The 58,499-nt window shown below is 38.2% G+C and overlaps 1 long non-coding RNA gene across 2 annotated transcripts; it reads right to left on the minus strand.

The window, feature by feature from the left end:
* Nucleotides 1–7,860: 7,860 nt before the first annotated feature.
* On the minus strand, nt 7,861–55,495 carry LOC135578245 (uncharacterized). 2 transcript variants are annotated; one of them, XR_010469662.1, is made up of 4 exons: nt 55,347–55,495; nt 25,330–25,433; nt 16,560–16,719; nt 7,861–12,506 (listed from the first exon to the last, which is right to left on the minus strand). It is a non-coding gene; the product is annotated as an uncharacterized LOC135578245 (long non-coding RNA). The 2 variants fall into 2 exon arrangements; XR_010469663.1 differs by lacking the exon at nt 7,861–12,506 and adding an exon at nt 12,548–13,683.
* Between the last annotated feature and the right edge of the window lie 3,004 nt (nt 55,496–58,499).

A 58,499-nucleotide genomic window follows, 5' to 3' on the forward strand; every position in this document is an offset into this window, starting at 1 on the left:
TTTGGGGTGGTTTTTTGGGTTTGGTGGGGGTGGTTTTTTGTGTGTTTTGGTGTTTTGTGGGGGTTGTGGGGTGGTTTTGGTGGTGTTGGGGGTTTTGTGGGTGGGGGGGTGTGGTGGTGGTTGGGGTGGTTGGTGGGTTTTGTTTGGTGTGTTTTTGGTTTGTGTTTGGGGAGTGGGGTGTTTGGTGTATAGTTTTGGTTTTGTGGTGTGTTTTGGTGGTGTTGGTTTTGTTGTTTGGGTTGGGTGTGTGTTTGGTTTGGTGGTGGGGTGGGTGTGGTGTGTGGGGGTTGTTGTTGTGGGTTGGGGGGTTGGTTGGGGTGGTTGGGTTTGATTTGTGGTTGGTGTTGGGTTTGTGGTTTGTTGGTTTGATGGTTTTTGTGGGGGGATGTGGTGGGTTTGTGGAGTGGGTTGGATGAGGGTATTGTGGTGATTTGGTTTGGAGTTTGTTTTTTGTAGGGGTTTGGTGTGAGGTTTTTGTGGGTTAGTGTTGGGTTTGTGGTTGTGTTTATTTTGATTTTTTGGTTGGTGGGTTTGGGTTGGGGGTTTTGGGGATTGATTGGGTGTGGGAGTTGATGGTAGTTGGGGTTGTGAGGGGAGGTTGTTGGTTGTATGGTGGTTTATTGGTGTTGGGTGTTGGGTTGGTGGTATTGGTAGGTGGGGTTTGTTGTGGGTGGGTTTGGGATTTGAGGTTTGTGTTGTTAGTGGGTTTTGATGGGTTGTTGTTTGTGAGGTTGAATGGTGATAGTATGTTGGAGGAGTAGGGTGGGTGGAGATTTTTGGGTTTGTGAGTATAGGAGTAGGGGTAATTGGTTTTATTGTAGTGTTGATTGGGTTAGGGGGGTAGTTGAGGTTGTGATAAGTTTGTTGGGTTTGGTGATTGAGTATGGAGTTGATATGTGGGTGTGGTTTGTGATGAGTTGGGGATGTAAAGATTATTGAGGGGGGAAATTAGATTATAGAATGTAGTGGGGTAGTCATGGGTACATCTGGCTGATGCTTGGTCAAGACGGTAATGAGCTAACACTAGCATCTAGGACATTTTGAATAATAGTCCATATCAGGGACTCCTTTTCTAGGGGCTCTTTGTCACCAGATAGTGCTTCAAGATTTCCAGATATTAGATATCTGTACCTTAGAACAAGTCTGGCTTCCTAGACTTCATCTGTCAAGAATAGTTCCCCTGATACAGTCAGAGTCATGGCTATTTCATTCCAGCCTGGGTTCCTGCACCTGTCCTTACCTGTATCCAATGCTGAGGAACACAGAAGATCTAATTAATGTAAGCCTTTTTTTCAGACATTGGGGAGAAGAGCAAAAGTGGTTGCAATTATATATCCTCTTGAATTAGGACTTTTAGCACAGAAAATTTGAAAAACATTTTTTTTTCTTTTCACTCAAATACTTCCCACAAATACTGAGTCTACAATTAAGACAAGGATAAGTTAACTGTATATTTATATAAATATTCAATAGCCAGATCCTCTTCTCTTTGTGTCTTGCCACAGGCTTTGCAAGGCGGTATGAATAACTGGTGAAGGCATGTGACTTTCTCATAACATTTTCCTCTGTGATGCAGTTGAATCCTTTCCAGTTGTTCTAATAGTAACTCATGAGCTTCTGTGGTACCCATGGATGATCCAGAGAAGTTCACACACTGTCATATTTAGGCATGTTGTTGTGATAAAAAGAGAGCAATTGAGTATATGTAACTGTGTAGGTCCAGCAAAGCTTATCTGATGCCTCTGACAGACACTGTCATCCTCAGCTGATGGGTTATCTGTACCCTGACCTTCTCTATCACCCACTAGCCACATTGTGTAGGATTCCTACCATGGTTGAGATTTCCTGTAACAGAAAAGGGGATTACGAAATGTGTGAGAGTGCATTTGTAATGATCAGGCTGCAAGTGGAGGGATGCCTTAGAAAATCATCAGGAAATACCTTTCTCAAGCCAATGAATAGTTTGGCATGTTCAGGTCCAAGTATTGACTTGTTTCTTTTTCTCTTACTCTTTTCATTTCCTATAACTTAATATCGTATTGAAGAATTTGAGTAACGCTGCATATTTTAACACACTGCAGGGTTAGTAGGAACACAGCAACCTGAGGGTTTTTTCTAACTTTTACTAAAAGGCATAATAGATCAGTTGTGAACAACTAATTCAGGGGTGTAAATACTCCTACATTTATACAGTCTATACTCCTACAGTTTATACTCCTACATTTATACAGTCCTAAAGTTACATTTGGCCCTCTGAAGGCAACTGTGAGGCTGATGTGCCCCCAGGGAAAATGAGTTTGACACCCCTGAACTAAATGGTCATTATTGAAATAATACGAGGCTTTTTTCAGGTCCTGATGAATGACTAGATTCCCTGAAATGGGATCTAGTAACCCACCTAATGCCTTTGAGGAGAGTACAAGCACCTGGATATGATGAATTACTCAAAATTAAAACTTGCCAGAGTTAAAAGTAAAATAATAATTAATCCAATCAACAGGTATGGCTGCAGCAAAACACCTTTTAGGATTTGCAATATGCCAGGATCAGAGCAAATGTAGGAAATAAGTACCATAAGAAATCTGGGAAGCAAACAGGCAGCCTGCCCTGTCTGAGTAACTCATAACACAGTGGTGATTTGAGCTGACAAAATGTTATTGGAGGGATCACTCTCTTCAACACTGTTTGCTTTGGGAAGTCAGGGAGAGATTTATTATGGCTGAAAGCCTTTACAGCTGTCAGATATAAGTGCTAGTTAAAAGGGAGAACATAGTAGCTTGAATTAACAATGGGAGCTTGGGTCTGAACATGTGAAAGCAAAAGGTTTTATCTGGCTGAGGATATCATCAAAATCTTGCTTGGAAATGCATTACTTTTAGATCACCTTACATACTGGGAAGGTGTGTTTATTTTTCAAGTATTGTGCCTTTATTAGAATGTGTATTAGTGATAAAGAAGTAATGTTACCGTCAGACTAAAAGCTCTTAATGAGATCCCCAAGCTCTGTCTTTCTTACAGTATAGCTGTTAGACATGGTTTTCTTCACCACTGAGTTTAATAAGACTGAAGGATATAGGTAAACACACACCGCTAAACACTCTTCACAGATATTACCTGAAGCATCATTAAAATGTAGTTACTTCTGTTCAACACTGATAATGAATTTTTTGGGTCAGGCCAGAGAAGCAAATATTTCAGGGTCAACATAGCATATACAAAAGCTCAGAGCTTGCCTTTATTTAAACCCAGCAGCAGAATGTATAGCTTTTTATTTGCTTTGGAAAAAGCGCAAGTCCACACATAAGTAAACAATGAAATCCAAAACTGTATTTTAAAGGGACGTAGATGACTGATAGAGAGGAATCTGAGTTTATATTTTAATGGTATTTGGACTCTAAATATACTTAAAGACCTGGTGTCAGAATATACTCATTTCTCAGGAATATGATCTCCTGTGCTACTTGTTCTTCCTTACACAGATTAATTAATCCAACAGTTTTGCCAGTCAGACTACCTGAGTGTAATGACTACCTCTGTCTTCAGAGAAACATGGGTATGAACACATTATATGTGCTTATATATATGCATTTCACAACAATGAGGGTGGGATAAAGAAGGATTCCAGAGGAGGACCCAGAGAATCTAATTTTGGGATAAAGTTATGATTATAGCATCATATAATTATATAGAGTGAAAAGGGCTGCTGGAGTTTTAGACCAATCCTCCTGTCAAAAAAGGCCCAAATTAGATGGTGTTAGTTTGTTACATCCCCCCCCCCCGCCCCCCAAAAAAATAGTGCATCCAGAAGGTACAAATATTGGAGAAAGACATATTTTGACTTTTAACAAAGTCTTTTCATTATCTGAGACACTGTGTCAATTTCTGCTACAGCTTAAATAAGTATTTGTCCATTGGCTTGGCTTATTTCTGTTTCTGTGTGTGCTGCAGAACCAAGTGAGAACCATCAGTTGAAGAGCCTGAAATCTAATCCATAGAAACACAGATTGGCTGAGGTTGGCATGGGCCTCTGGAGATCACCTTGTCCAGCCTCCGTGCTTGAGCAGGATTATGTCCAGGCAGTTTTTGAAAATCTCCACAGATGAAGGTTAAACAAATTAGCCAAATAATTAAGCAAATCAGCCAAAAAGCAGGAGAAGAGAGGGAAAGCAACTCCTCCAAAAAGTGATGTGACCTATAGTCATCAAACGGCTCAGATGTGATTAGAAAGCAGTCCAAAGTTTAATTAGGAATCCAGGTATTTCTAGAAAAACTAGATTACTATCCTATTTTTAAAAAAAAAAAAAAAGGAAGAGAAAGAAAAAGAAAAAATACCACCCCAACTTTGTCATGCAGCTTATCCAGCATTAGAAGTTCCCTGTAATAAAACCCATTTTTTCCATCGTGCTTATTAACACTTCCAGGAAATAAGAGGGCCCTGAAGTCTGCAGCAAAGCGATGCTTTAAAGCTCATGAAACGTTTGTATGTTCTTTATTATTAGAAGTGACACCATTGTACCATCCAAATGGAGGACTGCCAGAACATGCTGCCAGTCACATTCAGAACAGCATTGAAAACTCTAACAAAATGCTCTTCTCTCGCAAGTGCTCTCCCAGTTCAGCTCACAAAAATAATTTAGCGAGAACAAGGGTTGTCTCAATTATTAGTGAGCTGTTGAGCAGAAAGACATAGCTTATAGTCACAGCTGGCATCACAAGCTTTTGAGGTCATGCAGCAAGCTGCTCTCCTCACATAGAATTGCCTAATGTGTTGTTTGTTTTATGGCAAAAGTCCATTTTTAATAATATAGACATTATTACAGATTTTATATGAGAGAAGGTGTGTGGTCTAATGAGTTGGAAGCTTTGGCACAGATTGACTGTGTGACCAGGCAATGTGTCTGTGCCCAAAGATTGCCAGCTCTTGGGTGAGGAGGGAAAAGCATCTCATTTTGCATATATATAGTGTTTATCACAATGGTAGCTCTGTCCCCTGACAGTTAGTAATAAAAAGCCCAGTCTGCTTTTTACTCCAGGAGTTTAATCAAGGGAGTTGCCAGGCAGTCACATATTTGTTTTCTGTTAACATGTGATATATATGATTATTGTATCTGCTTGCATAATGGCTGCTTATGTTTCCCCAGATTCCTCCCTTAAAAACCAAGAGCCTGGCCATTAAAGTGTTGCTCATGACCAGTTAAAAGGTGCAGTTAAAAAGCAAGACCATTGCATGTGTGAGGTTATTACGCAAGCAAACACAGTGGTATTTTAAGTAGTTATTTGGCTCGAAACATGGTTTTGGCTTGAATTAATTTGAATTGTGGTAGATGGCCGTAGATTCGTTTCCAGTTGGTGGCCTGTAGTTGCAACAGTACTAGAAACAATAACAAAGCCAGACTGTGAAGGGTTGGGTGATTTTCCCGCCCACTAAGGACTAATAGGTTAATCCTGCAAAATCCTGATGTACTTTATTATTTCTCATTTTAATAGAGAAGGGGCTAGGAAATCCAGTGGAGAATCAGAGCCCCAGTAGACCGTTGATGCCATAAATAAGTGAGAAGAGACAGTCCCCAAGTAGGAAAGCTTACCGTCTGCATGCCGGATAGGACACAATGGTGGATATTAAATGGACAAGTGGGGGCTAGCCTGGGAGTGTGAGGAATGAGGCAATAATAAAACCAAGTTAATTTAGTGGGATAGAAGAGGCCTGGACTTGTTGCTTGTCTCACCTGAGCACTCCCCATGGGCCTGAGAACAGCTCATGAGCTCTGTCGCAAAGTAAGAAGTTGCAGTTTCAACATGGGTAGAGCTGCAGGTTCTCCAGTCTGGTGCACAGAGACAGGCAGAGATGCTCCCCATACACTCAAGATTCACAGGGCAATAATTTCAAACTTGGGTACACAGAATAAAGCACTTTTCTTAAGTATCTGCTGTCCAACAGTACTGAGCAACTGTTTCAAATAATCCTAATGCATTACTAGTTTCAAGTTGGATGTCACCCAATTTACATTATTTTAGTCCTAGAACTAACTAAAGAGAGAGAACAACTCTGTTTACCCTGTGAAACAGATATTTAAGTTGAGCAGTACTTAAGGCTTTACAACAGTGATAAAAATTTTGGTATTCTGAAGTCAGGTAGCTTCATTTCTATGGTAAATATGTTCCACTTTATTATGCATGTAAATATTTGGTATTTGTGTCCAGGGCACAGTCATAAAATCCTTTGAAAAAGATTTATTTAAAGTCAGGAAAACAAATAGCTACTTCAGATTGATAAGATCCTTAGAAGGGTAGGCATGGGGACAATTTTGGCCTTATGTGCATGTAAGGGTGGAAAACAGCACAATGAAAATTTTGAGAGAGGTGTGCCAAAGGCCAGAAGTGTTCGACATGTAGATTTATTTTGTTGTGGTGACAAGAATTGTCAACTTCTGTTTCAACCAAAACCTGAGGCAATGATATGGGTGCTGTGGTAGAACTCAGTCACAAGCACTTCAGTCCAAATTACCTGTTTTCTTCACAGGGGGGAATTGTTTCCATTTACCTCCACATCACTGGACAGGGAGGTGCTAGTGACTTTTTAGTCTATTATCCCACCAAAAAAAAAGGGAGGGCACTGGACCCAAATGTGTACCAGATACAAGTGGTTTTGAGAACCATTCCTGTTCAAGTTCATCTTGCCTTTAATAGCAATCCTGATGTTGCACAATCCTCATTCGATTTATTGTTAATCCCATTCATTTTCATTCTGTTCTTTCTGCAATTTCTGATAAGATGGCAATAGAACTATTTTGTTTAATGAAAATAATCACATGCACGCACCCCCCCACACACACAATAAATTATAATTTACCTATATTAAATAGTGGTGCCGTAAATACTGTGGGAAGTGGCTTTAGAAAGCATGACCTTAAAACAACTGTTAAACAATTTGTTGCTGACAACATTTCTTTATAAGGAACAAGTCTGGATTTATTGTAGTTAAATGGTCCATTGGGGAACATTCACTATTTTCAATGTCACATACAGGAAACCCACCACATATCTTATTAAGACAAAATGTGTCCTTTCAGATTTTAGATTTTGAGTGAAAAATTGCCCATGTGTCTTATGAAAATAACTTTTTATTTATAGCATTGCAGATTTATTTTAAAATTTATGTATTAATAGATACATGCAATAGTTAGGGAGCTGACCAGTATTGCCAAAACTCTGTTTTCTACCATAAGTCCAAAGTAGGGAACAACAGAAAGATGAGCTATGCTAGTAACAGACCTCAAAATTGCAACCCAGAGTCTAACCCTCGAAGATGAATATAGAGAGATGCAATCTTTTCTCCTTCTGCTGAGGGCTGGCCAGGTGGAAGCCAGCTCTGGTCTGGAAAATCTATGCAACTGTATGAGCTTGCACTGTTCTCCATCAACACGGGCCTCTCCGTACAGTCTGTATGCAAAACCATGATGGTGTATCCATGCTAACCTCCCAATTAAAGTCGGCTCACGTGCAGCCAAATTGTGCCTTGCCTTTACGGACACTTAGCACAAGAGTGTAGCAGCTCTGCAGAAGTTGGTTGCTCTTTGCATGAATATTATGTAGGAAAACAGTCTGAAGGAGAACAAGGGGCAATGACTTTAAACTGAAAGACTTAGGTTTAGATTGGAAATAAGAAATATTTTACGAGGGTGATGAGTCACTAGAACTGGTTGCCTAGTGAGGTTGTGGATGCGCCATCACTGGAAGTGTTCAAGGTCAGGTTGGACTGGGCTTTGAGCAACCTGATCCAGTGCAAGATGTCTGTGCCCATGGCAGGAGGGTTGGACTAGATGATCTTTAAAGGTCCCTTCCAACCCAAACTGTTCCAGGATTCTATGGTTATTCAGAGTTTGGAATAGCAGTTTGGGTCTTGAATACCCGAATCTTGCTTTCTCTGGCACCACCTGTGGTTGTGCTTGTGCCATTGAACCAGCTGCAGCAAGATGAGGTAGAATGCAGCTGCTTATAGTCTATTCCAGTTACATTTATACAGTCCTAATATTGCATTTAGTCCCTTGAAGGCAATCACGATGTTCATGTGGCTCCCAGTGAGAATTAGACACCCCTGGTCTATTCAGTCCACCCATCACCATACTTCATGGCACAGCCCTGGGATACAACAGCTAAAACTCTCCCAGCTAATGTTCAGACATAAATTGTGAGACGGCACAAGCCAAGCATTGTTCTCAATAGGCTATTTGGATGCAGCAACCTTGTGGAGGTTTTTTTTCTTTTCTTTTAATTTTTCTGGGAGGGAAAGTAAGGCATGTGGGCATGAGTCAGGTTGCACCACTTGGCCTTGGGGCTCACCTGTGTGGTTCAGCACTAGCGAGGTGCTGCATGAGTGTTTCCATGTCCCAGGTCTCCAGCTGTAAAATGGGTATGGCAACAATTCCTTACTAGGGATGACAGCTCTAAAGATAAGCACATTAAAAAATAAAAAACACAGCTTTCATGGAAAAAGTATATTTTAGTGCATACTTGTGACTTGAAAACATAAACTACTGCAATTTCAAAAAAAAAAAAAAAACACACAAAGTGGATAAACATTTTTATTCCCTTTACCTTATATTACTTTGCAAAGATGTTTATATTCAACAATATATACAATTTATATCTCTATATAAAAACAATAGAATTATCAGATTTCCCGTTTTAGTCTATTTTCATTTGTTAGTTACACTGGTGTACCTGCAAACTTACAAAACTAGTGTTAAAATTTATATCTTTCTAGTCCTCTGACATACTTGAGAAAGCTAATTTTTCTGTAATTATTCTGAATTCAAGGGAACTGTTCTCCTTTGCATTCAAAACTCAATTCACAGTCATTTCTGCCATTGAAGATTTGACATATTTTCAAGTTCAACACAAATTACCTATAAATATATGGAAATTATTATTTTTTTAAACCATTCTTTTAAATGTTCAGACAAAAATAAAGGAAGTGAGAGAATAACCAGGAAAGAAGGGAAAAAAGAATGGAAGATAAAAAAGACAATGAAAGGGAAAAAGAAAGAAAAAGAAAGACAAGCATTTGTCACACAAATAGGGAGAGAAAATAAATGTTGAATGAGACATTCTTGGAGTATCTTATGTCAAAGCTTCAAATGCTAGAGGACAGTATATCTCACAGCCCCAAGCAGAATACTTGTTTGTTTGATTCTATGTGAAAATTGGGGGGAATTAGTAGCTTTTGTTTATGTGTTTTTGCTCTATGTTACAAAACAAATCTCTTTATTGGGTATAAAAGGTGGAAAAGTAGAGAAGAAGGACAGAAAGCCAAGCCCGCATGATAATGAGCAGTGGAACTGGCAGGAGCGATTACTTTACATTCTCCTTGCCTGAAATTATCTATTTCCATTCTATAGCATCTTTGTTTGTCATTCTCCTGCTTATGTGGTTGCACATAGACTTCTTTGTTTCTACATCCAAAACCGTTATCGTGTTACCTTTAAAGTTTGGCATCCAGAGACACAGGGGTCACCAGTGCCACTTTGTGCAGGGTTTGTATGACTTCATTAGCTAAATAGAACTGTGGGAACAGATTCTGGGTGACCCTCAAGCCACAGAGAACTGTGGTTTGCTCTTTTTTTTTTTTTCTTGATATGTTGTTCCAAAGACAACCAAAATGTTCTTTCAGAGGTGTTTTCAGGGACAGTCTTATAGAGACATCGATCTGTCTTGCACACAAGGCCAAGTTCTACCTCACCATGAGTAAGTCTGAGAGTGTTACCGGGGTCTTGCACTTTGCTTGTCTGCTGCAAGAGTGACAAATTCCCTCAAATGCACAAATTCCACAGTGTCTTGATTATTGTTGCCAGAAATCCTGGTTTTTGTTCAAAGAGTTAACCTACAAAACCAACCCACTTTTCCTCAAGTATCTGGAACCAGCTTTTGTATGTGATACCTCCTTCACGTTGGGCTCTACACGAGCCTCATATGTGACTGCTCATTTTTGAAATCAAACCTCCTTTAATGAAGGGAGGTTTGGCAGCAGGAAACAAAGATGAGATGGCATAATATTTTTTTCTGACCATGGGGTTCAGGGAATCTGTCCTGATATTGCTGCATCTCCTGTTCTGAGAGGTAGAGGCTGGCCAGGTAGTACCACTTCTAGGACTTACTGGACTTTCCCATGGTTTCTCAGGTGTGTTGGTGTTTTGCTGCCAAATAATTTTCCTCATAACTGTTCAGCTCCTATTACACAGAAGGAGGTGCACAACTGAGAAGTAATTGCAATTCGTTGATTACTGACATACTGAACTGTCAGCACAAGTCATGGGTGCCTGTATTTAATAAGATACTGGGGTTTTACCAGAAACTTCAGCATGGTGGGGATTCAATCGCTTGGACTCATCACATGGAAAAAGAGAGCCACTTTGAACTTCATTTCACATCCTTTCTAGACCGCTGTTCACATAATACTTTGATGTAGGTACTTCTATGAGTAAACCTATTCACTGCCTTAGAAATGGCCAGCTAGGTACTGATGGGTCTTCTGGTCTTTAGTTTTCTGCACAATACACCTGCCTCATGGACAGCTAACTATGACACATTGCGCTGACTGAAATTATTAGCCCACATACTGCAACTGCTGGGCAACATTCTTATTCTCCCACATGCTTCTCTACCTTTATTTTATTTAAATGCTTTAAAGCCCGTCCTTACTGGCATCATTCATGACCTACATAAAATCAAATGTGTAGGAGATCAAGTGGAAGAATCAGTGTTTATATTTAGATGTTATTGTTTAAAGCAAAGCCAGATCAGTAGATCGGTAGATCAGTAAACAGTATTTTAGCTAGAAGGTTGGTCAGATGATAAGCACGTAGTTTATTATTAGATAGTACTTTATTATACTTTCAAAGACAAATTAAATTAACTGGGTGAAATGATTGTTTCCAGCACTAATTAAAGTGATGCAATATCTTCGAAGTTGAACAATTATGGATTTCGAAGGGAAATAGATTAGAATTTCAACATAGAACTGGATCCAGACTTTTATGGGAAGGTTCATTTTTGTACTGTTCACATGGAGCTTCACAGCTTACTTCAAAAGGCTGCTAATCCAAAAGCAATGTCTGTTTCTATGATCTTTATTTGAAAACGGTATTTAGCATGGATTAAATAAAAGTCCAGATCTTTTAACCTAGCATAAACCATGATAAATCCACTGAAGTCAACAGTCAGATTACAGTGCCAAGGACAAGATCTTTCAGAGGGTTAAAAAGGCAGAAATGAGAAAGAAGGGTAAACAAGATTTCCAAAGATTCTCGATTAGATGTTCAGTGGATTCTTATCTTCCCTAGTGCCTTCACATGAATAAAGATCCAGAGCAGGATCTCAGCCTCCCACTCTGACTTTCTGATGAAAGCAGAAGCTGACGTGAATCTTTGGGACGGAGCCAATCTTTGAGGTCTGGATTTTGTTTCAGATCCAAAATTGTTAAAAGTTTATCTTCTGGATTCACCTTCTATACAGTTTTACCACAGCAAAACAAATGAAGAGTTTTTTAGGTTGACTCTGGGCCAATCCTAAACCCAAATCAAAAGCTGTGTTTTGTCTTTATGTGTTTCTGTACGTTACCTCCTGGCCTACCTCTGTATGGTAGGAAACCCCAACGTATCACAGGATTTGGGATATTCTGCCACTGCAAACACATCTACTGCATCACTTGGGCTATTCACTGACTCCAGCTGCCTTTGAAACATTTATTGAAAAAATATGAAATCTGTACACTGGTTTCTTGTTTATGGTTTGTCAAGCTATGAATTAAAGTCCCGAAGTAATGCATGAGTCACTGATGTGTTAATTTGGTTAAAGCTAGAGGTGAGCAGCTCATCTTTGTGACTGACAGATGCAGTATTACTGTCCGTGTCTGCCTTGCTTGGCTTTTCTCTCTTTCAGTTGTAATTGCATCTAAAATCCATATACGAACAGTGTCAGAGTCATTCATCAGTCTCTCCTGGAGAAACGGTGGCAACAGCCTTTTGCTTTCAATTTTCATTTAAAAAAATAAATTAGGATTTTCTTCTTGTGTTGATCTGTTGCTGGTGGCAGGCAGCAAGTAAATTTAGCAATATTTACTATTTCTCTGGGGGTCAGTTATTTCTTATTCAGCTCAATATGTTGAGGTACACTATTGTGAGATCTGGGAAAATTTTCCATGGTCTCTGGTTGATAATTTGCTGATCTTTTGAAGGATCCCATCTTGAATCCAAATTTTGCAGCTTTTCCCTCTCAAGTGAGCATGAGTTTAATACACAATTCTACACAGTTCAACCATCTTTTGTCCATGCATGCATGCAATTGGAGGTCTCTTCCATGCAAATCAACTCCCCAGTCTCAAATCATTACCACTGAATTCATTGGAAAGATAGGGCTGATTGCAGCAGAAGAGAGTGTCCCATTCAAGGCCCAACACGTGGTTCATGCTTCTAACTTTCCATTGATGACGATCTATTTGTCTTCTGCAGCTAAAATAATTCAGAATGTATTTCAGATTATTTCCTAGTGTGTAAATGTCACATATATGTTCACTATAGATATGCTGGAGATAAAGCAAGTTGTACACTACAGAGCATAAAACCACAGATTTGCAAGACGAAACAAGAAAACAACTTTTATTGCTTCTTTTTAATCAAGGGAGTTGAGCATCTACATTTTACTTCATATAATTTTTAAATGTGTTTTTGCAGAAACTCAGATGTATCTTTGTGTAACTCGTGAAAGCATTTACAAATATGTAGGTATTATTCTGAATTTTACAACTCAAAATAAAAAAATACAACTTTTCCACTTTTTCAGTACTGATCTTAAAAGTTGTTCAGGGAAACATTAGATAGCTATCAAGAGCTTCCTTAAGCATAGAAATGTCATCCTCATCCATTTGACCTGCTAAAGAATTAATCTCACATCATTGTGAGTTTGAGAGAGTTTTTAAGAAGGTAAGTGCATTTTTTTTTTCGTTTTTCCCCTTTTTAATAGCAAATACTATCAAGAATGTTTGAAAACTTTCAGAATTCCCATCCAAGTTAATCCTTTTAAACCTAGCTATGCTTATTAGCTTTCTTTGAACAGATAAGGCTTAAACAGATGTGTCATTTGAAGAACTGAAGTCAATTTAATAGCAAAGAAGGATACAAAATAGTGGCTACAGAAGGTGAAATGTGGCATTTGATGAAATAGTGGTGATACATTTTTAAATCTCTTCTAAAACTATATTGTTGAAATGACAGAAATTACTAGTGAGCTGTTATGGTTTTAGGAATTATAGGCATCAACCTATTTAGTGGTGCTAAGAAGCAGCTTGAATCCCTGGCTGTCTCTCTCAAGTCATTTCTGATGGCATGGCAGCTTCTGCAGTTAGCTGTATCTGCAGACAAGAAGTGCCTTGAATTTATCAGCCAGTGGGTTGAAATGTAAAGATAGGAAACCTCTTTATCCATCTTTAGGAGTAGAAGGAAATTCTTAAATCATCTGAATTAAAATGGCAATTTTAATTGGGTTCTCGCCTGTATTTCATTGTATATCCCCCTGAACAGTGGCAGCTGAGAAACACAACATCACCTCGTTCGAATTGTCCTATTGTGCCAGAGGATGAGTTGCTGTGGCTAGGCAGGGTGGTTTGACGGGGATGCATATAGCAAGTGTCTGCAGAGTTGAAAGACATTTCATTAGACATATCTGTACCATACATGAACAGGAGAACTTTACAGCAAGGGCATTTTGTGCTGCATCGTCAAGGAACAGTCAAAGGAAATTTTTCCACTTTACCATACAAACCTTATCTTGGAAGGTTATTTACAGTTAATATTCCAAATAGGAACTTCTGAGTTTCAGAGACAACTCTGAAAGCAGGCTCAGGGAATTTAAAGCAGAGGCAGTTTTGGAAACAGGAGGTGTAGAAAGAGCTGGGGGCAAAGTTACTGGCTGAACAGCTTTTGTTTTCTTGCCTATGTCTTAGCAGACACTTGGAGCCTGACTCGTTAGTTCAGCAGCCCACTGACCCTGGAAGAGACCTCAATGGGTGCAAGGATGTATCTCCACTTTGGGGTCCCTCATTAGTGCTACAGTAAGATAAAGAAGCCTTACTCTAAACATAAAATAAGTCATCTGGGGGCAGCTTCCCTGCAATTATAAATCATCATGACTGCATTAAAATCTCTGTCTCCTCTGCGTACTGTAATCAAACAAACAAGCTTTGTGTGTATTTTTCCAGCATTGATGTATCTGAGCAAAATTCATCAAAACCTAAGTTTCAAATGGTCCCTCTTTGCAAATCATCCCAGAGGTAACCAGGGGGTTGAGGAAGGGTTAACACCTGTGCTCAGGCTGGACATTGTCCGTGAGGATCCATCCAACAGATGAGGTAATGGGGTTTTGCTGAGGCAGAGGAAAGTGACGGCTTAACAAGAGATGAACAGGAGACGGAGCCAAATTTAAATTAATTAACTTCAGCTAGACTGAAATTCTATTGTGAAAGTCAAAGGCTAGGGCTAGTGAGCAAACTTGGAAACACCAGGCTGGAAAAGGAATAAAATAATTAATGTGGATCTCACAGCAACGCTGATAACAAAGCCTTTGACAGTTCACAACTAATGGCACACTGTGATGTGCCAGAGCTTCTTCTGGACCCATTTATAAGTGACCAGCCTTGTTAAGCTCTGAGTGGTAATACACACCTGCCTTTTCAAATTCAGCTTGAGAACTGGGCTGATCCTCATTTTGTACAAATCCGCAGCTCTTGGAACAAATTTATTATAAGGTCATTGCAGCTGCTTCTAAGCTTTTCTATTATTTTTTTTCTGTATTTCAGGGGTGAAAATCTAAATGCATACAAAATACTTTGGACATAAGCATGATCCTGTAATTCATTTATTTTGAAACTTTTTTTTTTTTTCAGCCAATCTCTTGATTTTGACTGCATGAAATTCACAACACTCATGTGAAAATAGCTAACTTGGAACAAGCAAGCTCTCCATGACTGAATCTCTTAATATTAATGCTTTTGTTAATTTTCAGGAAGAAAATCTGGGGTCAGATCATCAGTTATTTTCAATGGTAGAGGCACCACCAAAAAGAATTTTAATAGAAGTCAGTCATACTACTCCAATATGTGCCACTTGACAATCTTCCTCTGTAGCAGGATATATTATTTTTCACTCTTAAAAAAGAACAAAAAAATGTCCAGGCTGAATACATTTCCTCTAATTTCAGTAATCAAAAAGTCTCGTTGTATGTTTTGGACAACTGGGTAATCAATGGAGAGAGCACCATCCCTTCAGGGACCTCTAAGGTACCTGAAGATGCTTTTTTCTCATCAGTTTTTGCAGAGGCAACCTGAAGGACTGACTTTGAAAGATTTGGGCTTAATGGAAAGAGTGGAAAAAATCGTAAGAGAAGTATGTACAAGAAAGAAAACTACAGATTTGGGAGGGTCTCTGGTCTTTGATCCTAATTCAACAAAATGATCTAAATTCAATACATGAGATAAGGTGTTGAGTATGCATATTCGCACTTTTCTGAGGAGAAATGAGCCAAAGGTATGGATGCCTAACTTTAGATGAAACAGACTTCCAGTCATTGTTTTTGCTAGTCAGGATGCTATTTTACCATGAACATTGTTTTTGAAGTCTGTTAAAAAATACAAGCAGACAAGGTCACTTGTACCAACAGCCCTGATGGGGTGACAGGGGTTACAGATCACCCGGGGTATAACACAGACTCAGTAAAGCGGACTAGCGCTCCTTGTGTGCGCCTGCTTTCTCCTTTAATAGACTAAACACATATGTCTCTTTAGCCACTTAGAAAAAAGATGTTATGAAACGGCTGTAGTCACAAATGGGGTTTTAAATGGTTTTAATGTAATATGACAATCTGTTCACAAATCCCGATGTGTTTACAAAACATATCCTTACTGCCTATATGTTTATTTTAACACTTTATTCAGGCTTAAATGCCATTTTCACATGCTAGGTTTGTTTGGATTTTGCATAAGGTTGTACCACTTATTCAGGAATGTCTGACAATAATGCAGTATTGGGAAAGAGTTCAACTTTTGTTTAGGTTGAATCACATTCAACTTCTGTTATTCACCACTTAGGGCCTGAGTCACCAAATAATGAAACACATGGGTTAGGACTGTTTAGTTTCTGCTCTCAGCCAGAACAGGTGACCTTCTCTTTAGCATGACCACAGGCAACAGAAGTTAGTCTCATCTGGACAGAGCAGGACAGAGGTTAAGTGATTTCCAGCATAAGCAAGTCTTTTGCTGTAGTGCAGTTTCATTCAGTTAGAAACAGATATTCACAACATTCCAGTTCAATGTAAAGGCTAGAAATGTAGTTGAATTCCTCTCCAGCTCAGTACTTTTTGCTTACAGGGTCTACAGATCACTATTTTCCCCTATTTTCAGTGGGTGAGGGAATCCTTTTCCACCTAGGTGAACAATTACTTGGCATCGGTTGTGTCCCTTCTTTCCCAGAATTATTTCAGTGCATGCCATACCTGTATTCCACACCACTTACCTTACAAATCTTCCAGCCATTATGAATACCATAGGACACTGGATGACATCTCTTCAGCCACAAACATGATCATTCTTCCATGCTATACTTGGAATTATCACATAGTAGCAAATCAGATCCAGAGTTTCTTCCTTCTCAAGGTGTACAAGGACCAGCAAATCTAAAAGACAGAAAAACTGTGAAATGAAGATCAAGTCAACATTTTGTTTCTTTGATAAAATGAACTTCTATAGAAATATTGAGCTACCTTGTGCTGAAGAATGACCAACCACTGCATGTCTGATTGTCATGGACTTTTTTAACGATCAACATGGTCATGTGTCTTCAAGAATCTCTCCTAAGGAGAGAGTAAATGTTTGGTCTCATTCAGCCTTTGCATTAGTTTAACTCCTACAAATTTATAAGAAGTTATAGACAAGTTGAATACAGAATTTACAAACATGGTCTAATTTCCATACTGAAATATTTGCTCGTTAGTGAAGGAGAAGAGGACAAAGTATTGAATTTCTGATGTTGCCTTTCTTTTTATTGTCCTTTCTCCATATTATGGATTTCTCATCTGTCCACTGTGCTAAGCAGAATGGACATTTATTTATTTATTTATTTTTAAATTTCACAGGGAAGTCTAACAACATGTCATGACTTCATCAACAGAAAAATGATAATTAGTTAGAAGGAAAGTATTTCCAGCCCTTCCCACTTTCTAGGCCGTGGGTAAATTATATCATAATTGATATGGTGTGTATCAAATGTAACATTTAATTTATCTGTTGCTGTGGGTCATTTAGATCATATTTATCCATAACTCATCTTTATTGCTCATGGGGAGTTTAGCTTTGATGCTATCCACTGGTGGGGATTTAGCCTTTCTTTTGTCTTGTTTTTATACCAAGTTTTATTATAAACTCCAAACTTACAGCCTATATAAAGAACACAATAATTAGACAAGATGGCTTTTTTTTTTTTTTTGGCATTTAAGCTAAGTAAGCTCCAGAGGAATTTCCCTGTAGTTTTAGTTTTCTTCAAATTTCACCGAACCCAAGTCAACCTGCCCATCATTCATGTTAACATGGATTCAGTACAACAAGGCAGCAGTAGACCACACCACATATGCCACAGTGTATTATTCTTTCGAATCAAAGGGTTTGCTTTGGTTTCCAAAGTGTGGGAAACCTGACACAAGATGCCCATTGCAGATAGGGAAGGATCCTCCGCTCTTCAGCATAGTGTAATAATAACAACAACAATAACTTTGATTTTGTTTCAAGACTTCTCACTTGGGATCCTACAGAGGTTCTAATATCCCGCAATGCCAGCATATTATTTTTGGATTGAATGACTGGATGAGCTTGATTTACATCTTATCTCACTCCATAGCCCATAATGTGTTTTTAAATCATGTCTGAACAATTACCACAAAAGCAAAATTGGAGGCAGGCGATGGGAAGTATCTTGAATAAGTTGAGCATCAAAGAGAGAAACCTCAGAGGATGAAGAGGGGTTTATTTGCAGCTGGCTGAGTCATGTTTCATGTGGGGAATGGTCCCTCGATAATAATAAGCAAACTGCGAAAATACTATTCCACACTTTATTAATTTGTTCAGTAAGATAGTATGTCCTGTACAGACATGTTCGCTGGTAATTTCTTTTTTTTGAGAACTTTTCCCCTGATAGCCTCTCATATAGAATTAGAAAACAGCTTTTTTCCTACTCTTCTCCTGCCTCATGTTGCACAGCCAAACCTCTGAAGAGGCTTCCATTGTTGTGCTGTGATGTAGCCTGCGTGGTGTTTACACAGTGAATCTTCAGCAAAGTGTCTTCAAAGAAAAGTGGTAATCACATCAAGTGGACTGCTGCCATTTAAAAAAAAAATATTGATGGTGCTTGTAGAGATTGTTGGATACTACTTTTTCTGGATGAAAGATGGAGATTTGAGGAAACAGTTTTTCAGCAAAGATTCTAAAAATTTTAGCTTTTACTTGTGTTTCTTATGGAATACTTTTGGGTTTATGTGGATCTATTATTGTTTTTATTTAATTTTTAATAGATTATCTTCCCTCAAGTGTGGTGGAGTGTTGTTTTTGGTTTTTTGTGTTTGTTTTTTTTTTTGGGGGGGGGAACTTAGTTTTTATGAACAGTGTTTCATCCCTTGAGATAGCTCTCACTATATTCTCAAGCCACCCCTTCTTCTGCCTTCTGGTTTCCATTGGGCCAAAGTATCTCTTGCCACAGTGGAGCCCCACAACATATGTCTTGTGTTGAAGTCTAGAAATTACTATATTGTTACGTGGTACTTGTGCTGAACACTGACAGATTTTAAACTTCTACTGTTGACTTCTAAAAAGACAACAGTAAGTGTCTTAAGTACACTGCCTGTGAGACTGTGCTTTATCTTAACACAGGTCATGGCTCTCCTTAGATAACTGAATATAATTTAAAGTGGGGAAATGCAAGATCTGATGGAGGACAGAAGAAAAACAGAAAGGGAAAGAAAGGAAAATTGAACTTGTGATCAAAATGAGAGGTACCCCCAAGCTGTCAGCTTCACTCTTAAAATAACCAGTAGTACCTGTATTCAGGACATTATGATTGGGATGGAAGAGGTGAAAGTTCCCGTATTGAATCAGACAGAAAAGTGATTTGATACTTGGTCTTCCCTGTCCAGAGCAGTTTTCTTACTCTGTAGGTCCTGCTGCGTTTAGGAGCTGAGGTGTAGGAGTACTGGAGGAGGATCCCTACTTAGATGAAGAATCCCATCCTTGCTAAAGAAAACCTTCCCTCTATGGTCCACATTTATAAGCTGTGCTGCTTTCAAATTTAAATATTTTCTGTTTAAAAAAAAATATGAAGCATTTAAAAAGCTTATCTGTCTTATTTAGCCTCAAAAGGAAAAAACAACAACAACAAACCAATCAACCAGACAAACAAAAAAATCCCTTCCCATTTGTGCAATAGGACACTCAGGTTCTTTTAAGGAGACCTCAGGTTTTTCTTCACTGGCTGCTGGGACTTCTCACACTAGAACTTCTTACCCCACAGGACACGTAGCATCTCCTGAGATGAAGTTATGCTACCTCTCAGTAGTGGACCTGAGGACCCATATCTACTAAAATTTGTCTTTAGTTGTAGTAACGTTAGCACTTCTCCTCTGAGGGTCAGCACTAGAGGGCAATACAGCCACACACTTAGCCACACACCGGTGATTTTCAGTGGACGATGTTTGCTCCAATGACATGAAAAAGGGAGGGTGGAGATGAGTTGTCAGAATCATGAGTCAGAGAGTAAACTGGTCCCACCTTAACCACACTGAAAATGCCAGTCCTCTGCCATGCAATTTACCTTATCAAACCACTATCAGAAATTAACACTGGGCAAAGTTGCAAGATAAATATCATTAATTCCATTATTAGAGATAGATGATATAATACAGAGAAATTTCACAATGGTGTTGGAAATTAGTATCTTGTATTGCCTGTATACTATATGCAACCCACAAACCCAGTTTATTCTGATTAATTTTAAAAAATGGTTTCAAGACTTACTGAAAGGGGTTCAAGTCCAGCTGGATAAACAGCTGCAAAAAAAAAAAAAAATCCCTCAGACAGATAAGTAAAACCAATACTATTAATGCCAATCTCTGTTAAGGTTGCCATTCTGAACTTGGCCTTGCCCTCTACTTTACTGAAATCCAATACGTAAAAATGGAGAGATGGCTGATACAAGACAGGCTAAAAAGTTCGATCTGTTGGGACCAGGATTCATTTCAACCCATCAGTGTTCATTATTCCACTAAGTGGTGACATAATTACAGAGCTGAGATCCTCAGGGACCCAGCTCGAGCTGGCTCCTGTTTGCTGGCCTTCCTGCAAAAGAATGCCAACTCTGCTTTAAGCCGAGCAACGGGTTTGCAGAGACATTGGTTAACTCCATGACATACCGAACACGAACTTCATCCCTAGAAATCTCTGACCGTCACCTCTATTAGACTGATTTTAAAATTCAGGGGAGACTGAAAGGAAAGAGAGTTAAACTAAGTGCCTCCCAGACTGTGTCATGCATAGCACTGCTTTTTCTCCAGCATAGTAATGCCCATTTCTTCTATCATTATCACTCTACTTTGCATGAAAAATAAACCTACCACCTAGCAGGCTAGTGAATTGCCATTATTTAATTATATTTCAGTACTGTTATTTTCTTGGTTTGGCAGGCACAAATTTCTGTATTTATATAGGCACCAAGAACAGAAATTTGACACCATGAAGGGGTCTGGATGAGTATTTTTGCATAGGCTCATGGTCATGGGCTCACCATGACTCAAATCTATATAAGTATTCACTAGTAAAGTAATGGGGATTGAGACCTGCAGAATAGTGGACTTTTTATGTACTTTCTATGTTTGCACAGCAAAACAGTGTCAGATTTACTGCTCATCGCACTGCATCTTTGTAACCAAGATGGGATTTTTACATGAACGTGTTTACATTTGAACTTGACATCAAGTGCATCAGCATGTCCTACATACACAGGGAAAATATGAAGTAACCTTCTCTGCGATTTAAGTAACTTGACCACTCAAGTTATATATTTTATAGTGCAGTGCTTATACAGCTCCCTGCTGGCTCTACGTTGCCTGCAGTGCTGCTTCAGCACAAATCTATATAATCTTTTCAAGTTAATAGAAACTCATCAAGGTCAAAAAGGTCATGAATAGCAAGATGCAGCTCTAGAATAGACATCCTGAAACCCTACGCTTAAAGTAGAGAAAATCTCAAGTTTATATAGAAGAAGCTTTAGAGACATATCAAGGCAGATCATTGCCTAGGATGGTATGCAGTGGTGAGTCTTAAACATCTCTGGATCAGTCTAGAACTTTTGGAGCAACAAACTGGCAATAGTCAAATTTACATCATGAATTAGGCAGTTACTTTTAGGCAAGGCTGACTGGGTATTGACATATGCTGTCACAGAAAGTGGTGGATTTATTTTTTTTAAATACGCATTCTGAGAGATCTGTTTCATAAGGTGGGAGTTCTTATTTGGTCAAACAAGCTGCGACACTTCTTGCAGAGGTATCTGAATGAAATGTAAGGGCCAGCTTTGTATAGAAGGTCAGACTAGCTGATCCAATAGTCCATTCAGAGCTTAAAGTCTGTGGGAGCCTATAGTCTGAGCTACAGGCTTAAGCCTCTTACTGAGAGTAGAAGCAGTTTCATATTGTCCATAGATCACGTACAGAGGAGAAAGCAGACCAGATGGTAAGCAGTGGGTTGCGTACACCAGGGAAGATGTAATTTGAAAAGGAGTCCATCCTTATACTGAGTCATAACAGAAGTTTTATCATTACCTCTCCATATGTGAGTATAATACCTTATTTAAAGTTGGAAATACCAGCTAGCCCTGAAGTCAAGATTACAAAGCAGAAAGACTTTAGAGTGGTTAACAAGATATCACACTAAACATCACCCTATGCCAAAAGATGAGAGAAAATCAACGGAAATGCAGACACTTAAGAGTTGCTTTTTTTATCTTTTTTTTTTTAATTTGCCCATTTTCAATGAATATATAAGCATGGGGAGGTTATGCTATCCTGTGTTTGCTCATCCCTGGTCTTTTTTGGCCTTTTTCAGCTCACCTACTGCTTGGGTATATTAGAAGGAAACAGCACCTTTAAAAAAAAAAAAAAAAAAAATCACCTCTGATTTGCATCGAATCAAGGGAGTTTATAGCTATCTGTAGTTTTACAAGTGGGGACTTCAATTTAGTGATGAAGTTTCAATGGCTTATTTCCTGGTACTTAGAGGAGATTTGTGCTGCACCAGTAGCTTGTTAAGCTGTTACACTGTTTCGTTAGGTACTAATTTCTTTTAATGTGAGTTTACTTTGTCTTTATTTGTTTGCTGTTATTTCTTGAGTGGATTTAGTTATCTCCTTCTTAAAAGCAGATTTCAGACTGATAGTATTTACCTAAGCGAGCCATGAACATTATCTTAACCTTTAATGCATTTGTCACTTCACAACTATTTGGGAGAATGTACTTTCTACTGACTCTAAACAAATATTTCTGAGTTAATCAGTGAATGTGAAAAATTTCTTAAGAATGACATGTGAACATAAAAGTTAATGTCATCATATTAATTACTTTCTAACTAAAACATCAAAAATGTACATGAAAAGAGGAAAGTGAAAATAGTAGACACAATTGTGTGATGGGTTTTTTTCTCCTAATGCTTGCTCCAAAGCTCAATAAAGCCAAGGAAAGAGCCCTTTTCTTTCTGATAATTGAGTCCCATAAAAAACAAGACTCTTGTATATTTACTACTCTGTTTGTAAAACACACAGAACAACTACTGTGCATGCAGCAAAAGCAAGCAACAGCAGGTCCTAGACGCCTTTGAGAAGCTCAAGAGTTGCACATAAGCCAAATGCATTGACTTGAATGTACAACTTGAGGAACAGCTCAGAAAACAAGTAATTAACAATTTCCCTTACCATGAACATTTACAGGGTATTCTCATTAGATCACTTTTTCTGGTCTCAGTTTTCACTGAGAAACAAAAATTCAGGCTTGAGCAAAGATGAAAGGCACCTAGTGAGGACTTCAGGAAACTCTTCCATGGCAGGTTTTGGTGTAAGAGTTTGGAGGGAGCTGCTGGCCACATTGAGGAGGGACCTTAGTCTAACAGGCACATCCCTCACCTAGGGTATTTATATGATCATTATGACAAAGTAACTTCACAAACCTCTTTCTGGTTGCAGTTACAGTAAATTGTGCTACTTACATAGAAGTATCTATGATACGAACAGTATGTTAATCTTCAACCCTATGTGATTTTTTTTCTGTTACAAAGAGGAGTCCAAACAGTCAGGACACATTCATGTCAGGAAAGGTGTCATAAATCCAAGGGCGATTGGTTGCAAGGGTTTTCCATGTCAATAAATCAGATTCAATAGAGAACTTACATGCTTTAAAGTTCCAAGTATTAGAAAAAATATATATGATTCACTATACGAAGTGACTTTTTAAAGTAAAATGTAAAAATCTGAGAACAGAGATCAAAGCCTAAAACTCCCTTCTTCTGGTTAAATATCCCATCATCCCTGCTCTATGTATTAGCATCTTTTGGGGGTTTAACACAGGATGACTGTATAGACAGAAATAGAAATTGCGTGGGTCAGCTATTTCGTGCTAAATAGAAAACATTAACCAGCTTCCATCTGAAATCTGAATTTCCATAAAGACTTAAAAAATCCACTGTCTTCTCTTCCTTTTTTTTTTTTTTTTTAATTTTAATGTATACACTTTTCCCCCCCCCCCCCACTTCCCCATCTTCACATTTTTTGTGAGTTTCAGTCTTGAAGAGTCAAAGAGCCTGAAGATGGTTGAATTAGGAAAATTTTGTACAACATTTGACTGGCAAAGCACCCAAACACCTAGAATTAGATCACACTACTTCAGTTTCAAAGTATATCTAATAATTCAAATAGATAGACAGATAGATAGATAGATAGATAGATAGATAAATAAATAAATAAATAAATAAATAAATAAATTCCCTGGCTGAAAAAACTCTGGAAATTTGTATTTTTCATTATTATTTGAATTTCAGCTGCACAGAGAAGTATTGACCATTCCCAGCTGAAATCATGGGCATTCTCTAACCCTTCTTTCTCATCACTTTACTGCCTTTGCTAACCACTGTGTAGGCTAAAAAGTTAATCCTCTTCTTTCACTTGGAGAACTTAGGATCAAAACAGACAAAAAAACATTGCTAAGCAGCACATTTAATAGGAGAAAATAGGAGTACAAATATTCAGTAATTTGCTTGAAGTCACACTGAAAGTCCACGAGCAAGACGAAGACTCAAACCTGGACCTCATATCCCAGACTACAACTCAAATTTTTAGGTTATATATTTATTTATTTGTGTTATTCATACAGTTTAAATTTAACAGAAACTACTTTTGAAAGTGCAAAAATACTCTCAGATTTTTTTCCCCTGTCTCTACTGTACATTTTTCAAATCAGAAGATCAAGGCTTTCATGAACTCGATATTATTGTTATTTATTACTGTAAACTGGTTTATGTGACACAGTCTGAGATTGCATTATCATAATGAACCTGAGTAGAGCACCCACAGTCCCTCCTACACAAGGGAATTAAAAATTTCTAAGAATCTGATTTCTAAGTATGATCTTTGGTGCATACCAAAGAAATATGAATCACTTGTAATGAGTTACATGAAAATGTTACAAGGCATAAAACAAGAGCTGTTCACGTGAAACATTTTGCATGAACAAAGGTGGCCAGCTGACTAGATCGGGAAAGTGGCTGCTGGACCTGCAAATTTCCACTGAGATTTTTTTATTTTTACATGTGAAAAAAAAAAAAAGGTGTCCTTTGCTCAAGACACTGATGCAGTGGGAAACGTGAATTGCAAGTAGCCATGTTTAAACCAAAGCCCCTTAAAAGAAAAAGGAAAGACCATCCCTGTCAAGACCAATTTAACACACCACGAGCTTTTTAGTGGATGCGAGAAGCAGGTTGATTCTGAAAACAAAACTGGCTAATAACAGGTTTTCTATTATTCTTACCACATTAATGCCAGAGATTCAGTGTCTAAATGACGAACAGTGTATTTGTCTTCAACCCTCTCCTTATTACATGATTCACTATCGTGTCTGTTCTATAATTTTGATATATCTGCCCTAGCTTTATGGTAGGTTTATAGTGTGGTCTGTACTCTGTGAGTGGCTGATGTTCATACTTACGTGAGCCAGTTTAGAGATGTCTTGGAAATCTCCACCAAAACCACCACCTCCTTGGAGCAGACATGCCCAGATCATTTCTTTGTGGATTTATTCACACCGTCAGCCTGTAAGACAGAGAATTAATATCTTCTGTGAACCTCAATTTGGAGATGATAAACTGCTGCCTGGTGAAATGGTGGGGCTTGCCCACAGTCAAACAGAAAGTCTGGGGAAGAGCACAGAGCTGCCCCCAAATCATCTCAATCTTGCTAGAAAAAGGGTTTTGCTGTCATAGCATCAGTATCCCCAGAAGGACAGATGTTGCATGCAAGTCTAGGAATATTTTAGCTATTCATTTTCTGATTGGTAGTCTTTAAACAACTGAATTTGAAAAGAAATAGGTTAATCTGATATCGGTTTGGTTCACCTAAGACAGAGTCTGACTTTGCTGTTTGACAGACTACACAAATGGCAAATAAAGGCAACAGGAGTAGTTTTGGTTTTCTTGAAAGACAGGGAAAACACCAACATTTTTGTACCCTGTGTAAATAGTACCTGATCTGGTGGTCTGCTGGCAAATTAAACAGGAGCAAAGAGGAAGGAGGATGGGAAAGATCTGACTGAATTGGCCTGCATTTGTCATTAAAAGAAAGAGGGTTATCCCCAGAAAACATTTAGATTCTATTGCCAGCAAGACATTCCCTAGGATAAATGATGCTGCTCCAACAAAGTTGACATAAATATAAGAAAATGGCAAAAATAAAAAAATAACTTTTCAAAGTATCAATTTTTTTCCCTACTACAATGTTTATTTCTCCTTTAATATGCTGAAAATAAAAGATTTCCATCCCAGAGGAAAGTTCTGGACATGCTATGTTATGCGGTAACATTATGCTCTAAAGTTTCAGTCATCTAAATATTGTTTTTGGGATTACTCATGGAAACTTCACAGTGGAAGGGGAAAGGGGAGGAGAAGTTGCATGGAGAAGGGAGGGGGGAAACATCCTTTACTAAAGCTCCATTAGCTCCAGAAAGGAACTCTGTGAAGTGCATGAAAAATATTTTAGATTATTCAAAGCCATCTACAATTTGGGTGTCTGTTTTCAATGTCAAGTTTTCTCCCAACCTCTATCGTATTTTCTCTCTCTCTTTTTTTGCTTTTTTTTTTTTTTTAAATTTCTGCATAGGATAATGACTGTTTCAGAAGTAAGTGGGGGAAAGATGGATTGTCTGTATATGCAGTGTAAGTGTTGAGTAAGGCAATTAAGCGGAACAGAAAATAACGAGGATTAAAACCCTTTTTTAGACCCTGCCAGGGCTGAAATCGTTGTCACACGAAAGATGTGTTTAAGCTAAGGCGAAGTTTGGCTGAGGAAAGTGTGAAGATGACTCTCTAATGACTGTAAAACCTTCAAAATGGCAAGCGGAGGGGAAATCTTGCCGAGAAGGAAGGATGTTTCCCCCCCGCCCCCCCTTTTTAATGTCAGATGCCAAGTGCACACCTGTGATAAATATAACCTACAGCTGTCATTTGGGGCTGGGAGCCTGGGGAGGAGTGAGCTGGTGGGGACAGCAGCTCTCCTTGCCCCCCACGCAAGAGGCTGGTTTTGGCTGGGGTTTCAGCTTGCAGTTCCAGAGAAAGCAGGTGGCAGCACCAGGGTGAATCACTGAGGCGGCAGCGTTTGAGTCAAGGTTGAGGAAGGGGTTATTACACAACTTTCACGTTTAGGGTGGGGACCCATGGGTGTTCAGGAAAGAGCAAACCTACACAAACTCATCGGCTGCTGGGGAAAGGGTAGGAGTTTTAACCCTTTGCTCTTTCTATTTGCCATCCCAAAGCCTACGGGAAAGCAAGACATAAGGGACGCTATGGATAAAAAGATCATATGTTAAATTACACAGTGTTTTGTGTGATGTTGATTGTCCATCACCATCAGACTGGACCTCTTTGCTTCAGAGAACCAGTTTCGGTAGGCTTCAAGACAAGTAGAGTGAAAAAATAAGAAAATAAAAAAAATATCAGAAAAAACAACACCTCACACACATGCAGAGAGGGAGGAAGCAGATTTATAAAACCACCTCCCATTTGAAGTGGGGTGCAAGCTGCTGTCAGAGCAATTTCCCCTTCAGCTGCTCCAAAACAGTACAATTTTGCAACCTCAGGTGCAAGATCCCTGCATGCTGTAGCCCTTCTCCTTCTTCTTCCTTTTCTTCTTCTTCTTCTTCTTCTTCTTCCTCCTCCTCTCCTTTATGCCTCCACAAAACCCATGGCAATAGCTCACCCCCAGCCCTCCCTGCTAGGTCAGGATGACAGATCTAAATAACAGGAGTAATGACAGCTGATGGTATAATTAGAGCAGTGAATTAAGTGTGGGAGTCCTGCAATTTGAGAGGTAGCTTGTGACCTCTGGGCTGTATCCATCATTGATGTGTGCCCTGGGATACCCCTCTGCAATCAGTGGGATGGCACGGGCAGTGAGTGAGCGCAGGTTACATCCCTTTATGCCAAAAAACATGCTATGTAGGAAAAAAAGACACCATGTTCAACTTGCCCCACAGTTCAGAAAAAAAAAAGGTAATTTGATGTTGGGCTAAGATATTCTTTCTCTAGTCGCAGATAATCTACTTTCTTTTTAATGATAGTAGTGTGTAATATTTCTAAATTGCTTGTACTCGAAGTTGTGTGATCAGACACTAATAGACCTCACTGCGACCTTGTTATCCCCAAGTGGCAGCCTGAACTTATAGACTAGTTTCTGGTTCTTGAGATCAGTACGGTTGCATCCATTGCCTTTGCTGCTGCTAGGATCAAACCACTGTTTTTAACTTGCATTCTACAGTGAAATTTCAGACCCAGAACTTTCTGGCATTTGCTTCTGAGGAGAAAGTGGGGAAATTAATCTGTTCTGTTTGTTCTGGCTTAAATATGGAAACATCTGTTAAACTGCCTCCGATTGCCTCCTGGCTGCATTAAAGTGATGACAAATTTTGCCACTGATTGCTGAGTATGTTTCAGACTTTTTGCACACAAGTTCTGTGCAATGCTCAGGACCACTATAGCTAGGGGTTTGGCTCCCTGTGAAACGATTGGGATTAAATGTGCTGATCAGCCTTGAGCTTCATATTGATGTCCAACAACCATACATCAGTACAAAACTTTGATAACTTTCTAGGAAGGTTCTAAATATCTACACATTTAGACTATATTATGTATATACATAAATCTACATAATCTTTATATATAATCTGTAAGTTTTTATATGTATTTATACATATATATATGTGCATATCTAAGCTTGTACCTTGCCTCTGGGTTGGCTCTCTGATCAGAAATTGATTTGAGAAGTAGAAAAAGATTTGAGTAAAAACCCCTTTACCGCACACAGCATACCAGTGCTAAGCAAATAGATCAAAACCGAGATGAGGAAAGAAGTGCTCAGACAAGCAACCCTGGTAAAGGTTGATCAGCCCTTTGCTGGGGAGATGGGGCAAGTTCAGCAAGCAATGGTCACCTATCTCCTAGGAGTGAGGAGATAACCCATAGGACAGCTGAGTCCTACAAGGCCAGAAAGTGTTTAAAGGAGGTGAAAGATTCTGGGGGAGCAAAAATAATTTCTTGCTGGTGTTTCTGGGTTGGAGAAAAAAGCTCTTGAATGTGTGAAAAGAGAGAAAATAGATGAGGAAGAGAAGTAGAGGAACTACTGGTCTGTGAGGTTTGTGTTCATACTCAGACATTTGTTTCAATACCTAGTGCCCTCAGGAAAGGGCATTATAGGGTGGCACTAATCCTTCCTCAGCTGCTGAGGCAACCCAGATTTCAGTGAGCATTTAAGTGCGTTGACTGTGATTGCGTGATCGGCATTAAGTAACAGTGTAATTAGCACTTTTTGGCACATCTTCCTCTGAACATATGGTATTCAACACTTTTGTAAATAAGATATTTATATGACACTCCCTGCAATACTGTTAATGGTGACTTAAATGGTTATTTTCCGCATTTTCCAGAAGTAGTGCTTAAATTAGTCTGGGCAACAGGGATTTCTAGTGTACAGAGATGTTGAGTCAATGGGCTAAATTCTGCTGACTGGTGTAAACTGTGACTAGCATCAAGAGCTTTAGTGGGACAACTTTTGAGGCTGTAGTGGTAAAAGATAAGACATTTACAGATGATTAAGGAAATTCCTTCTTGTATGTGGAACCTGGGGAATTCCTTACTGCACACTGAAACTGAAATGAGATACAGGAGAATGGCTCAGGATTACTGAGAGAAATTATTTCAACATGAACTATTGGACATTTAAATGAATCAGGGAAGGAACTACATCTTTGTTCTGTAGGTATTTGCTGGAATCTAACACCTGAATCCAAAGTTTCATAATTTGAACAGCATAAGTATAATGCTTCAGTGTATATGCCGTAATTCTGCAATTAATTTCTAGCAAAATAGCATCTCAAATCATCACCAAAGGTTCACATTTGTTGATAAAAATATAAAAGTAAAATTCTCAGAATGCTACTATTATTCATGCTGCAAAAACCCCCTATTTTAAACAGGGATGCTTTGTATAGAAAAATGTTGTGTTCTGAACCTATAACTGCTAAAGGTAAAGAGGAAAGGTCCCCTTGGGTGGTTTAATCACAACTTTCTGCAGGGCTTCTTCTATATTCCTTGTTAATGGCTGTTTCTGTTCATATGTTAGATCAAACTTCCTTTATGGAGGATTAGGAAATGTGATGATTTCCTCTTGTTCCAAGATAAATGAATTTGTTAGGCATTTGGTGGAACCCTGGGGCTCACTGTGAATCACAGCTTTTGGTCAATCGTTGTTCAATACCTGTCTACAAAATAATGTGGGGTGGGGGAATGTAATAAACTCCATACTTTCACTGCAAAATGAAATTATTGCAGTGAGCTTTGGATGATGTTAGGAAAGTGACACAGTGAGAAATAAAACTTTTTTCCCTCTATTGCCTTAAGTCAGTGATAACTCACAGCGGTGAACAAAAAAAAGCCAGTGGATAACACATGTTAGCAAGGTCTCTGCAAAATTACCATCCACATTAGACTTTTTCTTTATCACTGAGATCCACTGTCAGCTCGCATTAAAATTCAGAATGCTGACAAATGCATTTCTCTTAACAAGATCACCATTATTTTATTATTTTTACTAGGCAGGAGCAAGGCAGGGACTAGCAAGTAGGGCTACTGACACTACTGGAGGCTGTATTTTGAGGGAGAAGGATCTTATCATTTCAGGATGGCTACATCCAGCTCATGGGGTCTGAAAGTCATGCAACCATCAGTGTGAAGAATTTACTTGCGGTCCCTTGTACCATCAGGGAAGTGGAGGCATCATCTGATACACTGCCCTCTTCCTTCCTCTCCTCCTTCCCATCCTCCCTCTGGCACTGCTACCCAGAACACACTTTCTCAGAAGGGAATTATTATCATGACTTTGCACCTGGAAGTCCAAGTGAAGGTCGTAGCCTCACCATGATGCAAATTATCTCAGAGAGGGAGTTTGTGCTTCAGCTAACTCCATCTCCTGTGCTTTGCTTGCTGGTCAACAAAAAGGCCTAAGGCAGAGAAAGATTTTGTTTTGTTATTATCATCACTTTGGAAAAAGGTTTTGTAATATCCTAACATGATGCTGAAGATGCAACCCACTGGGTGTCATTTCCTTCTGGGGAAGTTTTACAGTTTTCCTGTGTCTCTATCTTGACCTTCAGCAGTTACTGAGCCACCCAGGCAATCAACTCAGACATCTGCATATACTGGGCTTTTAAATGAAAATGTTTTGCTGTACTAGACTCAAAATACCTATTAAAAAAGAAAAAAAAGTTGAGAAATCTTTCTCAGGGGCACATAGGGAATTAACACAGATTATCAATTTTACAAGATTGTTAAAATGAATCTCGCCTTGTGATCAAAACTATCACCCCTACCTTCGATAGTACAAGTTCCAGGGAAGTCATTTTTCCCTGATTTGGGGTAAGAAATCTTCCAGAAGCACTGGAACTGTCACATCTGACAACCTGTATGCACCTGCTGTAAAATGTGCTGATAATCAGTGTCTTGATCTCCAAAGATCTGAGTGCTTTCAGCAGATCATCTAAACTCTCCAATACAAATATCTAACCTCAGATCATCTAATCAAATCCTCTGGCCTCTCAAACCTTGCTAGGTATTTATGAATCACTCACACACCATCAGAATGCTATGCTGGTAACAAATTTAATACTCCCAAAACCTAAAGAGAGTGTTGGTAAGACATCTATCTGGACAGACGCTGAGGTCCAATTTCTCTTCTTGGGGTTGCCATCATGAGTTGAATGTAACAAAGAGAAATTCAGGACAACATCTCTCACCTGCAGATATGTGGTTTGGACTTTTTTTCCTGGGCTTGCAAGCTCAATTTTTACTTTTCATTGACAAAATCTGAAGGAAAATCGCACCCAAAAGTCCTACCCAAAATACCCGAGAATAGGAAAAATGCTGACTATGTGTTCATGTTTTTATTCATACTAACTGTACTACGCACCAGCAAGATTTTGGTGCTTTTTTTTCCCCTGACATCAGGACATTTAATATGCAGTTATGGAAAAGGAGAAACCCAGGCTCTGCACACACCATATTTTGTGTATCCCACAATTAAGTATCAAACTCATAATACTTAGTTGAGAGAATTATTTCAAGACACCTCTAATTTTCCAGAGGAAAACAGATTAGATATGAACTGCTTGGTCTTTTTCGGTTTTGGTGATGGTTGATGAGAGAAGACCTGAAACTTTTGCTTTACACCCATCCTTGGTCATGAGTAGTCAGGTTCCAAATGGGTAATTAAGACTCATTTCACTGTTTACTTAACGTGATAACCATGGCTCTAATTTAGAGTTTTAAAGTGTTTGTTGCAAGGCAGGAACATAAACATTCAGGAAAGTTTATTTTATGATTTCTTAGTGCACTAGATGGCACTAAAGCATGACTTTTATATATAGGGGGAAAAAATCCCAGCAAAAATTGATATGTAGGCTCAGTAAACCTGAACTATTTTGGTCAGGTATATTTTATGAAAGTTCTTTGATATATTATTTGTAATTTTTCATTTTAATTTTCAGATCATCAGAAACAGAGAATTAATTACACCCACTTTGATATTAAAAGAATTTCAAATTGAAAATAAATAATGCTGGAAAGTTGAAAAAAAACCCTGAAGAAACTAATTTACCCCAGGCTAGATGCAAAATTATTCTAATGTTCAAAGATTAGGGGGCTTGATGCAAGTAGAAAAAGTTCTGTACCAATTATATGGCTTTTTTGCAAACTTTAGATATCAAAAACATTAAAGTTACAAAAAAAAATAAATAAGGTCTTCAGATTTCCTATATAAAAAAAATCATTCTTAATGTACAAGCAAATAGCTAGCTCCATACTGTCTCCCAGGCGTATCATGTTCAAAACAACAGGTAGAACCATCTCATAAGACCAAGGCACTTTTTCTCCTACATGAGTAGCAAAGAAACAAAATTAAACTTTATTTTTTTTTCACTTCTTCCCCTCCCTTCAAATGAGTAGTGATGGTTTAACTTGTTCGAAGTTTCTCTTAATGTATTCTCATGTGTTGTATACAGCAGGTTTTGCTTTCTAATATGATAATAATAAGCAACAACAAAGGAAATATGAAGGGTGGATCCCTTGTAAAACTAAGCCTTCTAGACAAAACTGTAAATAAATATGTCTTAGGTCATCTTGGGTATTTTTTTGCCTTGTTGTAATGCTAAGCATGATTAAGGAAATGTTTTAAGTCTTTATGATGTTTAGATGATTCTACAATTATTCACTGAGAATTTATTTGAGAAAGGAAGCAGGAAGAAAAGAAGAGGGAATTAAAAAGAAAAAAAAGGGGGGCAGAAAGGTGTGTATGGTATTTGAGTTTGCTCCAGCAGTGATCTTGCAGCACTTTATTTCCAGCAGCTACATAGCAAAATGGTAGTTGCTTCATTTATACTGCAATCACAAAGGTGAGATGTGAAGTCCATACACTAAATACCAGCAGTCTGGGCCAAATACAGAGCATGTTGTAAATGTTATGGTTTCATAGTGAAGACTGTCATTGATTTGACATTGATTCCAAAAGCAGTTATTAATATTTGCCTGCAGGGACTGACAGGATCAATTCCTCCACCAAGAGATGTAGCTCCATTTAGCTGCAAAGGCAGGTAAGAGTCCAATCCACCAGACATTGATTCTACCATGGGCATTGTTGTTCTATTTTGGAAGGAGAGGCCTGTGCTCTCTGCTGAGAATTTGTCCTTGTGTTTATAACTGAAAGCCCATATATACGCACTATTGAATTTGTTATTTTTCTGTCAACTGAATCAAAGCCTGCATCTCAAGAATAAGTATTTCATGGGAAAAAACTAAAAGGCCCACATGAAGCTATTAAATGTGACCCAAGAGCACACAAGTCCTTAAATTACAGTGTTTGTGGCAGTCAGCTCATGCTATTCTGAGGGCTAATATTTTTAGCACCTCTACAGAAAATAACTTCCATGAGAATCAGAAGTGAAACAGTTTCAGGAATACTTGTTCCTAGCTTCTCAAACACTAATTTTCCACACTTCAGATGCATAACTACAGAGAAGGAGAAGAGATGAAGAGAAAAGCACCAATTCAATGTTTTTTTCTTTATATATATTTGGCTGACAATGTCACCAAAACAAAAAAAAAAAAAAAAGAAATAAGATAATGGGATTGCATCCTCACCAATGTAGTTGGTATGATTGCACCATAGCATTTGGACTTTACTGTTTTAAACATGATAAATGACCTTGTCTGTTTCATAAGAATACCATAGATCTAAAATGAACATCTTAGAAAAATTAATTACAGACATCATTGATAACACCTCAGGTTATTAAAAATGAAAGAATACTAAACTTCCCAATTTACTTTTCACCATGTTGCCTGCGCTGCATTCAGTCTAGACAATTTCACTTTTTTTCTCATTGGGTTTCATTTGTTGATTCTCACGCGATAAGTTAAGGTTACAGTTACCAAAGGGGACTTTTTTTTTAATAAAGTTTCTTAACAAGAAAAAAAAAAAAAATATTAAAAGAAACCTGCTTGTCCTGATTCTCTCTCCCCTTGTTTTTGTGATACATTTTTTGTTCACATGCAAGGGGAATTACAGCATGTAATTATTATAAACTCACAATCCTTCAGGTGCTTGGCTCCCAGTTGCTACCTTCACTGCTTTGGCTGAAAGTTTGGATACTTGGTCCTCTCCCATGCTCAGTAGTGTAGGTCTTCATTCCACCTAGCTTCAGACACTTAAACAGGGAACCTTTAGGAGCAGCAGCCCAACTAAATAACCAATATGAGCCTTCTATACCTAATTTCCACACCTACTGAACACTGGTGGCACGTTTTTTTCTCTCCTGCAAGCTCACAGGGATATCTGCACACTCTTCAAACAGAAGACAATCAGCCCAAAAATGGTTCCAGCCCCAGAGTTGGGAATATCTAACACAAGAGCAGTGCAGAACTTCTTGAAGCTCCAGCATGGGAGTTGTGGGGTCAGGAGGACACTTGAGTTGCTGGTGGGATATAAATGTCTCTGATCCCATTATTTCTTTCTGTTGACTAGGCAGGAAAACTAGGAAATCACTTAGATAACTAACTGAAATCCCAGACAAAGGCTTGTCATGGAGTTATAGGGGCTTTGGACTAGTCCCCAGTTCAGCAAGTCATTAATGACATGATTATGACTACGTGCATGATTAGTTAAGTACACAGTGTTGATTAGTGACTGTGTGACTATGTCATGTAGCTTTCATGTTTGTATAACTATAGTCATGCACCTGGTAGATTGCTTTAGTATTCCTAAAGAAGATTTATACATTTTCCATAAAAAAAACACTGCCAGCTTTTTTTTATCAACTAAGTTAATTTTTGCAATAATTTTTCAAAAATTTTGTCTATTCAGATTTTCTCTGTTTTTTCCCTCTCCAGTTCCCCTTCTTTCCACTTTTTCAACAGGAAGAAAACAGACATTTAACCTAAACTATTAGCAAACAATATTTCAGAGTTTGGTTTCAGGTCTTAATGTTTTCCCTAGACGATTCACACACAAATAAATTATTTTATTAAAGCAGCAATATATTAACATAGCCAATAGCTAAGGTCTTAAATAAATATTAAAAACAGGTTTAATTTTCCATTTTAGAAGACAGATAAAACAGCATCACTGAAAAGGAGCCTGCATACTTAGAAACAAAATACTGTTCATTCCTTTAGGTTGGTGTTAAAAATGTGCATGCAGATTACACTACAGGATGGAGACATCTTTTCTTTGCATTTCCAGTCTCTGTCGAAGGAATTCAATTCTGAAACACCAAGTGCTATGAACAACTAACAAAAACCTTCAGAGAGCTAAGTTAACTGAAACCCCATCACATCAATATTCTGATACCTTTTTGTTTGTTCGGGTTTTGTTTGTTTTGGTTTTGGCTTTTGTGTTGGTTTGTTTTTGGTTTTGTTTTGTTTTTTTTTTCCTGTGACAGTTGTATTCTTACTATAAATCTCACTACCTAGTGGGAAATGCTATGAAAAGATGAAGCATTTTTACATAACCGATGCTGACCCAGCCTAACTCTGTAAAGTAGGGAGTAAAAAGAATAAAATATAGAGAAAACTCAATGTAGCATAGGAGGTGATTTTCTTTAACAATTTTCAATAGGCTCAAGACCAACCTCAACTGACAGGATGCTATGTAGGAATTACTGTGTGGTGTTCTAAGTCCTGTATTTGCAGAACATCTGGATATATCACAATCCCCTCTGACCTTAGAGCCTGTGAATCAATGAGAGGAAGAGCGGTGAGCTTCAGGGAAAGAAATGGGTGGCTTGCAAATGTGAGGTTAAGGAGATTCTGCTGTGTGTGTGAGATTTTTATAGACATACATAATGTGTACGTGTGAGTCTGTACATGTCAGAGTATATCTATCTATAAAATAAAAGTTGGTTACAATAGATGTTCTTATCTGACCTACTTAAAATTGTACATGAAAGTACAGTTAATTTCATCTCCTATCTGTCAGATTGATATAAATCTCCTGTTCAGTATTAATTATTGTAAGCATGAATATTCTTCAGTTTTGGGGGAGACCTGATGATTAAAGCTACTGCAGACAGAAATCCTGAACTCATTAAAATTCCCTCCCACACCCCCTCACTGAATGCGCATGCAACTTTTCAGACAGGATTCATCACTCTTCTGGCTGTCATGCAGTCTTTTGCACCTTTGCATATAAGGAGCGTAAAATGCTACTTCTGTGAAGCATTCGTGTTTTTAAACTCAGTCTATGTTCATTGTGCTGTGAAGTAAGCGGGAGCAAAGTGATCTTGATTTTCATCTGAGCTTCACCTAAATGCTCAGAGCTCATTTTCCTTCTGTTTCTTTCTGCTTCTAAATCCTGTGAAGTACTTTGACCTCAATAGCTCATGAGGTGATGCACGGTGTTAGTGACATTTTTGTTCTCTTTTAATGAAATAAAATGTTCCTATCCAAAATCATGTCAATGACAAGTGTAGAAATGATGAATTCAAACCTAAGGTTAATTGCCCATGCTATTGTTTAAAAAAAAAAAAAAAATCCAGAACAAAAACTTGCTTTACATCTGGGTCTATGTTTATGACTTTAAACGCCATAGGATGGGGTTTCCTTCTACCTGGATGTGTCATCTTCTACCATGAAGGCCCTGATGCTCCCAGGCCCTGGTCACTCCCAGTCTGATGCTTCCAAACATCAACAGGAGTCTCACAGACTTCTGCCCCCTACTGAACGAAAGGATTTACCATTCATGGGATCTGGGATCTGAACCACGTCAACAATTAACACTTGTCAATGAGAGTGATTGGGGAAGGGAGTAAAGAATTGTGTTTTGATGGTCAGGAGTGCCAAGAGATTTTAGTTGTCTGCCTTTTAGACATTATTTTCAAAGGGAAAAGTATATTTGGATAAAGAACAGCCACAGAGGAAGGGGCAGGGGGTGTGCAGGAAAAGAGAATACAGTTTTGCTCAGAAATGTTGAGCTATTAACAAGTTGTTTTCATTAGATGCTTTAAATTAGTGTCATTAGGGTTTTTTACCTAATCAGACAAAATAGTCCCCCAAACCAAGAAATACACATCCCAGAATAGTCAATAGACTCATAATTATATGTTCAGTCAACATGCCTGAAAATCAGGTTCAGCTCCCTACTCTGTCAGAGTTGAAATCAAAACTGTTTCTGATGTGTCAAGTAAGTCCTACTGGACTGCTCTGGCTATGACAAATATTCTGAAAACAGCATTGTGAACATTGATTTTTTTTTATTATTTTTTAATGGATTCATAGTGATGATAATTTGATTGCTTTTCATACAAAATAATGTTAGGAAGTGCCTGCGCAGGCCTCGCTCTTAATTCTTGGAGACTGATTTCTCAGTGTTCCCTCAAAATTGTCTTTTCCTGTTACATGAAGCTTTCCTGTAGCACAGATAAGATGGAATGTCACTTCTGAGCCCTTTAGAAGATGTTGTCCGGAGGGGTTAATGTAGCCTCTAACACAAAGATGAATTGCTCCTCAGAAGATGGGCTGCACACTTTGCATCTGCATTTTTTTTTCCTGTGGTACACTTAAAAATATAAAGTGTGGAAGAATACATTTTCCTCTTGTGCTAAAATTAAGGAGAAAATGTGCAATTTAGACAAAGTAGTTCTAGGTATCTTTGAGTGGCTTCCTTATTCTCACAGCCAGGTGTCTTCAAGAAATATTTAGTAAATAGTCTTTTATGTTGTTGTCAACAACCCTCATGCCACCATTTCCAGTACCTTTGCAGTGCCCAGATCATAATATTTGGTTTAAAAAGTACTTGGTCAGCACAAAGAATCTTCACTGAACGAGTCTTGTCTATCACGGTCAGATTTGAAGGAGAGATTTTGAAGGAAAAAACAGAACAGCAAATGAAGGACAACATAAACTGGTTTAATCTAGATATTCACTCCCTAATCTCACAAACATCTATGGTTTTCTTTAACACTACGTGAACCTTTGCACAGTGTGTTCAGCTGCATAATGCACTGTTTTTTTCAAAGTCCTTTGGTTTGAGAGGAAAAAAAGGAAGAAAAAACCCTCTTATCTCAGAGACATTCTACAAGCCATTTATTCATCAGAAATAATTGTGGTCAGACATTTAGCTGAGAATGCTGGTATTTGTCCTAATGTTCTGTAAATGTTTATACCAAACTTAAATGAATGTAAATACTCCATCTCTGAGCTCTGTGGTAAATCGTTTGTTCTGCACAGAGAGTGTTTGGTGGTGAAGTTACACTAGAGCACATTCCTACTGAAATAGTTGAGACCGATGGCAACTGGCCATCTAATCCCTGAGCTCAAATGTAAATACTTTACTCCACAAGCAAAGCTGAAAAAAACCCAAACTATATTTTGGATGCTTTTGTTCCAGAGTGAAAATAACCTGTACCAACTCTTTCCCTGACACAACCTGTTTATCTCTGCATGCTGCTGAGCTCTGCAACCTGACCTATTAAAAGTCAAGTCTTGGCTCTTCCTCTTCTCCTTCCATCTCAGAGCTCTGGCATTTGCTTTTCTCCCTCTGTTTTAGCTCGAGTCAAAGGGATAAGTAGACAGCAAAAGTTTCACTTTGCTTTGGGTGAAACCTTGAATGTTCTTTTTCACTGCAGGAAAAACTCCCATCGATTGCAAAAGGAAGGAAAACGGTGGACATGCACTTCCCTCTTCTGAAAATCAGAGCTCCCAAATGCAAATTTAAGACTTGCAATAGACAGGTATCAGTTCCGCTAATTAAGTCTCATTTATCTTAACCATTTCACTACTTAATCAGATAGCACAGTGATAAGACGTTATAAAAAACTATGTGACAGATAGTCAAGGTCTAGACTTCTCTAATGTGGCAATTTTTTACATTATGATCTTTCTTTGTATATGCAGATGAACTGCTCTCTTATTAACTTCCTTTTGTAAGCATTTCACACACAAAAAATCAGATAGGGCTTTGAAAAAAAAAAAAAAAAGCTTTCCAAAGTGATGAGAATGAATTAGCCCATAATTGGACTGATTGGTAAAAGTTCAGTGCAATGCAATAAAAGTGCACTATTATCAGGATTTAAGCTTACTATGGGGAAATTTTATTGCTGCGTATTTAAAAAAATATCATCTTTGGCTACACTCTTCAGGGACTTACCAATGTTGAAGTAGGTAAAGAAATCTGTAGAATTAAAAGACTCCTCATACAAATGTAGGTAGAACAAACATTTAGCTTCTAATATTTGTTACTTGAATTGCGTTAGTTTTTGTGGGCTGTCATCTGAGGTTGAGGATTTGTATGCCAGATGCTTTCCATAAATCTGCATATTATTTGGTGGACAGAAACATTAAAGACGAATGGCCATGTATCCTCTCAGAGTGTCTCTGCTACAAACCTAAACAACAGTTTAAGAACATCAGTGTGTTTCCTCTGTATAACAACATAGAGGAAAAATACTCAAGAGGTCTACTCAGTACAGCAGAGAAAACGATCACAAGATTTACTGCCTAGAAACTGAAGCTAGGTACCACTCTCACAAGAAAACCATCATGCATTTTTGGGTTGGAGACAAATCAAATATACAAATTATGTGCCTGGGCTTTCATTGACTTCTTTAGCTCATTTTGGATGGGGGAGTGTTTCTAACCTTGGTGCTTTGTCTCATCCAGATGCTGCCAGGGGAGGTGTATGGCTTTTGCTTTGCAGGTAATCTGATTCCCTGTGTTTTTCACAATCCTCTGATTGTCAAACTTCTACAAATTTCCAAATGGAGAAGCATTCTATGGTGAAGGCTCCTGACAAGTAACTTCTTCAAGAAACTTGCTTCAACTGGTTCTTTTTGGGGCCTCCCACAATATCCTTGAGATTTCAATGGAGGCCAAGGGCCCTTCAGGATCTCACATAACATTAAAGAAAGTTCACCAATTTTCATTACCCTCATTCCCTCCCAGACTCTTGGAGAAAGAGATACAGTGTGACTTGAAGGTTATCTCATTGGGAATTTTTCAGAGAAGGGGAAAAGTGAATTCAAAGTGCACATGGTAGGCATACCAACTCATTAACGCTAACTGAGCTCCAGCCAGCTCATAATTGTGTCACCAAAAGGAGGTAATATTTGGGGTAAACAAGCAGAACATAAGTGAGCTACCATGATGAAAATTAACATCTTGATCTTAACCTAGAAACTTTCTGGTTCCCATGGAAAAGTCTAGTCAGAAGTTAAACAAAAACAAAATAAGTAGGTCTAAGCAAAAAACCCAAACAACCCAACCACCAATTATAATATGCTTAGCAGGAAAGGAAATGTGCAGAATAGTCAAAAATTTAAAGGTCCCTTTTGGTGAACAGGAACTCCTACAAACAGCCAAATGGTGACGAAACTATCGAGTTACATGATCCCATTATCGGGACAGCATCTTTTCTTCAAGGCAAATTGCTACGGCTTCTCTGTCTGTGTCTCTGATGAGCATGACCTTTGCAGAGCTAACAGAAGGCAAAAAGAGAAAGTATTGCAAGGCTTTCAAATATTTTTGCAATAGAAAAATACCTATGTCTTACACGGCCTTTTCGATCTTGTCCTTCAAAGTCGAGATTTCTCTGTTTACACAGGGCCATTAGTCTTGTATTGTACATTCCACTCTTCTACAAAATTAAGAGGAGAGTTTAAAAAAAATGTTTACTACAAAGAGGGAGTTTACAGTTACAATTTAAGAATTACCAGGCTACTTACTGACTTACTTCACCCCAAGCCTCAGTAAAGAAAATGCTGTAATACAGGAGCAGGAATAGCAGAGTGAAGTATCATTTCTTTTTTTCCCAAAAAATTAGTTTGTTGGGTAGGACAACTTGTAACTTGTCATCTAAGCTTTAAAATAGAAATCTAAATGGTTTTATTAATGTTTATAATTTGTTCTGTAGTGGGTTTAATCACTAATTGAGATTTCAGTGGTAGAGCAGACTATTAAGATATTAATATCATAACTGTTAATAACATTGATCCATTAGAGAATTTAAAACTCCATTTTCTAATAATAATCAAAGATTGCAACTCATAATTCCCTTTTGAGATTTGGAATACCTGACATGGTTCATAAGCTTTCACTTACTGACTTCATATAGTTCTATTAGAATTTCAGTTTTCATGACAGTAAGGCTTTAGACCTTAGGACTCCAGAGAGATCATTTTTAATTGCAAATACTCAAATACAAGAAAAAAAAAAAATTGTTAAATACCAGAAAGCAGCCTAAATTTACCATCTTTCTTATTTTAAAGTCTCATGATTTTGTAGCTCACCTCAACATTTAAAGAACGAGGTGACTTATGAATATTGAAAAAGTGAATAATTAAAATTTCAACAGAAAAGAAAGACCCTCTCAGATCTTGATGAACTAAGTCATGCTTTTTAATTGTGCTTTGTAGACTGTTTTTATTAAAATTATAATGATTGATGATTAATTGACCCAAACCAGAAAAATGTAATTAAAAAAACCCAGAATTTCTCACACTTTTTCTTCCTCTTCTTATTTCTTGACATTTATGTCTTTAACTGTGAAGCTATTTTTTTCTTTGTCTGGCAATCTCCAACTTATATTGGAAACATATTTGAATAGCCTATGCCTGTTTCTTTGAGATTGCATTAGGCTATTGATGACAGTTAAACCAGAATGCATTTTTAAAGTGAAATTCAGAGCATGTCAGAACAGAAACTGAAGTCTCTTAGGTGTCTGAATAGATTATCAAGATGATATTTTATCAGCATTAGGGATATTATAAATGTATTTATATTGCAGGAAAATAGATTCTAAGACATTTAACACAAAAGATACATTATATTGATTTCTACCAACCTCTCAGAAATTCCATTCAGTAATATTTTTTGTCCTGTGTTTCTAAAACAATATAAGTTGTGAGGAGATAAGAGTACTGCAGTTTTAATTGCCCTTTCTGAAAGGGAAATTACTCTGCTAAGCCCTTTACCAAGTCATTGTCTGAATGCTTCCAAAACAGAAGCCTGTGCTGAAATATTAACACATCCTGAAATTGTGTTATCTTCATCTTATTAGAGAAGAGCTGGGCAGATGTTGTACAGACAATCCTTCCCCATGTCTTATTCTTACACACTGATAAAATTATATCACCCATTTAATTAATTAATTAATTAATTATTCTGACCATAGATAGGCAAAGAAAAAAACTTCAGCAAGACATTTGGGAGAATTTAGTTTGCTTATTTTTCTCTCTGTCTTCTTCTTCCTCTGCCAACAACTGTTCTCCCAGAAACCAAATCTTGTCCCTGGGACTTCAGTAGAGTTGGACATTCGTGGGACCGGGAAGCCAGGCAAAACATAGATCCACCATTGTGAAACATAGATCACCATTTTCCTCCTAGTCCTGGTGTCCTCAGTCTGTATCTAATGAAAGTTATTTTCAACATGGTTTCTCTTTGGGAGCGAATCGAGTCCTCTGCAGAATTAATTAAATGCAACTGCAGTTCCAGGGACAGCACATGAAACACCGCAAGGATGAAACTGTTCCAGATTTAGGTCATTTTGCCTTATACAATACTTCAGCACTATTCCAGAGAGCTTCCTTCCCTCACACATCGCACTCAGTCTCTGAACACTGGCCAGCTGGGGAACATGAATTTTCAGACTGTACTATAGAAATACCACTTTGGTGGGCTTCAGGGCAGCCCTTGCATTGTTTCAGAAACTTCAAGAAATGGCAGAACACTACAGTGCCTGTGTGGTGGGAATGCAGCCTCTCTGCTCTACACACAGACAGCTCCAAGCTCTGCGAAACCAGGCACTTTGCACCATCTAATGAGAGCTACGGAAACTACTCTGAGGTGAACATATTTAACAACACACATGCAGTCAATGCCTCTTCCATTAAGTTTGCATCCTTCACAACCTGCCCTTGTTATGACCTTGCACTGGAAGAAGAAGCATGAGATGTGGTTGTAGCAACAGTGACCCTAAGAATGTCCTGTATGCTCAGCTCAAAATGACAGGGTCCACAGGGGGAGGCAATGACTACAATCATTTTTGCCAAGGACAGCAAACCTACATGTAGGCTGTTAAAAGAAATAATTGCACTGTCCCTTCTCTTGGAGGGCAGCACAGTGACTCATAACAGCCTTGGTATTGCTCAGCCTGAGATAGAGGAGTGGGAAAGGAAGAGCCCTCACAAATACAGAGTTTACAAATAACAGTGCATTACTGATTCCAATACTTGCTGTCGCAATCTCAAAAAATGTCGCTTTTTCACTGCGTATGGTCCTATCCATTCCCCTGGAAATCTCTTAGGGGCCAACACAAGCTCTCTGGATGATGGCATCCTCTTCATTTAGGTGCTCTATAATCCATCTCACAGTAGCTTGCTTCTTCAGTAAACCCCTAACTTTAATTAAGTGCCTCAATTTAGATCGTGTGGACAATCTGCCTCCTGTTCCCTAAGTTATGCAGCAGAAAGATGCCATCAAATTGAAAGGGTTAGTCATTTTTGAGAAAATAGTTCTAAGGAATTTCAGAAAACCATTATTTCTGTTTTACAGTTGAGTAAACAGAAACCTAGAAAGATTTAAATGAACTGGGCTCAGTAACAGGCTTAGATAGGAAGAGAACCTGATTTTTTCTGATGCGAGACTGCTGTCTCTCACTATCACACCAGTCTCGCTGGTAAATCTATCAGAGAACCACTCTTCCTTCCTCTCTCATGTTCTGCATGTCCTTTGAAATGGCAAACCATCTGCTTGATATAGACATCAGTAAAATAAGTCTGTCTAAACGTTTCTGTAGGCATCTTTTTAAAATAAGGTGGACCATTTAGCTTGGCTTTTTCTGGTCTTGACTCCTTATGCACACATATAAATATTCCAGGCCTTGGAGGGACCAATTAAAAAGGAATTTCCCAAGTGCGGGTTTTAACACAAAATTGGATGATCAGCAGCCAAGCTTCAGATTTCCTTTCATTGGCTCTTTGTCTGCTACATCTGCATGTAAAGATATTTTATGAGCTCAAAGGAATGAACCAAAGACCAGACAAAGATCATAGCCAGGAGCTAATCCACGTGGTTTAAAAAGATTTTATAATTAAACTTTGTTATACCAGTAAGGATGATCCTGACCTGAATTAAGGCAGGCAATCTTGTGCCTTATTCTTCTTGTCCTGCAGGAGAAGCACCAATGCCATGTTCCTCTGCAGAGGTTGCATGATGGGCTGGAAGAGTATACACAAACCTCTTGAAGTGTCCAGGGAGAATGAGGGGCTTACAGGGCTGAAAAGTGTGTACACATAGGACAAAAGGCCATCTTTAATCTTGGTGAACTCAGTAAAATACGTGTTTACAGCAAGTGGACCTCCTTGAAAGTAATAGAATAGGCAAAGGAAGATATTAGAAGTGTTGTCTCCTTGTGTGACCAACGTCCTGCAGCAGTAGGGTTTGTATAACACCTTTGAGCCTTGCAAGATGGGCTTAGGTGAATTGCTGTCCTGCCTCAGTTTCCCTTTCCATACAGCAGAATAAAAATGCTGACCTCCATTTGCAACCATTGCTATGGATTTGTATTAAAAAGAAAGACTATATGAAATGTTATGGACACGAAGACTCATATAAGGATGCATTTGGTTGATGCAGCTACAGTACATCAAGTGGAAGATCCCACACTTCACCAAGGTGTTGAATACTCCCTTAGTTATATCCTATCTCGACTAAGAATTTGACCCTCTGAGCTACTGCAGGGCAACTACAGAGTGTTCGCTTGTGGCAGATACTGCAATGTTTCTAGTTCTCCTCTCCCTACTGATATGAACGCTGCAGAGAGATAAAGAGCAAAGGAAACAAAGATGAGCTGATGGGCTTCCTCCTTCTCTGTCACAAAACACTAAGGTTTATTTACCAGGAGGAAATGCTGCAGCTTTCACAAGGTATGTAAAGCTTTAATCCCACGTAATCGCCATCGCCAAACTAGTCTGCTCAATGGGATAAAATGTGTTCCCCGTGCCCACTGGGTGGGAAATCAGTTGATTAGAAGCATTTTCTGGAACCAAAAAGCTTTTTTGCACGCTGCCTCTAGATGACCTTTTGTAAATCCCACCAAATCCTAGTTTGCTTCCCACCATGTTGCTAATAGTTTGATCTGTGGCCTGCTAATGAGGTACATATTGCTTCACCTCCAGTAAAGGTATTAGGGTGTCTACTCCGTTCTGCAGCAGCACAGAGATTATAGTTGTTTGCGCCAGGAGGAAAACGAATTTCCAGGGCATAAGTCATCATTTAGAGTTATTAACGAAAGGATTTATTATGTCGCTGTGTTTCAAACGGCGGTATACATGATGCCTAGAGCATGCCAGAGTGCAACAACCTACCACATAATGTCCTAATGAATCACCACATGCTGGAGGAGCTGCAGAACCTCAACATTCAGTCGCACATTTCTCCCCCACACACCAAATTGACAAATAAGGCCATAATGGCTTTGCACTTTTATCAGGTAAAACTGATCTCAGGAAGATGAGTACATTGAAACCACGTCGAGAACTATGTAGGGTGGGGGGGAAATCCACCCTCTGAAATTTAAAAACAAACAAAAAAAAATAAAAAGTATTGGTGCAGCAAAAGAGCTCTAACACAAAGTTAAGCACTAACCCTTAACCCCATGGGCACCAGGGGTCTGTGTCAGTGCCTGGGAAGTCAATGGGATCTTTAACCATGTCTTCAGGGCTTGCAAAGTTAAGTCCTACTGTAAAAGACCTTACTTTCCAGAGTTGTGAAGATGAAGCTGACTCAAGGCTATTGAATCTTGCTTGTCCACGCTTGCCCTCTGTGTAATTTATAGTAATTGAAGGCCAAAGGCTCCCCTCTCTAAAACAAGCAGTTAAGAAATAATTTTCCTTTTACTGAGCCAATGTCCAGTGAGGTTTAATTAAACAGTGTTTAGAGTACACTTTGTGTTCTCCAGGTGGCAGGAGAGACAAATTATTATTTATTTGCTTGTGCTCAACTTGTTTGTATTTTCAGGCTTAAAGCCTAAAACAACTATGTTTTGGTTTTTTTTTTTCCGATTTTGCTTTCAGTAAAGGCGGTATATATTTTCTTATTTACTCCACATGGAAGCAGACTCAACTAATATTTCCTTGTCCATGACTAATAGCTAAAATAATCTCTGAAGTACCATGGTCCTCTCTGGCTGTGTTTCAGGAAAGGTGAAAAAAAAATCTAACCTATCATCTAGCCCTGTTTGATAAGTGAAGAGATGTTGGCATTTTTCAACAGTGTGTTTGAGTTTCAAATTCTCATCAATGCTTTTTTAGGGGCAAATCTTTCTCTGGTAAAATGTTTTTTTACCTGCATTGAGGTAAGTGGCTTTACCTTGAAAGAGAGCCAGGAACTGAAGAACAAGTTCATGTCCCTCCATGTGAACTCATCATCCCCCTCCTCCCCCTCTCCTCCTTCCCCAAAGCATGCTCTGCGTTAAGAAGTGTCATTGAAACAATTCTTGTAGTCAGTCCCCTTAGCAGATTGCAGTATTTCTTCTGCCTCCTTTTACTTTTCTGTCCAGCTGATTAGTCTTAGGAGTGTGGACTTTAACCTTTTTGGTAAATTATTGATTCTTTCTGATAGCTTATAGGGGAGGAGTCTGATGGTATCGCAAGCTTTGATTTTTAGGACCGTTTAGCATTTCAAAAGAGTTTCTAAGAGGCAAGAACAGAGACAGAGGTAACGGTATATTTTTAAAGCAAAGCATAGGTCAGATTCGGCTTCTACTAAACTCTGTGGCACAGCTCACAAAGCTTGTGCTAAGAGGAAGCTCAGGCCCAGCGGATGATGAAACCAGTGATTATACAGCACATTATGTTAAAGAAAAATTAAATCAAATGCAGCTGCTTTTATATAATTCAAAGACAGAACTCAGTGTTTTCTTAAATGAATTTTGGTTCCTTTTCCCCTCTCTGCTCTCTGCACACTGATTCCTTGCCTACAAAGAAAAGCTTCAAAGAATATAAGCAAATCCAACCCTTCTATTTAAGCTTTGCATTTTTACCCCCCTTTTTCTGTTTTTCTTTTTTTTTTTTTTTTAAGTTTATTCTACTTGACTCTGCCACAAAGAAATCCTGTTTTTTTAGTTCTCTCTGTGATGTGCTTGTGGTTCTAGGGACTAAAAAATGCCTTAATGAAGGACAAGGTAATGTCTGAAACTCTGCTTTGGAAAAGCACCACTGTCCATTCCAGTCAACGGAGGTTTACACTGAGTCATGTCCATTCAGAAAGACTTGTTTTCAGACAAGAATCTACATGCCACTGGTTACTGGAGCCTAATGTGGCTAAAAAGTAGATCAGAAACCCACAATGGGGTTGATAAAAGGTACATAAAACGAGCTCAAAATTCACATATTGTTACCAAGTGGGAAAAAGTCATCATATGGGGAAAAGAGCTTTAATGTGAACAGATGCATTGCAATGTGTAGAAAATTATATCTCCTCCCAGAGGAAAATCTTCAGCTAAAAATATTTGACATTTTATTGAGTCATTAATGTGATTCCACGGTTAAGGGCATTTTCTCCTTGCTGCTGATTCAGTAAACTTCTTAAGCCCGCATGAAACCTGAGCATGTTTGTGGTTCCAACGAGTTCAACTGGGGCACAATCACATGAATCAAGTGAGACAAGCGAGTGTCTTTCTGAATCAGAGCTCTATGCCAACTGCAATACTTCCAATTGCAAAATATACCGTCAGGCATTTTCCACCAGAATCTTGATTTTTGCCTTGTTTATACTGAGTCAGTCGATATTATTTGGTTCTCTAATTGAATACAAGCAGACACTATCTTTAGCAGATTCTTGACTACCAGTGTTTGGGGAAACAACATCGTTGATAAAATTCCCCACAGATTTGGAAGAAAATGTCTCTAATACAACTGTACTATTTTTAATTGTTTGTGAGATGTTTAGAGCAGTGCTGAGAGTATTTGAACTTGTGACTGAGTAGACAGCTTTACCCATATTGAGATCCAAAATTTAGTACGTGTGTTTTTAAGAATCCAATTATTTTATTTTGTTCTAGGAGAAGAAGTAAGAGAAAACTGCCAAGGGGAAAAAAAAAAAAAAAAAAAAAAAAAAAATTAAGAATTAAAAACAACTTTTTCTATGGAATTCCTAGGGAAATCATACACTATCAATCATACACTATCAGGTTGCATACATTTATTTTCCACATATAAAATACTTTGTCCTAGAAGAGATGTTCATAAAAGCCTCTCAATTCAGTCATTTGACAGATGAGATCTGTTCTTGATGTCAGTTGCTGAGTTACAGGTCTCTTCATCTATTCTGCTACTGTGATTCTTATTCTGTTTATCTTTGTGCCCACACAGTATATCAGTAGAAATTTATACGTGTGTATGCATATTCTATACATACAGCCTATCTTTATTATGCAGATGATAGCAGTGTTAAGCTTGCTGCAGAGGGCATCTCTTTCATATTTCAGAGGAATGCTAGGCAAGGAGATCTATTCTTGAAACCCACAATATTAGAATAAGAATAAAACAATTTTCATAGCAATGCAGTGGGAGAAAAAAAAACAGTAGAATTCTGAGAACAATAAACACAAGGCCTTTTTAATGAGATGTGGTGAAAGAAAACCTAGTGTTGAAAACACTTAGAGCAACCTCAGCACTCAGGAATTGAGTTACTGGGGTTGATTTACTTCTGCCCTGTGCTCCACACAGACAGAGAGCAAAGGAGGTGGAAATCGTTACCATTCTCCATCCTGGCATGAGCTCATTTTAACTCCCACCTCACTGGGTACAAATGAGTTTAAAGACAACACAGTGGAAACATAGACACAGTTTGGTCCAAAACAACAGATTATGCATTTTTAAAACATCTTTTTACAGTTTGGTGGGGGTTTTTTTCTGTTCTGTTTTGTTTTTAATTGATACTAGTGCTGCTATTATTATTGAATTAAAACTGACACATTCGTATTATGGGTTCAGGTTTCTGTTTTCTACTACACACATAGAAGTCAAATGTATCAATCGAGTTCTGTGACCTGTGAAACTACTGAAATCTGTTTCTGAAGACTTTCAGTGCAGGTTTCCCACAGGTAGGACATTCAATAACAACTATGTCTTCCATGACCTCCCTGGCACCAAGTCATACCAGGGCATTTCCCTCAGTCCAGACTAAACACAGCTTTCTCATTACTCACCTGCTTATTTTAAAGAATTTCTCAGGATTCAATATCTTCCGAAGTTCTACTCTTTTGATGAACTTTGTTTAAATCAATCAATAAGTTTTCAAAACAGGAAACAATCAATCAATCAATATGATTGCCTCAGTTTTGTTTTCTGACAAAACCAGGTTTTTTTGCACAAAACTTTTGAGCTCTTGATTACAGTCCCCTGAGGTGAGGCTTCATCTGACTTGGCCCTCGTTACCTAATAGGCATCTATTTGGAAGCTGTCAGCTAGGATGAATGGACATGCATAGAGAGAAGGCAGTAGGTACTATCTAGTCCTGAAATAGATACCTCAAGCAAACAGCAAAACTTGACACTCTGAGGTAGTTCTGTCCCTTTCCATTTCCTACCAAGGAAATTCTTAAGTGTGGTTTACAGTAAATAGCTGAGTCTTAGATGGGAACGGCTAGGTGTGGTTTAACTGGTTCCTGGAGAATATCATAGGAAACCACTGTGAGCAAGGATATTCTGTATGCTTTGCAATACAGATCGGATGCCTTTTCTGAGCTGACTTTTCAAGTGTTCAGTGGTGTCTCGATGTTATTTCAGCTAGCACGACCCTAAAATCAAATCTGCTAGCACCTTTGCAAACCCTGCTGTCAGCCAAACTCTTTACTAAGTTGAATGAGGACTGAATCTTTCAAGTTCTGTCCAGCTTCAGCTTAAACTCTGATGGCACCGTACAGCTCCCAATTACAAGATAAAGCAAAGTGCCCTGAATCAAACTATCAACGACCAGCTGGCAGGTTTGCTCACTCAGTCTGTGACTACACACAAGCACAAAGTGTTTCATTTCACCTCTGAAGTGGCTCATACTTTCCCTAGGATCTTGCTTTTGAGGTCTTATTACCTATGACATTGGAAAAGTCAAGACACGACTATAATAAGTTCTTGTGAAATGTATAAAATAGAAACCACAATAGAGCTCCCTAGGCCTAGATTTTGAGGAGACTCAACCAAGTGCTACTCACATGCAGTTCATAAACAGGGTGGGACAGTTGGTGGATCTAAGATGGGGTTACTTGGTGGTTTCTTTTTTGCCATTTTCCTTCTTTTTTTATTTCTGAAACAACTCAAAAGATCATCCACATAACAAATGTATCTGTAAGAAACTACTGAGACAGGGAGGAGTCCTTCAATGTCTAGTGCTTTCTGAGGGCTGGGTCCTAAATTTACCATAAAGAGTGTCTACCCATACCTACTGAAGCATAGCTGGCCTTGAACTGGACTCACCAATATCCACAGAAAATGCTGCACAAATTTTCCTTTGGTTCTTGCAAACTATGCACAATCAAACTCAGATAATTAAACAACAACAACAAAAAAAAAGGATTGCAAACTGTGGTTTTCAACAGAAGAGCTTTTGATTTTGGTTGCACCTACAAATGTAAAAGGAAGCTGGAAAACTAGCCTTACTTTTGTGGTGTTTATTCATTAAAAAAAAAAAAAATCTCTGTAATAAATTAACAATGCAATATTTCCAATTTGTGAATGATAATGTTTAGAAAAGAGTTGTTGAGAAAGGATTTTAAAAGGTGTGCTACTGTAAATCATTGAAGCATAAGACTTACTTCTACATAGATACTATATCCTCAAAGGTCTTGGAAATTATGCAACAACTGAATATAAAATGAAGGGTATGAGATACTGTAAACAAACTGCTTCTTAACGTCTCTATCAAGGCAATACATTTTAACTTGGTGTGTTAAAAATGCAAACAAAACCTTTAACTCCTAAGATCAATTGCAAGCATAGAGAGACTCAGTTTAGGAAGAACATTCTGTCTTGTCAAGCTCACCTTATCATCATGGAAGAATAAACAGTGTAATTATTCTCACCTTTTTGTTTGTTTTCTAATTGGATCATTTATTACTCTCAGGAAATTCAAATCAACATCAGATTTATAGCACAAGGCTTCTGAAATATTGATTTGGTTATAGAAATGCCAAAGCTGGCAGGTAAGTTGTCTTGTTGCCTCAAGAGTCTTTTGCATTAGCAGAAATTATGGAAAAAGCCTTTAAAATTGAGTAAATTTAACAATTTGTTTCTGTGTTGGGCATGGTTAAAAACTCTGTTCTGTTCTTTTACCGATATTTTAGCTCAATTTATCAGCCTATGGTTTGTAACACTGATGTGTTTAAATCAAATACACAAAGGATAGGATGGTAACAATTCTGTTTTGCAGAATGTATTTCACTTCTAGGTTGGTTACAACAGGTTTTTGAATTACTATTAACACAATTTTTCTGGTTAGTTACCAAAAACCTACAAACATAAAACACTGATGATCCTGAAATGGCACCTCTGCATTCCTTGCAAGTTCTCAAGTGTTCAAAGTGTATTTTATTTACCGCTGAATGTTGTGCTCTCCACTGCTCAGCTATGAGTGTTTCTGCTGTTTCTGTAACCAAAAATGCAAAGCAAGACCTAAAACATAATTATCTCAAACATATACAGTAAGAAATTCAGTTTAACTCTCTATCTTATGATGTTGAGGAAGTTTACTCACAGATTCATAATCTCATTTTGAGTCAAATTAATCCTACTAGTAAGCATGTAGTATCTCTTCCAGATAAAATGCTTATGCATTTTGTGTGTGTTAAAGGGACTGATTTTCTGTGTTCAGCAAAAACCCTCGGACAACAAGGAGTCTGGCATCTGATCTAAATCTCACTGAAGTCACTGGAAAAAACAGAGTTTAAATCATCCACCACCCTAATAAATTGTCATGACATAATGAAAAATCTTTCCACAACTTATGACGTGCCTACACATAAGAAACTCCCATTGACACGAAGTGTGGTGGTGCATGGAAGTGGCTTTCTGTTTGATAAGCTTTATCTCTACCCTAGAGAGGAAGAAGGTGCTGTAGGGGGATGACTGTGTGTGCACAACTGCACTGAGCAACTCATCCTAAACCCTCTTCAAAACCAACAAAAGGAAATGTCTGCTTTTAGGATTTGGTTCTTCTGACTGCATTTAGGAGTTCACTTTTAAGAAGATGGACTGTGTTGTAGAAGAAATCATTTATCTTCACAGTCTATACGAGAAGAATTATTTTGAAGTAGGTATCCACAGAGTGGATGGCCAGAAGAGACTCCCATGACTTTTCAAATATTCCCTAAAACAAAATAATATTACATACTGGGGGCCCAGTAGTATAGCAGAGAGACAGAAGAAAATAAAAATAAAGTAAAAGAAAGATTATTTTGCCCCCCTTTTTTTTTTTTTTTGAAATAGTACTGCTTTAGAACTAGAGATTAATCAAGAAGATCAGGACTTTTTCTGTCTCTTCCTTTTTTCATACATACATATGCAATTCTTAAAGACTCTGAAGTCTTACAAGATAACAAGCAGAGGAACCAAAAGAGAAAGTAACAGTTCATAGATATACTTCTCCTTAGATCCTCTATTACAATTACATATTTTAAAATAGTGAATGAAAATGTAATCCAGTCCTTACAGATAAAGATTATTCAATTTTAAAATTTTCTCCTTTCTCCAAACAAGACCAGATTGTTCAAAAACTTGTTCTAACTTAGAATTTCTCATGAGAAGAGGAAAACATACAAAAACCTTGACAGTTTAATTGAACTGAAGAAAAAAACATTTGGTTCTTCCTAGTGACTTATAATTTATTAAAACTTTCAGAAATTAGTTGTTATTATTAAATTGTGGATGAAAATATTTTCTGTGGGGTAACGTGAAAATATTTCTCAGGCAAAATATCTTATTAGTCTGAGGCATGCAGTACCATTTGTAATTAGGTCATCAAATGCTATTAGGCATTAGGAGCGGGAATGTTATCAATGTGTTTCACTTAAAACAAAAACATGCAAAATTATCAAAAATAAAAACTAACAAAACAAAAGAAAACCATACAACTGTAGGAAAAGAAGCTATAGAAAATACATTCAAAAAGAGGGGCAAAAAATTGCAGATTAACCATGGGGTTTGCTTTAGAGGAATTTAAAACAAAAATGAAGAGTTTGTTATATATTTACACAGATAGTAAGGAAAGACTAATCAGAGGAATCATAGATAAAAACATAGGAGATCATCCCAAAAGCCAGTGCTTTCATGTGCTAAGATAAAAGGCTGCAATACTCTCTGTAAATATATAAATTATTTTTAAACAAAGCATGACAACAGAACTACCCCTGAGTGTCTGGACAGTATTACGAGAAAGGGACGAATTATTTCTGAAGTCCTAATCCTTCATTGCTGCAAACAAAAATACGACAGTGAATGTATATAAACAAATAATCATCTCTTTAAATAACCAGATTCATATGTTTATATATTTTTTCCATTATTTTGATGGATCCATGCCAGAGTTTTCAGTCCTGGTCAGAACACAGCATCTAGAATACGCCCCAGTGCTGATGAGATTCATCAGGGTTTTATGTCACATTTAGATCCATTATAAGAAAACCTCCTAAATGTAACGAGAATGAGGATTGATTCTTTGCTTCAGCTTTTATTCAGTTGCTTGCCTAAATGACAACCAAGAACCCTGAGCACAGGTGGGACCTGCTGCAACTTAGTTATTAAAGCCAAAGATTAATAGTCATATCACCTTGATATTAATCCTCATTTTTTTCTGATTCACAGTAACCTTAGGCAAAACGCATTCTCTTTCCTTTATTCACCTGCAAAACAGGTTGTAATAATTCTGAGCTGCCTCCGGGTTGCTGCCTTTGTAATTTTATTATTTTTTTTTAAGTGTAATAAATACTTTAAAAAAGCTTTCAGATAATAACTGAAAAGCACAATAGTACAAAGTACTATCAGCATAATGACCCGCAGAGCTTTGTCTAGCAACTGAACAAGCCCTTAATCACAAAGAAAGCATGTATGTATAATATAATCTCTGACTTGATGTAAACTGGCATTATTCACTGATACCTACTCTTGGAAGCCAGTTTATCCCAAGTGAGGATGTGGCCCAAATCCTTTTATTCTCAGAAATTTGAGCCTGTGGTGAATCTTTAATAGCCCCAGTGATGTCCTGTTGATTTAACAGCTGCGTACAACTGAGTTTGAAACCCATCATCACCGGGCTGAGCCGTGATCGCTCCTCTTTCCAGCACAACCCAAAGGGTCGGTATCTCATGAAGGTAGGTCTGCATTTTCCCATGACATGCCAGAGTGTAGACATGGACTTTTCTCTGAACCCACACGGTGATCGGTTCATGCTCTGAAACACTAGAATAACTAAGTACAGCATAAAAACTGTGACCGATTTGTGGCCCGCATCTGGCAACCACGTTCTTTCCCTATGCAAATCAAACCACACGCAGTGCAAAGGCCCTTCTGGTCCATTTTATTACAGGAAGGAAAAACCCACTTATTACCAGCATTGGTCGGAAAAAAAAAATGAAATATTCAAATCTCATCCAAAAAAAAAATAATCATCATTTTTTTCACAGAATTTCTTTTTGCTCTTTTCACAGTATTCCTTTAAATAGATCTTTCCTTTTTTGCAAGCTTTTTCCTGTATAATACTTATTTCATTCACTATCTTTTTTCCATATACATCTTTCCTAAGCAGAGAGAAAGAATTTATTAAACAAAGCAGACTTGGTCTTAATTCGCTTAAGGTCTTGCTCTTTCTCCTCATTACTGTCTAAGTTTAACAATATTATTAAAGCATTTTCTTAATGTTTTTAAACTTACCTTAATTTTTCCTTTTCCCTCCACTAATGGGAAATGCTGTTACCCATTCACAGTCCCTCTGCCTAATAGAAACTAGCTTCTGACAATTAAAGTGCAAGCATGTAAATTCTTGTATGACATGCCCCTATCTGAAGATTAATTTGTGCAATTCATGAGTGATGAGATGCATTATTATCTGCAAACTTATCACCTCTCTTACCCAAGTTCCAGCTCAATCTGATCTTTGTTAAGACTTAATGAGAACTAATGCAGTTCTTAAGAACAATGGAAAAAAGGTACAAAATGCAATATATTTTGTTCAAATCATTTTTAGATGTACTGTCTGTGGGTGTTGGTATAGTTATGAATCATTTTATAACCAAACTTGAAACAAAACAAAACAAATCAAAAAACCAGAAAGGCCACTTTTTCTTAGAAAACTAAGAGTCTGTCAAAATGTTTCTCATCTTAGCACCAAAGAGGGGGAAAAAATGGAGCTTCAAAGGATTTGAAACTGTAAAATTATAATTAGGGAACATGAAGTCAAGCAAATGATCATTGACATTTGGAGGGGGTTTATTTTCATTTTAAAGAAAATTGATCCATTCAGTCAGTCTCCTTTGGGGATTGCCATGAAAGCCTTCCACAGGAAACACCTTATCTTCAACAGTTTCTTGTAAGAAAACTAAAGATTATGCTTTTATTTTTAGCAAAACTGATACCCTGTGGGATCTTGGGGTTTGTCTGAATGACTTGCTATGGCTGCTGAGTTTTAGGAATATGGCTCCTCATCCAGAGTTGCTGTGAAAGCTGGTCCTAACACAACAGTAACACAACAGTAACACACTGTTGTAACACAACAGTAGATTTGACCATGGTCAGGCAGAGTAGTAAAGTCAAGATCATCAGTCCAGTCTTGGTTGTCACGGTCCATGGTCAATGTTGCAATCCAAGCAACATGCACAACATAATTAATATTTTGTGCTGTTCATCCCATCCTTGCATTTAGTAGTGGAGGCCTCAGCTTGCAGCTGGGCAGTGTTGCATGAACATGGTGGCAACTGAGAGATCTGAATTACAGTTCAATATCTTCTATGGACCTACCTTTCTGGGTGTTCATTTCATCTCTTTCTGCCTCTATTTCCACTCTCATCCTTCATCTGCATTGTCAATTTCTTATAGGTTGCTATCTCCCTGAGCCTCTGTATGTTTCTTCAGTGTGAGGTGCTGATTTCTATAGAGCTTCTCAGTATTATCACAATATCACAATAAAACCAAATCACTGTGTCAGGGATTGAAATCTGGTCTCACATGAGCTGATAAATGTCGACATAGACATTTGTATTCCAGTGGTGTGCTAAACAGGACTTGAGCTTCTCTTACTAAGCACTGTAGTAGAATCATACTTTCTTCTGTCAAAGAACTGTTCTGTTTTGGGATAGAGCAAAACCTCTAGTTTCTGTGGTACAAATATAGTCTCAGGACACGTGATTTCTATAGTTCTTCAACCCAACTGTCTTGACCACAGAAGTGAAGAAGAATGGCTAGAATGAGCAAAATCCTAAAGCAAACAGCAGAAGGAGTATGAATACTACTCAGCAGGGCTGTTGAGGGCAGATAGAGGGCTTGCTGAACAAAAAACAACCAGTAGCCCTTACATGGGATCCAGGGAGCTTTGGAGGAAGCCCTCAGACAATTCTCGCTTCAATGTGGAGAATTCCTCTCCAGCTCAAAAACAGCACTGCCACGGGCAACAGTTCATGTTTAACAGCACAGGGGAGTAAAAGGTCTGGGAGGGGAAGAGAAATGTAAAACTTCTCAAAGACTCTTGCAATGTCCTGTCCTTCCTGTGCCGTGCATTGATCTCCTTTGCTTAGATTAAAACCTCCAGCTTCTGAAAGACACCCACAACTGACAGCTATCCCACCAGACTCAAAACCATGTGAAAATGATGCTGTGCTGTGGTTTTTTACTGTCACGCAGTGATCAGAGTGGAATAGATTTAAGACAAGGTTATTTACATTAAAAAATTTGATTGCTTGTCTAACAGCAAAACATTGTTATATGCCATTAAATGATAAGGACTGAATACAGCACACAGATATCTGTTCATTTCATAACACTGAACACATTTCTTATCCTTCTGACGTTACAGTAATTTAACTTTACAAAGTTATACTCATGTCCTGCTAGTTTTAAATGCTTTTGTACATGCTTATACAATTCAGAGTATGATATCCATTCTCAAAATAACTGTCAAGCCCTCCTGCTGTAAAGAAGACACAGTATATTTCTCTGAAGGGTTGTATACTGCAACACTAGAGCAAGGAGACTGAAAGAATTTAAAAACAATGATGTGGACTGTTATTACCTTGCATGGTATCATTTATCAAAATCTCATTCGGCAAACTGCATTTCAAAAGACATCCTGCACAACACAGGACTGAGACTTTAGCTTGTTTGGGGAAGGGGGTGTTTGAAGTCTTCCTTCTTCTTTCTTCCATATTTCATGTCTAGGGACGTGAGTAATGTCCCTGGATACCAGAAAAATTGAACACTCCCTTAAGCCGACTCAGCCTGGTTGAGTGAGGAAATGTGATGCTGAATCTTAAAAAGCAGCATCGTCTTCATAATCTACTTAGTAACCCTCAGGCTGTGATTCAGCTTGCCTGAGTCACCTTAATCAGGATCCTGGTTGCTGTTAGCTCCCCCTTTAGTAAATGGGGAATGATAAGCTCGTACAGAGACTGACTCACATGGCAGGAGTTTTGAATCACCCTGGGGGGTGACAAAAGTCGTGTGGAAGAACCCATGGCCAAGAAGCATGACACTGTGAACCACCCCTCGTATGTAAAACTCAAGGAACAAAATGAACTTTGGTAGAAAAATCCTTCCTTCTCCCTCCTTTGTTTTAGTAAGGAAATCTGTTTGGTTTTGAAGGGCAAAACAGAGAAATAGTTGTTGTGCAGTGAGAAAAGACTGGCAAAATGAAGCGGATGCGCTTCAGAGCACTCTTTCATGGCAGGAAAGGGAAATGGGTTTAAGATCATACAGCAGTGCAGTAGGTTTGCTTACCTTTCACTTCAAAGCTTCACTCTTCTAATCTTCTCTTCCTTTTTGTATAGTCGGATGGTTTTATGGGTTACACCATTTGCTTTACCATGTTTAAAACAG

This window comes from Columba livia, chromosome 1, assembly GCF_036013475.1.
Source record: "Columba livia isolate bColLiv1 breed racing homer chromosome 1, bColLiv1.pat.W.v2, whole genome shotgun sequence".
In the NCBI taxonomy this organism is placed as follows: Eukaryota; Metazoa; Chordata; class Aves; order Columbiformes; family Columbidae; genus Columba; species Columba livia.